Source organism: Rattus norvegicus, chromosome 7 (assembly GCF_036323735.1).
Source record: "Rattus norvegicus strain BN/NHsdMcwi chromosome 7, GRCr8, whole genome shotgun sequence".
In the NCBI taxonomy this organism is placed as follows: Eukaryota; Metazoa; Chordata; class Mammalia; order Rodentia; family Muridae; genus Rattus; species Rattus norvegicus.
Window position 1 is genome coordinate 71,621,594 of NC_086025.1, and position 72,089 is coordinate 71,693,682.

The 72,089-nt window shown below is 45.9% G+C and overlaps 1 pseudogene; it reads left to right on the forward strand.

Annotated features, from left to right (window-relative positions):
• The first annotated feature begins 39,244 nt into the window (after nucleotides 1–39,244).
• Nucleotides 39,245–47,199, forward strand: LOC102550582 (uncharacterized; annotated as a pseudogene).
• Nucleotides 47,200–72,089: the final 24,890 nt, after the last annotated feature.

A 72,089-nucleotide genomic window follows, 5' to 3' on the forward strand; every position in this document is an offset into this window, starting at 1 on the left:
CACCTGTTATGATGTGCACATACATAGACAAACTCACAGGCACACATATACATGGTTTTAAAAAAGCTAAACTAGACGTTATAGGAAGAAAGAAAGATGTCTTGACTAAGGAGGGGGTTGTCCAGCGGTAGAGTGTGTGCTTAGCAGATAGAAGGCCATGGATTTGATCTACATTGCACCCACACAGACAAGGAGAGAGGGAGGAGGAGGGGAGAAAGGAGAAGAAAAAGAAAGGCATCTCTACTAACGGCAACCTGAACAAACTAAACCAAGGCACAATGTGACGCAGAGGCACCAGCATGCTTAGCAGAGCTCCTGAAATAGCTTACCCACTCAAGCACTGGTAACAGATGGATAAATAAGGGTGCACCTCGAGTGTAACTATAAGCCGATGACTGTGCACAGCATTATTACGGTTATAATTACTCAGAACTTTATATATGCAAAGTATTCTGCTGAAATGCATTATGGATATGTGCTGATGGTAATTTTTTCTTGTTTTATCTTTGGCTTTTTGAGACACCATCTCCTGTAGCCCAGGCTGGACTTGAACTTGCTAGGTAGTCAAGGCTGGCCTTGAACTCCTTCCTGATCCTCCTGCTTATATCTCCCAGGTGCCCCACCATGCCGGGCAGATAATTTCTATATTCTGGAGACAGGTGCCACTGTATTGTTCAAGTTGGCTACTGACTCATGGCTTTCCGCTTCCGCTATTGAATTTCTGGGATTAAGGACATTTTTTCCTGATGTCACAGTGATTTACAATTTCATGGAAAATGTCATAAAAATTTGAGTGAAGACTGTTTAGTTAAAAGGATTTTTGGCAATGCTGCTTCTCACTGGTTTTGTTTGGTTTGGGTTTTCTGTGAGATAGGCCTCGGACTCTCTGTGTAGCAGAGGTGAGCACGACTGTTTTCAGTTTATGTAGTACCAGAGATTAGACGCAGGGCATCGTGGATGATGGAAAAGACCTGCGTCAATGGAGCTACATCCCCAGCCTTCACACTGTAGACCAGGCTGGACTTGAACTTAGAATTCCACCTGCCTATGCCTCTGGTGTGCTGGGATTAAAGGCATGAGCCACCATGCTCGACTGAAGCATGAGATATGTACCATGATAATATGGAATACTGACTTTGGGGGAAGTTACATGGTGAACACCTCTCTCTCTCTCTCTCTCTCTCTCTCTCTCTCTCTCTCTCTCTCGTCTGTCTCTGTCTCTCTGTGTGTCTTTGTCTCTGTCTCTCTCGCTCTTCCTCTCCTGTCTCTCTCGCTCTTCCTCTCCTGTCTCTCTCGCTCTTTCTCTCCTGTCTCTCTCGCTCTTTCTCTCCTGTCTCTCTTTCTGGTGTTTAGAAACAAGTCTCATACAGTCCAGGATGGCCTTAAACTCACAATTTTGCCACTATATCTGACCTTCAACTCCTGATTGTCCTGCCTCTACCTCCTAAGTGCTGGGCTCACAGGTGTGCATTGCCACTCTTGGTTTGTGAGGGCGCTTTCTATGCTGTCTGTCTTTCTGTGCTGTCTGTCTTTGCAGTGCTTTGCTTACTTTTATGTGGTGCAGTGTGTATAGTATGCATCTGTGTTCTTGCCCCTACGAATACATGTGTGTAGGGAGGTGTGCAGAGGCCAGATGTTGACTCTGGGAATCTTCCTCAATGGCTTTCCATCTTATTACTTTGTTTGTTTGTTTGTGTTTGTTTTGTTTTGTTGAGGCAGGATCTCAATATGTAGCCCTGACTGGCCTGAAACTTGATATGCAAACCAGGCTGACCTCAAGCTCACAGAGATGCATCTGCCCCTGCAGTGTGAGCATTAAAGGTGTCCACCGCCCCACCTGGCCTTCCATCTTTGAGACAAGGTATCACATTGATCCTGCAACTCACCAACTCAGCATACTGGCTGCCCAGGGAGTCCTAGGAATGATCTTCCTGTCCCCTTCCTGCAAAGCTCTGGGATTGTAGGTGTGTGTCATGCACCTTTTACATGGGTAGTAGACTCCCTTCCTCCTGCTGTGCACCAAGCTCTTTTACTGACTGAGCCATCTCATCTGTCATCTCAGCACTGAGAGACAGAGGTAGTAGGATCCCAAGTTCAAACTCAGCCACATAGTGGGTTTGAGGCCAGCCTGCTAGATATGAGACCTTTTCTCAAACAACAACAACAACAACAACAACAATAATAATAAACAAACAAAGAAACAAAAACACCCAGTAGCTTCCTTCTGGGAAAAGCTCTCTTACAGCCCAGCATGAAGCACGGAGGTATAGCTGTGGCAGAGCGGGTCCTCCATAGACAGAGTCCTGGGTTATCCCTAACACACAAACACAAGTCTAGTGTGATCCTTTGTGTACATAACCCAGGCTGGACCAAGCAGTTTTCCCTTGAGAACTTTCTACCCAAAAAAAAGGTAGGAGAGGGAAATCAGCAATAATGGAAGAGGGTTTTCAGTCTGCATGAGAAGTTGTTTAGTCTGGGAGCACAGGGGGCTCAACAGCCATCTCTCCCAGCACCAAGAAAGGAACAGGTGATGACGTCAGCAGGAGGGCAGCATGAAGTGGGAAAGTTGTGGGGGTTGCTGGACCTATGACTAGGAACTTAGTTTTCCTCTTCTAACCTCTGAAGGCTCAGCTGACAGATTTACCCTTGATTCCGGGAGACTCCCCCTAGCCTACAGCCAACTATAGTCACATATCTCCTCTTGGCCTTTAAACTAGTTTAAGCTGTGTTTCTGTCCCTTCCAAATCAAGGGAACACACAGGCCGTTTGTCAGGGTCACTGTGGAGTTCACTGGATGCAAAGGTTGATCTGACCTCTACCCTTGTGAGTTTAGAAGTAGGCTCCCTCTACAAGGCAATGCCGCCCAAGGCTGAAGATGACAAATTCAGAAACATGAGGTTCACTCCTGCCTTTAGTATTGTCTGGCTGACAGACCAGATCTTGGAGAAGATTTAAATGGCTTTTGTCTAAACTTCTCATCTAAATTATTTGTAAAATGCTATAAGTTCAGTATACATTAGATGGGGTTATACTTTTTCCATTTTTCATGCATGTGTGCATATACATGTTTTTGCGTGTATGTGTATGTGTGAGTGCATGTGTAAATGTGTACACTTGCATGTGGACATCTTAAGTTGATGCAGAGAATCATCTTGTGTTTTTCTTTCACCTTACTGAGGCATAGTTCCTCCATCAAATCTACAGCTAGCTAATGTGGCTCATCTTGCTAGCCAGCTTGCCCTGTGGAGTGCTCTGTCCTCACTTTCTGAGGCTGGAATGATGGGGGAGGGAGGCCTTCTTGTACTTATGTGGGATTCTGGGGATCCAAACTCTGGTCCTCATGTTTCCCCTGCTGGATGAAATCCTGTGTTTTAAGTCACAGGACAGATTCTGACATGCAGCACCAACTGAATAGATAGAGTCCTCATGGTCTCCTTCTCCTGTCATGGATGTTCCCCAAGGTATCCTCCCCGGTGGGATTCAATACTGGTTCATGGAGCCCAAACCTTATGATTTCTTTTCTTCCCGTTTTTTGGATTGCTCAGTAAATGTTTAGTTTATTAACATCTGCATCGTCTCCTCTAGCTTGGGCCGACCCGTACTCCGCTGTCTCCTGCCGGCGGTTCCATCCTGATCGCTGCTCTTTGTGGATCTCTGTTTTAACAGTACTTTCTCTTTCCACCCACAACAAGCTTGCCTTTCTCCCGTATGAAATGCTCCTCATTCTGCTCCCACACGGGAACTTTCCTACTACATGGAGCAGTGTGCCGTGTGTGTTTATTTTCTTTGGAATCTTCTCTCCTTTATAGACGAAGGTTATTTATCGGCTGAGGACAAAACCCTTTCTGGTTGGGTCAGGGCACGCTGCGAACTGCCCTGTAATTGCAAGTCTCTGTAATAATGGTTTTTTTTTGGCTGGGACACAAACCACACTCAAGAAGGTCTTCCTGAGTGCTGAAGGTCAAGCAACTGGAACTTTCTCAAGCTTTTAGAGGAGTGGAGCTGTGGAGACAAAGCGGCTTCTCCAGGAGAACTGTTGGCAGTACCTGGCTGCCAGTCTTGATGCTGCTTGCCGCAGGTCACCTGACCTCCGTCAGCCGCAATCTCCTCATCTGTTGCACAGGCACAAAATCGTGTCTTCGTTTTGTTGGAAATTTTTGTTTTGACGTGTATTTACCATGTGTGTTCATGTTTGTGTGTATACTCATGATCTCATGGGTGTGTGTGTGTGTGTGTGTGTGTGTGTGTGTGTGTGTGACAGGTTAACTAGGAGGAGCCAGTCCTCTCCCTCTGTCTAGGAACGGACCTCAGGTTGTCAGGTTTGGCAACAAGAACCTTTAGCCAGGGTGCCATTTCATCCATTGTGTGAGATAGATGTCCCTCCACTGTGTGAAGATTAAAAATTCAACAATTTGGGGGCTCAAGAGATGGCTCAGTGGTTAAGACAACTGGTTGCTCTTCCAAAGGATCAGAGTTCAATTCCCAGGACCCACAGGGCAGCTCACACCTGCCTGAACTCCAATTCCAGGGGATGCAATACCCTCACATAAGCACATATACAGGCAAAATATCAATGCACATCAAATAAGAATAAACATTGAAAACCAAAAAGAAAGAAAGAAAGAATTTGCAAAGTGGGATTGTGACACATGCCTATGACTCCAAGCACAGGGAGCTAGGAACAGGAGAGGACTTAAAGTCAGCCTTAGCTATAAATGGGATTTGTAGCCTGTACTACATGAAAACCTGTGTCAAAACAAACCACAAAACAAACAAGAAACAATGTGGTAGCCTGTAAGCTGTGAAGTATTGTGAAAACGGGAGCTGCCACTCTACCAGTTTCTGTGAGACTCTGGTGACGAGGATGATTCTCATTTGCTTTGCACGGGGCCTTTGCAGTCAGGTACTTTGCTAAAGAGATACACAAAGGAGCATCGTTTAAAGGGGCAGACAAAGTTGGGGCATGGTCGCACATGCCTTTAATCTCAGCACTGGGGGGTCAGAGGCAGGTAGATCTCTGAGACTGAGGCCAGCCTGGTCTAACATGATGAGTTGCAGGACAGCCAGGGCTACATAGTGAGGCCTCATCTTTTTTTTTTTTTTTTTTTTTTTTTTTTTTTTGGTTCTTTTTTTCGGAGCTGGGGACCGAACCCAGGGCCTTGCGCTTCCTAGGTAAGCGCTCTACCACTGAGCTAAATCCCCAGTCCGTCCCGTGAGGCCTCATCTTTAAAGAGGGGAAAAAGGAGGTGGGGAGTGTGAAGCCGGGTGTCAGAGGTGCAGCCTTTTATCCCATCACCTGGGACGCAGAGGCAATGGATCTCTGTGAGTTCAATGCCAGCCTGGTCTACAGAGTAAGTTCCAGGACAGCCAGGGTCACACAGAGAAACACTGTTTTGAAGAAAATAAAAATGGGCGTGGGGGAGAGCAGACAAGTAAAGTCACTCTCTCACAGGCATGATCCTTCTTTGAAGTCCAAAGAAAAGATGCATGTAAGACCCTCACTAAGGAGAAGTGTCAGATTTAAATTAAAATGACCCAGGTGGCCTTGACCCGGCCCTTCACGGGCAGGACTCCTCCTGTACATCCATCCTCTCGTGGATCGTGGTCCTTATCCACCCAGGTTTAGTAAAGCCATGGAGTCTGGCCTGCCAGCCTACACCCCTCCCTGCAGTTCCCTCGCTCTAAAGGCTCATAGTTTCCTTGTCTGGGAAACGGGGCTACCTAAGTCCATAGCACATGTCTCAACAGAGCATGAGGAATACAGAGAGGTGAGTAACACTTCCCCGGGAGGGAGATGTCACAAGGAAGCTAATTTTAGAGCTGAGTACTGAAGGCAGACGAGATGTTGCCAGAAGGCAATGGGTGCTGAGGAACCCCGCTCTCTGTCCCCCAGACTGGGAACAGCCTGTGCCTTTGACAAAGACATGAATGAGCTTGCTGTGTTCAGCAAAAGGCACAAAGAGATCCTGGCTGGGGTGAGGGCTGTGTGGTGGGAGGGGCCTGACAAGCTAGCGCTGAAGGGCAATGTAGGAAAAGAGGAGCTGGGGTTCCAGCCGCAGGGCCCTGGTTCTCCCCGTAGCTTTGCTGTCAGAGCGGGATGAGACTATTAGATGCTCTGCAGCCCAGACGGTGCGAGTTAAGTAACTTCCACAGGGGGGACTGGAGAGATGGCTCAGTGGTTAAGAGCACTGGCTGCTCTTCCAGAGGTCCTGAGTTCAAATCCCAGCACCCAGGGTGGTTCATGGCTATCTGTAAGGGGATCTGATGCCCTCTTCTGGCATGCAGCAGATCATTTGAAAACAAGCAAACAAACAAAAATCTTTAAAAAAGAACCAAAAAAAAAAAAAAAAAGTAACTTCCACGGCACACTTAAAGCCGGACATGGTGGCTGGTATTGGACTACCAGCACTTGGGAGGCTGAGGCAGGAAGATCGCCAGTGAGTCTGAGGTCACGGAGACTTACAGGGTTGAGAGGCGTTTGCTGTCCCTTCTATTAATAGCCCAGTGCCTTAAGTACTGGTTTAGGTAGTTATTTACAGCTGGTTTTCAGTTTTCAGTGCTGTGGGTACTAGTGATGGATTGGAGCCGACCATTCAGCTTCCCCAGGCCTCAGTTTCCACGGTTTCGAGAGAATTAGATTGAATATAGACTCCTATGTCTCCAAATCAAGGCTCCTTCCCAGGAAACCTATCTCAGTTGCCAAACTAAAAACTCACACATCATTCTTAGCTTCCCATTGGCTAATAAGCATGGAACCCGGTCAATCCTCCCAAAATACACTTTTCTCCCCCACTTCCGGTTCCGTGGGCATCACCTCCGCTACCTTGCCCTTGGCTACCACGCTGCTCCGGTGACTCTTGCTGTGGTTTCTGTCCCTCATACCCTGCATGAACCGGGCAGAACAACTACCTATTAAGTCTCACATCACGCCCCAGCTGAAGACCCGCGGTATTCTGGTCACTTGCGGTGAGCTCCAAAATCATGATCACAGCCTGCAAGTCTCTGCTTGAGCACGTCTTAACTTCCATGCCCATCAGCACCTGCCACTCACCCTCATGTGTCTTTGTCCTGGTCCTAGAACACGATGTCGAGCTCCGCTGTGCCCTTTGCCCTGCCTTTTCATATGCCTGGGACCTTCTTGACTGAAACTCCCTCCTTCGAAGGCCGTGCTGCCCTCCCAGCCCCGAGTAGCCTCCTACGACATTATTCTCTATAACAATGCTCCTTTCTTCAGAGGTTGAGCACAGCTCCTCGTTGTTTATTTACTTACACGCCGGCTCTCTAGGGACCGATCTTGAGATGAGGAGACAAGTACACGATATTGGGACAATGCTCTCAAAGGGCAGCTCGCAGGTGCAGGTCCAGAATGTGGAAGAGTGAGACGGTTTCAGGTGCAGTCCAGCCTTTCCTGCAGCCCACGGGGAAGCCCTGCAGTTTAAACTCTGCCTCTGGGTTTATTCTAAACCAGTTGGACTCATTGATGGAGGAACTCAGGGTGGGATCAACGCCCAGGCATTCCCAGCTTCCTCCAGCTGTCCAAGAACAGGCTTCTGGAAAGTTCCATGGGAAGAAATGTGGCCGAACAGCACAATGACCACAAGTAACAAAGCTAACATAGTACCAGTTGCACTTTCTTCTTTATCCCCCCCCCCCAGTCTTTGAAATTAAACGCTCAGTTCACTTAGTATTGCTTGTATGTGTATAATTTCAGGGCTCATCATCTCTCTCCTCCCAGAATTCCTTAGTTGCCCATAGTTCTTTGTTTAGGGGTGAGGTCCTGTGAAATTGCCCTCTTCCGTGCTAGTACTGAAGGAGATAGGTTCCCTTTCAGACCTGGGACTAGTCACAAACCACACCCAAACACCTGTTTTCTCAGAGAGATCCTTTATAAAGCAGGGAAGAAACCTTGAAGTAGGTGCTTTCTGACTCAGGCAGAAAGACATCAGCAAATGACCTTGCAGGTGTAATTTTTAAGAAGGGAAAAAGGAGCCAGGCAGAGGTGGTGCACAACTTTAGTCCTATCACTCAGGAGGGAGAAATAGGCAGATCTCTGTGAGTTCAAGGCCAGCCTGGTCTACAAAGTGAGTTCTAGGACAAGAGCTAAAATATAGAAATTCTGTCTTCAAATACAGAAGGAAGAAGTGGGGGGATGGGGAGAGGAGGAGGGGGAAGAAGAGGAGGAAGAGGAAAAGGAAAAGGAGAAAAGGGAGAAGTCTGTTAGGAAGTGGTATGCTAGGATGTGGTAGTATACTTGCCCCAGAGGTACAGAGGGCAGGGAATAAGAGACAAGGACAGGAGATAAAGGATAAGGAAGAAGGGGAAGGAAACAAGGAAGGGGAATATGTCCCGGAGGGGAAGGAAGGACTGCTTCTGGGTAGAGAGAGTCAGATGTGGCACATAGGAAAATGGCAGTTTATAAAGGTAGAAGGGGAACCTTGTTAGGATGAGGTATTTAATTTTAATCAGGCATGTTAATTAGGTGACCCAAAGGGGAATTTTGATTGCTGGACTTCAATGCTTTGATAGCTGAACCTTGGTAGTCAGCCTCAGGAAGAGGCATTGGCCAAATAAGGGAAAAGACCTTGGTGACTGGCTTCAGGAATGTAATCTAGCAGTTTTTAGCAAGGCAAAGGGAATGGGAGAGAAAGGCAAGGCCTGCCAGAGCCATGCTTGCCGGTGCTTGGGCTGGCTAGAGCCCCATCAAGCATGTCTGTTTGGCTGGAACCCCGAGCTTGCCCCTGCACAAGCCAGGAAACCCCGCCCGCACAGAGAAAACTCCGGGCTTACAGGTCATCACTTCTCAGAGAGTACCGGCGCACCCAGGGGCTCAGCTTTTGACCATGTATGGACACCGTCCCAGCTCCTTGCTGGCACATCATCATGGCTCCCATAAACTCTGTAAAATCCCCTTGATTCGGTCTGGATGTGTGACTTCACTCACCTCTACCTGGGAAATCGGTGAACCTACTCAGCTGCTTCCTGATAAACCTGCCTTAATCTCCTTTCAATCTGGTCTAACCTGGCCTATATCTGCATCACCAAGGGAGAGAAAGTGTCTATCACTGTCTAGTACTGTTAGGTGTCTTCCTCTATCACTTTCGTGTTACTGCTTTGGGTTGGAGATCTCTCCCTGAACCTAGAGCTCCTGTTTGCTGGCTAGGCCAGAAGCCAGCAAGCCCAGCAGTCTTCCCATCCCCTGCCCTTGAAGCTGGGTTACAGGCATCCAAGGGATGTCCGTGTTGATGTGTGGGAGAGACAGAACCTGAACTCCAGTTCTCATGATCTCTTAACTGCTGAGCCATCTCTCTAGTCCCACGGTTCTTAGTTATGTGGTAATACCCTGTCTTGAAGCTACAGCAAGATAACCCTTTGGTGTGTGGCTTAGTGACACAGCACAGGCTTAGGATGTACACGGTCCCCTGTCAGTCTCCAGCACCACACTATAAAAGAAGCCTCTTGGTCAGCAGATGTAATGAACTCCCAGAGCATCAGCAGCATTCACGCCCCTCTTTGTCCTGTACTTGACCTGTGCATCTGTCTCTTCCAGGGGACAGTTCTTGAGTTGCAGCTTTTATAATAAATGACAAAGTGTCAGTAAATTGTCTTCCCAAACTTTATGAAGGAAAGATCTCTTCCTCTGAGGGGTGCGTGGAGGATAAGACAGGGTGTTCCCTGTATATCCCTATTCTGGAACTCTGGAACTTGCTCTGTAGACCAGGATAGCCTCAATTTGGAGATCTACTGAGATTAAAGGCATGTGCCACCATGCCTAGCTCTCTCTGTGACTGTTATTAAGTGAAACCCCGATTCCTCTAGCTTCCGGCTCCTGGCTGACTAAACTATCGCTGACTTCGTGCGGAGGTCACACAACTGAGCAATACACGTTCACCTTCCCCTGTCTGCGGCAGGTAGCACCTTTGCTGTGTAGCTTAGGCTAACAATGGCCCTGCTTATCTGACACGCACTTAGACACCTCTCTGGCTGCTTTTCAGACTTCCAATGGGCTCGTAGGAAGGAATGGACTTGTCTGGCCTCTCTGGATCTTATCACACCCCTCTGTTGGCTTAACCTGCGGGGCAGCTCCTACTCATGCAGGTAGGCATCTTGGACATGTCAAAAAATATTCTGGGGTTGGAGATTTATCTCAGTGGTAGAGCACTTGCCTAGCAAGCGCAAGGCCCTGGGTTTGGTCCCCAGCTCTGAAAAAAAGAAAAAAGAAAAAAAATATTGTCAGAACTATGACACAGGTGAGTTTGACCTGAACTTTCCTAGACTCATTCCTCCCTCACTGAGGCTAAAGATATCGTCAGCTGGGACTGGAGAGATGGCACAGCAGTTAAGATCACTGTCTGTTCCTCCACAGGATTGGGGTTCAATTTCCAGCACGTACGTGCTGGCTCACAATTGTCTGGAACTACAGTCTCAGGGAACCCGATGTCCCATTAAGGACACACATGGTACACAGACATACATGCAGAGGAAACACCCACACATATGAAAACGTCTGACCACAGGAGTGAAAGAACACCTCACTCTGGAAGATCTCGACATAGTCCCAGAAAAGACGAGAACATTCTGCCTGGAAGGTTACTGTTGCCCTCTCTGTATCTTATTATTCCTAGGCTGAGTCTAATATCCCCCCAATGAAAAGCTGGTTCATGAGCAAAGCTCTCACTCTTCCGACCTTTGCTCATTGAAGCGAGCCTTTCTTTAGGCCCAAGACTGATTTTTTTTTTCCTCCCTGAGGATAAACTTCCAGACTGTAATATCATTTGTCTTAGCTACTTTTTATTGCAGGGCTAAAACACAGGGACCAAGAAAGAATTTATTGTGGCTTACAGTTCTAGAGGGCAAGGCCATGAGCAGCATGGCAGGCAGCATGGCGGCAGGCAGGCAGTGTGGCGCCGGAGCAGTCACTGAGAGCTCACATCCTGATCTTCAAGCTCAAGGAGGTGGAGGTGGAAAGGCATGAGATTTTGAAAACTCAAAGCCTGCCCCCAGTGACATGCCCCCTTTAATAATATTTTCACCAAATGAGACCAAAAGTATTCAACTATAAGAGCCTATGGGGCCATTCTCATTCAAAACACCACTTTCCACATAGGCTTGTAGCCATATCATAATGCAAGTATGCATTTAGTCTAACCTCAAAGGTTACAGTTTCAATACCATTTCAAGGTCCGAAGTCTCTTCTGAGATGCAAGGGGATCTCTTAATTGTAATACCTTGTAAAATAAAAAGGGAAATAACATACTTCTAATATACAATGACACAGCATGAACATTACCATTCCAAAAGGAACGGAAGGGGACCCAGTGAGGACACAGGCAGCAAAGCAAGACTGGAACCCAGCAGGACAAGTCTCAAATCCTGTCTGATGTCAAGGGCTCATGCTCTGCTCTTCCGGCTTTGCTAAGGACGGCATGCTTCTCCTTCTTGGGCTGGTTCCACTCCCTATCCTTGTCAGATATCTCATGTTTCTGGCACCTCCAGCATCCTGGGATCTCTAACCCAATCCAGGCTTCATTTTCACAGCTTCATGCAATGGCCTCTCTGGGTCTCCACATGAGTTCACTCCTCCATAAGCCTAGCCTCAGCAGCTGTTCTCAACCTCAGAGGAAGATTCCACAACCCCTTAAAGCCAGAAGTAGCTGAGGCTGCCACATGGGATGTGCCCTGGCTCCCTTCTGGAATTAATTTTCATAAGATTTGATTTGTTAATGGTTTTTAGAACCAGAAAAAGCCCTGGCCTTATCCTTTCACAAGCTAGCTGGGTGGGTCTTTCCCTGAAGCACCCTCTCTATGCTCCATGTGTTTCCCTGAGGCTCCACTCTCTGTGCTCCCTGTGTTTCCCTGAGGTATCACCCTCTGTGCTCCATGTATTTCCCTGAGGCTCCGCTCTCTGTGCTCCATTTCCCCTTCTCTCTTTCAGCACAAACCCAGGCTCAAACATCACATTTCTTTTTTTTTTTTTTAAAGATTTATTTATTTATTATATACACTGTAGCTGTCTTCAGACACACCAGAAGAGGGCATCAGACCCCATTACAGATGGTTGTGAGCTACCATGTGGGTGCTGGGATTTGAACTCAGGACCTCTGGAAGAGCAGTCAGTGCTCTTAACCACTGAGCCATCTCTCCAGCCCAAACATCACATTTCTTAGTGTTCTTTGTATCCCCAAACTGTACATTTTCCTTTCTTTTGGCCCCACATATTCATTGTCATTGTGGAGTTGCGTAAGTGAGAACTCTAATAACCACTCGACACGATCAATATTTGTCTGTCTTGAAATCTTCTCTGCCAACAAAATTAGTCCAAAACTCTTCAGTTTTATCTCAGGCAAGTCTTTAGGAAAAGGGAAGCAAGCAGCCACATTCTTTGCGAAAGCAGAATGGTGTCTCGCCCAGCCTCTAACATTGTTCCTCTCTGAGGTCTCTGAGGTGGGTCTGTTCAGTCCACTTTCTTCTCATGGATATTGTCTTCCAAGCTCCCATCAGGATGGCCTGTTAAGCCCCGTTCACGGCATTCCGTTGCTTTCCTAGCCCAAAGTCCTAAAGTCTTCCACGTTCTTCCAAAACACACTGTGGTCAGGCTTGTCACAGCAGTACCTGACTCTGGGTAACGATTTCTGTCCTAGTTACTTTCTGTTGCTGTTACCTCAGCCAAGGCAACTTATAGAAGAAAGAGTTTGTTAGGGGCTTCCAGTTCCCACACACCATTCAAATACAGGGCCACTAGGAGTCATTTCCAAGCAACCACACCATAGCATCAAATTTGAGAAGGGAAGGTCACAGGATCCCTTAACTAAGAGCTGGTCAAAGTACAAGCGGCCCAGAGTTTCAGCTGGTGTCCACTGTGGGTGAAAAATATACAAATACTTTGGTTGTTCCTAACATTACTTGATCATCTCTACCTGCCCACATTGCAGTAGGATATTCACTCAAACGTTTGGAAAACTGTTGACTGCCGGTTGTGTGGAAGGTACCATGCACATCAAGTGTAAAAGCCACAGCGGTGAACAAGAAGATGGGATACTTACCACAGAGGAGCCTTCTCTGGCATAGGAACTTATTATGTAGCCTGGACTTGCCTTAAATTCACAGTCTGTCTTCTGAATAGTGTGTGTGTGTGTGTGTGTGTGTGTGTGTGTGTGTGTGTGTGTGTGTGTATTTCCATTTATATGCAAACAAAGCATCCATACATATAAAGTAAAATTAAACTAAAAAAAAAAAAAATAAAAAGAAGTGCTCTTTAGATTGCCAGTAAAGATGAGGTAAGCAAGCCAGGGATGGTGGCACACACCTTCTACCCCACACTCGGGAGGCAGAGTTCTTCGTGTTGTAGGACATCCTCATCTACACACAGAGTTTCAGTGCAGACCGATGGACAAGGTGAGACTTTATCTCAAAAGAAGAATGAGGAAGAAGACGATGAGAAGGAAAAAAACAAAAAACAAAAACCTGACCTGGGTGGTGCATGCCCATCATCCCAAGGACCAGGGGCTCTGAGGGAAAACAGTCACAAGCCTAAAGCCAACCTGAAAACCCAAACCAAACAAAGAAACATGAGAAAGAGGGAGGGATGAAGCGGGAAAGAGAAGTGGGGTGGGCGTTACAGGGGAGGAGCTACCACGTGATGGATGCTCAGGCATGAGCCTCCGCTAAGCCATGGAAGGCTCTGGGGCTGGCAGCATCGGAGTCGCCTTGAGTTTGGTGTTCCCAGACAAATAAAAGCAGTCGGACTTGAACTTTATATAAACAACGAGTAATTTTTAGCATGTGACCCATGCTCTACGGAAACTTATATATCCTCGTTTATCTAAAACTCAGATGAACTAAGCACCATGTGAGAAGTCTTGCAACAGCATGTGGGGGCCATGTTGGCCAGTGTCTGAATTCAGACTTCTCCAGTAGCTGGGCTTGACCTTGGGGGAGCGCATTCTTTTCAGCAGAGGTAATTCTCATGCGGTCTGACAGCCTGCCAGCAGCCCACTCAGCCACTGAGGAAACAAGTCCTTTGGGTTTTGATGGGGGAGCTAATAGCATCAGTCGGGGTATCTGCTATAGAAACGGGCTCCTGATATCGTGCTTGCTGCTGTGTACCTGAAGACTGTCACACTGCACAGAATTAATGAGTGGGTTAGCGCATCAGCACCAAACTCACAACCGAGAGCCCAGGAGCTGGGGAAACGTGCACAGTGGCAATCTGGTTGAGTTGCTGCTGTAGGTACCAAGGCCAGTTTACTGGCCAGTACACTCTTAACTTGCAACCACCAACTGGCATCGCCACTGTTACCACGTCCTGGTATGGTCAGGCTGTGCTGGGTCACTGTGTACCTTCTAGCTCTGTGGTGGCAAGAGATACCCTGCTTAGTCTCTCACACATTCTCCCCCCTGAAAGGATCCAAAGACTACCTTAGGGCCCAGCATGAGATGACATCAGGAGCCGGTGATGTCTCTGAGAACATGTCTGAATCATATCCCATAATAGTCATCTTTGACCAACACCAAGATGTGTAATCAAAGAGCTGAACTGACGTTGTAGCTCAGTTAGTACACTGCTTGCCTAGCCTGAATGGATCCCTGGGTTTGATCCCCAGCACCACATTTAAAAGCAGGCATGATGATGGCACATGCCTGGAATCCTAACAGGAGGGAGGTGGGAATTCAAGGTCATCCTCTGCACAAAACCACAAAGAGTTCTAGGCTATCCTGGGCTACATAAGATTTGTGTCAAAAAAAGAAAGAGAGAAAAGAAAGAAAGAAAGGAAGGAAGAAAGAAAGGAAGAAAGAAAGAAAAGGAGGGGGAGTACACAGAAGCCAGCAGTAAGACACATACAACTATAACCCAGCCCTTGGAAGGTGGAGACAGGAAGATCAGGTTCTCCATTGTAGCCAACTTTGAGGCCAATTGGGGCTATGTAAAATCCTGTCTTGGAAAAAGCAAAATATTGCTATATCCTTTCAATGTTTGTTTGATGCTATTGCTCCTTTGGGTTTTAATTTTATTTTGAAATAGAATCTTCTGTGTTACCTAGGCTGGATGTAGTCAGTTTTCCTGTCTCAGCTACCCTAGGGATGGGATTACAGCTCCACATCTGTAGCCAGAGAGTTTCCTAGTCTGGGGTCTCAAAGGTCTTAAGTATCCACATTACACTTATCTCCTAAAGGCATTTTGATTTTTAATCTTAGATTTATGATTTCTCCTCACTTCTGGGGGTCAAACTCAGGACCTGCACATGCAAGACAAACACCTTACCCATTAGACCAAGGCTAGACCATTTCTATTTGCTGTTTTTTGAGACACAGCCTTTCTAAGGAGTCTAGGCTGCCCTTGAACTTGCCATCCCCCTGTATCAGATACTTTTGAGCTAGGATTACAGGTCTGAGTCATGGCACCCAGCATGGATTAGAGTCTCCTAATGAAGCTGTCTCCTTCCTGAATTAATAAACAGAGGTACTTGGTTCACTGCCTTAAAATAGACCATAAGTCAGGCATTACTAAAGAGCAGTTCTTTAAAGTTTGGATCTCAGTCTGCCTGTGGCTGTAAAACTAATCCCAACATGTTATTTATTAGGTCTTTGGCAGAGGAGATCTGCCGTGCAGGCTGCATGCCGCTGCTTTGTGAACCTTTTCTGGTTCTCTTTATCTGGGAGCATAGGCTGGGCTGAAACACAAAGCCATTTGTTACTGTAGACGATCCATCCTCTAGAACTGCAATGATTTTAAAGAATGGAACGTGTAATGTAGACGAGTGAACGTGTTATCAGAGCACAGCATACCCATGCTGTGTGCCGAGACGCACCCTCACCGCACATACTGAGCTACATCTGTTTCGTTGGGTTTTGTTTGTTTTGCTCTGCTAGGGACAGGACTTCACACGGCTTCCACAAATCTTTGGAAATAGTTTTAACTTTTAAAATTTCCTCTCTGAGCTCTCGAGTGACCCGTTGCTCATTTAAAAGTGTATTGCTTTGGCTAGCTGTGGTGGCACACACCTTTGATCCCAGCACTGGGGAGGTAGAGGCAGGCAGAGCTCTGTGAGTTAGAGGCTAGCCTGGCCTACATAGCCAGCTCAGGACATCTGGAAATATAAAGGGAGACAGTCTCAAAAACAAAAGCAAAGGACAACAACACCTCTTGTGACACTTCTCCATCTCTTGTGACACTTCTCTGTCTCTTGTGACACTTCTCTATCTTGGTGGGTGTGAATTTCTCTTCCTCCGAGATTCTCAGGTCCTGGGATTTTTCCACCGACTACTCTCCAGTTCTCTTCTACCATGCACAGGTTGCTAGCTCTCCTATTTATGGCTATCTTATCTCTGTCTTCCCCTCTAGTCTTTCTCAAGTGCTGGAAACCATTTTTAGCAGGCATGTTTAGCAACTGGTTAATATCATTGTATTTGCTTTCTGGGATTTTGAGAAAATGCCAGAAAATAAAATTAACATATAAGGCAGAAAACTTTCCTTTGTCCCTGTTGTGTGTTGACACGTAGCAAGCACCAGGACAAGGGTACACTGAACAAGCAGAGAGAGAAGGCCAGGATCACAGTATCCCACTCAGGGGCATGCCCTATGACTCACTTCCTTCTGCTAAGTCCCACTGTTGAAGCTACCCCACATGCCAATAGCACCATAGGGAGCAAACAAGCTTCCATGGCTAGATCTAACCATTGCCTATAACCATGGCTATAACAACCTGTCAGCCAGAGGTGAGTCAAAGCTACACGGCCAATGACATCACCCCTAAAACCTATAGGCAGAGAGGGAAAGCCCTCTCTGCAGTGTTTGTGTAGATTTCCAGTGTCAGTGGAACCGGGGAGACATTGTTAGAGCCAAATAGCGCCCTCAGGGTTGCACACAAGAATGCATGAGCAAAGCAAAATTAGCTCAGCAAGGCGATTCCTTTTGTGCACAGGGTCTTCGAGACTCACACTGGCCTGGCAAGCACTCTTGGCCAGGATATCATCCATTGTTGATCCCTGAAGTAGGTGGTAGAAGACTCTAGCTCAGCCTACTGGTAGGAGCTTGACTTCAGTCTGAAGGGATTGGCTAACTGATGCAAAGGAGGAGGGCGGCTTCAGGAACTGTGAGTCCTTGTCAGGTGACATGCATCTGATCTTGAGAAATCTGCGTCTCACAACATGATCACAAGTACCAGGGTGGTCACTGTGCTGAGTCGGTCAACAGTTAAGGAGCTTCTTCACTGGTAACACCCCTTCTCTGGAATCTTGTTGCTGATAAAGACACCAAGATGTTCAGCATGGTGCCTCTGAAGGACATCAACAAAAAGGGGAATAGAGCCTCAACATTTGAAAGGATTTATTTTGTATCAAAGATAGGGTAACAATAGTAAGATATAGTAGCAATTTTAAAATTTGGCTATGAGAATCATCTAAGGAATTAAAAGCAAAGAAAACCAAGATTCTGATCTATTTGGTGTAGATTGGTATCTAGGTATCAGGAATTCTGAAGTCCAGAGAGTCGGGTGTGGTGGTGTATACCTGTGAACTCAGCACTTGGGATGTAGAGGTACAACGATCAGGTATGTATGGCAATCCTCAGCTATGTAGAGAGTTATTACTAGTTAGTGTTCCCACTGCTGTGAACAGACATGATGACCAAGGCAACTCTTACAAAAGACAACATTTAATTGGAGCTGGCTTATATGCCTTCAAAACCAGCACTGCCTAGGTGGTTCTTACACATTACACAGTCCAGCTGCAGCATGAGGTACAACCCTGGTTATCTCTGAAACACAGCTTCTTTGTACTCTCAGAAAACACTTCCCAGAAGATTTCACCATAATGACGCTGATCTCTTCTTTTTTTTTTTTTTTTTTTGGTTCTTTTTTTCGGAGCTGGGGACCGAACCCAGGGCCTTGCGCTTCCTAGGTAAGCGCTCTACCACTGAGCTAAATCCCCAGCCCCTGATCTCTTCTTAATCACTGCTAATTTCTTAGCTCCAACAAACCAGCATCAATTGTCCCAGTAGTCCCTTCTATTTTTGACTCTAAAGCCAGAGCCACATGGCCAAAGCTGCTGAATTCTGCTGCTTGCTGGAGCTGGAAGACGGCCCCCTTTGTTCTATTACATCCTTCATTGCCTAAGCTTGGCTGTCCTGGTACTTGCTCTGTTAACTGACCTTGAATTCAAAGACCTGCATGCCTGTCTCCTGGCTTCTAGGATTAAGGGCATGAACCACACCACACTTGGACCAAAGCTTTTCTTCTTGGAACTTGCTCTGTCCAAGACTGACCTTGAACTCAGAGAGAGATCAGCTTGTTTCTGTCTCCTGAGATTAAAGGTGTGTACCACCACACCTGGGCCTAAGCTTGTCATAACCACAATTCCTCAAGATCCTGATCAAAAGCCTGTGTCTTCCATTTCTGGATTGTAGTTCATTCCAGATTAAAAGTCCAATAAAATCAATAACCCAAGTAAACAATAAGCTTAGCTGGGTGGGATCTTTCTCCAAGGTCACCACTCTCTTCATCTGCTTATCTCCTCAAACTCAGGATGGAGTTCCATTACACTTCCTGGTGCCCTTTTACTACTTGAAATATACGTTTTGTATTTTTCCTTTCTAAGCTTGCTCTGCTTGATCAAAACATTCCTCTTAAGACTGAAACACAGGATAAAGTCTAAATGAGACATTTTTGAGTATTCCTTTGTCAATGCAATTAATCTGCATCTTCAGACAAGGGCAAAAAGCAACTGTGCTCTTCACCTAAATATCCTAAGAACAGTGTTTAGGCCACACACTAACATTATTCTCCTTTGAAGCCTCTTGAGCCTCCACAGTTCAAATCACCCCCAACACCACTGTCTTCCATATTCCTACTAGAAAGGCCCATTAAGCCACACTTAAAGCATTCTACCCATTTCCAGATCCAAAGTCCCAATATTCACATTCCTCCAAACAAAAACACGGTCAGGCCTATCACAACAATACCCCAGTTCCTGATACCAACTTCTGCCTTAGTTAGGTTTCCAGTGCTGGGAAGAGACACCATGACCAAGGCAAGCATTTAACTGGGGCTGGCTTACAGGTTCAGAGGTTCAGTCCATATCATCAAGGTGGGAGCCTGGCAGCACCCAGGCAGGCATGGTGCAGGAGGAGCTGAGAGTTCTACATCTTCATCTGGAGGCAGCCAGGAGAAACTGACTTTTCTATACTGGGCAGAGCTTCAAAGCCCACCTCACAGTGACACACTTCCTCCAACTAGGCCATAGCTCCTAACAGTAGCACTCCCTATGGGCCAAGGATATTTAAACCACCACAGTTACACAGAGTTCAGATCTGAGATACATGAGACCCTGTCTCAAAACAACCAAACACAAACTCTTGGGAGAGAGCTGAAAGGTAAGAGTATTCACAAGCATGTGTGAGGTTCTTGGTTCAAGTCTTAGCACTACTGAGAAAAATATAAATGAACCATTCAAATTTTAAAAGCTAGAGGACTAGGTGGGATGGCTAGCATGCACAGAACCCTGATTCCATGCCCACCACGACCTATACCGAGCGTGGCTGCAGATACCTGTAATCCCAGAGCTTGGCAGGTAGAGGAGGAGAAGCACAATCCAAGGTAGTCATTGGCTACATAACAAATTTGAGGCTAACTTGGGATACATGAAACACTGTCTTAAAAAAATAAATAAGGGCCATCAAAATGGCTGAGCAGGTAAAGGTGTCTGCCTCCAATCCTGCTGACCTGAGTTCAGTTCCCAAGTCCCACATGATGGGAGAGGAGAACTGACTCTCATGAGTTTTCTTCTGATTTTCACATGGTGGCATGAACATGCCCATCCATGCACATATAACTAAACTAAAATATTTTAAAGATAAATAAACCCCACAAAATCTTAGACCCAAAAATTGTCCTGCCTACAAAATGAGCAGATGAAGCAGAGATTGAGGGAACAGCCAACCAATGACTGGCCCCATTGAGAGCCATCCATGGGAGAAAGCCAACCCCTGACACTATTTTTTTTCTTCTTTTTTCTTTTTTTTTCAGAGCTGGGGACCGAACCCAGGGCCTTGCGCTTGCGAGGCAAGCGCTCTACCACTGAGCTAAATCCCCAACCCCAACCCCTGACACTATTAATGTTACTCTGCTATGCTTGCAGACAGGAGCTGTCTTACGGTTTCCATTGCTGTGAACAGACACCATGACCATGGCAACTCTTACAAAGGCAAACATTTAGTTGGGACTGGCTTACAGTTTCAGAGGTTCAGTCCATTATTGTCAAGGCAGGAGCATGGCAGAGTCCAGGCAGGCATGGTGCTGCAGGAGCTGAGAGTTCTACATCTTTATCCAGAGGAAGTCAAGAGCAGACTGCTTTCTAGGCAGCCAGGAGGGTCTCAAATCCCACCCCCACAATGACACACTTCCTTCAACAAGGCCACACCTACTAATAGTGCCATTCCCTGGGCCAAGCATATTCAAACCACCACAGGAGTCTAGTATAACTGTCTCCTGAGAGGCTTCACCCAGCAGCTGATGGATAGAGATGCAGAGACCCACAGCCAAGCATCAGGCAGAGAATCATGTGGAAGAGTGGCAGACAGGATTGGGCTAGCTGGAGTGGTTAACAACACCACAAGAAGACCTACAGAGTCAGCTAACCTGGACTCACAGAGTCTGAACCACCAACGTAAAAGCATGCAGGGGTTAGACCCAGGCTTCCTATACGTTTATAGCAGATGTGCAGTTTGGTCTTCATGTGGGTCCCCTAACAATTGGAACAGGGGCTGTCTCACACTCTGTTGCCTACCGTTGGATCCCCTTCCCCCTGCTGGACTGCCTGGTCAGGCCTCAGAGGGAGAGTATGCATTTAATCCTGCTGCTACTTGATGTCCCACAAAGGGGCAGTACCAAAAGGGGTCTTCCTCTTCTCTAAGGAGAAGGGGAGAGGGTAATAGGAGGAGGGATTTGTGCGGGTGAGGGTAGAACTGAAAGAAAAGGAGGAAGGAGGGCTGTGACCAGGGTGTAAAGTGAATAAATAATTAATAAAAAAAAAACCAAAACAAGTAAAATAAGATGATTCTAACTGGCAATCAAAGTTGAACACCTCTGGAGATATCTGCCTCCCTCTGTCTTCTGAATGCAGGGATTAACATCACCATGCCTGCTCACTGCTCATATTTTAAACATAAGCCTGCTTGATACATGATTTTTGCAAAATGTATAGAATGCTCCAAAATTGCCTACAGGTTGAGACCTAAATCTCACACACACACACACACACACACACACACACACACACACACACACACACACACGGGATTTCTCCCTTCTAAATAGTAGATAAAACAACCTTAAACGACTTGATGTTCTTCCAAATCACTGGGTAACGAGCTATCGCTGAACAAACTTCTGCAAGCCTCTGCCAATAGCATATTCCGGATCCTGTTTAGCAAGTAGACCAAGCCAATTTTCCAGTGTGGGTAAACCCTGGCCTGTGGGAACTGATTATTAAAGTCACCTGGTGGCTCACCAAGGTAAAAGCAGAGACGACATGACCGTGGACTGTTAGAACTGTCAGGAAACAGAGAGTAACACTTTCTAGAATTTAGTGTGCACACCTGGGGAAAAGCGAGAAGCTGACTCAGAGTGGGAGCTCTGCTGGCCCAGGGGTTGTATTTGCATCATAGAGCGAATGTGGAAACATGGCTTAGAGACACGTATTCCACTTTTTAAAAAAGATTTATTTCTTTCTTTCTTTATTATATATGAGTACACTGTAGCTGTCTTCAGACACACCAGAAGAGGGCATCAGATCTCATTACAGAAGGTCGTGAGGCCACCATGTGGTTGCTGGGATTTGAACTCAGGACCTCTGGAAGAGCAGTCAGTGCTCTTAATCGCTGAGTCATCTCTCCAGCCCTCCACTTTTTTTTCTTTAAGACTTATTTGTATTATTTTAAACTCCTTGTTTGTGTGGAGATATGTGTACATGCAGGTGACAGTAGAAGTGACAACAGCAGAGCTTGAGCGACAGGTGGTTGTGAGCTGCCAGATGTGGCTTCTGGGGAACTCAGGTCCTCTGCAAGAGTAAGTGCTCTTAACTGCTGACACAGCTCTGCAGCCCAACATTTCATGTTAATAAAGAGAAAAGGTCCACCAACTTGCTTCAGCAGGTAGCTGAACAGAACAAAACTCTTGGACATTGTACATTTTTTTTTCCCCCGGAGCTGAAGACCGAACCCAGGGCCTTGCGCTTGCTAGGCAAGCGCTCTACCACTGAGCTAAATCCCCAACCCCGACATTGTACATTTTTAAATGTAAAAAAAAAAAAAAATCAAAATTTCCAAAGCCCCAGTTCAAGTGAATTAAGATTTCAGAGACTGGGGTTTAAGCATCAGGAATTTTTCTAAATTTCAGACCTCATTTGTTTACTTTGGGGTGGGGGTTGTTGAGACAGGGTTTCTCCATGTAGCCCTGGCTGTCTTGGAACTCACTTTGTGCACCGGGCTGGCCTCGAACTCAGAGATCCGACTGCCTCTGCCTCCTTAGTGCTGGGATTAAAGGCAAGAACCATTTAAAGGCAAGCATTCATTTTCTTCCTTTCTGGTGAGGAACGAACACCTCACGCAGGCCCTCCACCTCTGAGTTACAGCCCGTTCTACCTGTCATGTGGCTGAGATTGAGGAGCATCTGCCTGCCAAATGAAACTGAACGCCAGACAGATGAGGGAGTGAAGGAGCCGGCTGAACACCCCGCACTGTGAAGCCAGCACCCGGCTTCTGACTACAAAAGCCCTTCTGACTTCACCGTACAGGAAGCAGATTTGTGGTTGCCAGGCACCCGGGAAAGGCAGGACCGAGCAGCCACTGGGTTTCTTTGTGGGGTGATGAGACGTCTAAACTTAGAGAGTGGTGGTGATTCACACCCTGTGAATGCACTAAATGCAATTTAAGTGTGAGCTATACAGCACGTGAATTCTATCATTTTTCTTTGGTTTTGGTTTTCAGAGAAAGAATTTGACTACGCAACTCAGGCTGGTCTTGAACTCTTTGGATGCTGAGATTACAGGAAGGAGTTAACATACCCAGCTGTGTGTTGTTGTTGCTGCTGCTGCTGCTGCTGCTGCTGCTGTTGTTGTTTTTTTCCTGTATTTTGTTTATTGCCATAATGGAGTTCCAACCCGGGGCACATAGCAGGCAAACAGTCAATCAATGAGGCACGCTCATTAAAAAATCTTTGGGGGACTCTTATATCAAAACACTCAGGAAATTGAAGTCTGATCGATAGCTATGAGTTTGAAGTTTGGGCTACATGGTGCTGCAGTGTGTGTGTGTGTGTGTGTGTGTGTGTGTGTGTGTGTGTGGCGAGAGAGAGATCAGAGGGACAGAGTATGTGTGGTGAGAGATCAGAGAGAGAGCAAGAGAGCGCGGGCGAGCGGTGTGTACAGGGGTGTACACGCAGAATCTGGCGTCAAGTTGGATGTTAGTACACCACAGACTCCCACAGAGGCATGGTCTTCCAGGCAACTCATCCTGCTTGGTCTTCCACGTGCCCCAGATGGGTCTGAACCATTAAAATTCCAGTCTCTGTCATTTTGTGAATCTCGAAGGCAGATCTGCAGCTTTTAGGGGACTCTAGAGTTGAAAGGCGAGAGAGCAAATGGGACTAGAATCAGAGAATGTCTCTGAGGTAACATTTTACTTCATGAACAGTAGTAAGGAGCTACACTGTCGCCCTTAGTACTCATTAGTACATCTGAATGCATTTAAGGCTCCTGAATATGCATATTTCATAAGATTAGCAGACCTAACTAACGGCTTCAAAGCTAACAATCTGTATGTGACTGGGAGGCAAAAATATTTAAAATTTAAAGGGCAATGTATATTTTTATTTTTAAAAGCCATTATTTTGAACACTAATTTTTTTTTTTTTTACATTTTTTGTTTGTTTTGTTTTGGTGGTGGTGGAGGGCATTGTGTATGAGCCATTGGAATGCCTGTGGAGGTCAGAAAACAGCATACAGGAGTCGGTTCTCTCTGTCCACCAATGGGAATCCCAGGGCTAGAACTCAGGCTATGCGGTTTGGTGGGCGAATGTCCGTAACCACCGAGTCATCCCACTGCCTCTTGTTTTTTCTGTTTGGTTTGGTTTGCTTTTCTTTCTCTATTTGTTTGTGTATTTGTTTTTGAAAGTTTCTTGAATTTTGTAACCTTGAATTCCTGATACTCTTACTTCCACCTCCCTAACCCTGATTACCCGTGCCTAGTCTATTTCTTTTTTTTTTTTAAGATTTATTTATTATCTATAATTACCCTGTATCTGTCTTCAGACACACCAGAAGAGGGCATCAGATTCCATTACAGATGGTTGTGAGCCACCATGTGGTTGCTGGGATTTGAACTCAGGACCTCAGGAAGAGCAGTCAGTGCTCTTAACCACTGAGCCATCTCCCCAGCCCGCCTAGTCTATTTCTAACCTACCAAACTAATAATGTGATAAAGGAAGAGGATTTTTGAAATCCACAGACTTAGTCCTCTTTAGAGCAAAGATGGAAACAAAGTTAGAATCTCTCCATAAGATCTGACTATGTTTCCTTTTAAATTTTTCCAAAAAGGATTTCAAACGAGTCAAGATGACTTGGGTTCCAGAACGTTCCTTCCCAGAAGAACATTTTTTTTCTTCCCAGTTAATTCCTAAACAGCCATAGCCAGTTAGAGAAGCATCTCCCCAGACAGTGGGCTCAGACTAATTGTTAATCTATGCACAAATTCAAGGCCCTTAACCAACAGAGGGCTTCTTTATACTCCCTCCTCCAGAACTTTCTCCAGGGAATGAGACAAGGAAAGAAGAGAGCTGTAATTACCCTTTCATTACTCCTGGAACATGGGGTGTCTTCATGGATTGGTGTTAGGACAGGCATTCAAACCCATTCGTTTTCTGGGGAAGGATTGAAATCCCTTTCAGAAGCATTCTGGCCCACTTCCAACTCATGGAGGCCACTTAAGAAGTTCATAATATGGGGGCTGGAGAGATGGCTCAGTGGTTAAGGCCACTGACTGCTCTTCCATCAGGCCCTGAGTTCAATTCCTAGCAACCACATGGTGGCTTACAACTCTCTGAAATGGGATCCAGTGTCCTTTCTGGTGTGTCTGAAGACAAAGAATATATACATATACATTAAATAAATAAATCTTAAAAAAGGAAAAGAAAAGAAAAAGAAGTTTATAATATGAGCCCTGCTTGTCCTGTTGTGTTTTCTTTGTTTGTTTGGAGACTCTGGACTGTGAGCCCCATCTTATGGAGGCAGTTTGTCAACTGAGGTTCCCTCCTTTTAGTTGATTCTAGCTTTATGCCATTGAGTTGACAAAAACCGATCAGCGCGGGGTCAAAGGCATGGAACTCATACTATGCGGCTTGGTGGCGGCTCCTTCACTTGCTGAGCCATCATTTTGGTCCTACAATGTGACTTTTAACCTTTTGCTCTCTTTCGGTATTGGGATTGAACCTAGGGCCTCACATGCTAGGCAAGTATGACAGCCCTAAGCACTAAGCTACAGCCACATTTTGGTTTTCCTTTTTTGTTTTGGCAGGGTCTCACGTACCCCAGGCAGGCCTTGAACTCCCAATTCTACCGACTCCATCTCTCAGGGGCTGGGGTTGCAGGTGCCTAACTTTCCCTTCCCTTCCAGCTTTTTAAAGATTCACTCTGCGTTTTCAAGCACACACTCTGTGTGTGTTGGGGGAGGGGGGAGTGTACATGTGGGTTCAGTTGCCTAAAGAGCACAGAAAAGGGCATCCCCTGGAGTTAGAGTCACAGGCAGTTGTGAGTTTCCTGATGTGGGTTCTGGGAACTGAACCCGGGTCTCTGCAGGGGAGTGTTTACTCTCAGTCACTGGGCCATCTCTCCGACCCTCCTGTTTTTAAAAATAAAATTAAATATTATTTTATGTGCATAGATGTTTTGCCTGCATTTATGTCTGTGCACGCCTGGTACTTCTGAAGCCTGAAGGGGGTACTCGATTCTCTGGAACTGGAGTTACAAGTGGTTGTGAGCTACCAGGTGGAGTGTATTCACTGTGGGTGGGTTTTTCATCGTTTATTTACTCATGTATGTAACATGTAGATGTGTGCATGTATGTTGAGTATGGGTATCATGGCGTGGCTATAGAGGTTAGAAGACAACTTTAGGGAATAGTTTTTCTCCTTCAGTGGAGTTCCAATTACTGGGCTAGGGGTGTCAGGCAAGGACCACCAGGTGAGGGAAATGGAGGAGAAGGGAGACGAGATAGGACGAGGCCGCCATGAGGACGAATGAATCATGAGCACCTGACCAGGAGAAGCGAACCCTAGGACAGGCTGATGGAGCAGAAATAACCTGGGCAAGACTCATAGCATGTAACAAGGGACATATGGCTGGGATGTAAGTTAGAATAGTTCACAACCTACCCAATACAGCAATTTTGTGTCTTTGATACAAACTAACTAAAATAAACAATTCATTTTCACATCATTTAAATCATAAGGCTGATGACATGTTACAATGTAACATTCATTTGGTTTAACTGCAAATATCTTTGTAACTCAAACACACTAAAAAGTCCAAAGTTTCTTTCTTTTTTTTAAGAAAAAAGATTTATTTATTATATATGAGTACACTGTAGCTGTCTTCAGACACATCAGAAGAGGGCATCAGATCTCATTTACAGATGGTTGTGAGCCACCATATGGTGGCTGGGATTTGAACTCAGGACCTCTGGAAGAGCAGTCAGTGCTCTAGTGCTCTTAACCACTGAGCCATCTCTTCTGCTCTCAAGTCCAAAGTTTCTTAATTGGGCATACCTATAAAATAAAAAAACTTTATCCTTCTAACATATAATAGCACAGGGTAAATATTCCTATTCCAGAAAAGAACAACTTGGGTAGAGCAAGGAATGACTGGAGCAAAGTAAAACAAGATCAACATTCAGCAGGGCAAATAGCTTCAAGTTCCTCATCTGGGCCTCAATGTGTAACAGCTGGGCTTCGAAGAGCTTAAGTAGAATCTACTCCCCAGTCCTGATGCTGGAAACTCGGACAGTCTCTCGCCTGGGACAGACTCACTCAGCACCTGCAGCGCTCTTGGCAGACGTTCCATGATCCTGGCATCTTCAGTATCCTGGGGTTCCTACCACAGCGTGGGCTTTAGCTTCTCTTCTTTACATACAGGCCTCTTAGGGCTTCTTCGCAGGGATGTTGGTTGAGCCTGGTCTCGCTCTATCTGGACTCAGCTGCTCTCATGATCTCCTCCATCTTGAATCTTTGATGCTTTCTAAAAAGTATTCCATGAGCAGCACTGCCAAGTTCTGCTGCCAGCTCAAGGTGGGGCCCTACCACCTTGAACCACAGCTGTATCAGCTTCTGCATGCTCACCCTGGGACAGCACTTGCTTAGGCATGTTAAGGACCCACACACACACCCATCCCCACCCTCACCCCCAACCCCAGCTGCATTCTCAGTTCAGGCTCTTTCGTACAATTTTGCAGCTTCGTGAGTTACAGTCCATTGATGGGTGAGGGCTTTTTCTCAGGACATCTTTTCTCTTGTGGTTTTCTCAGACTTTGCAACTGGTTGCCTACCACTGCCTCTGTGACTTGGTCAGCTCTTCCCTTCCTCTCTTTGGAGCAGACTGTTTTTTCTTGTACTGAATCTCCTCCTTGAGGAGATGGCACAGAGGCAGCTTCTAGTCCACCATCTCATCCGGAACTCAGGGTACAGTCACTCTAAGAGTTTCTGCTGTGTCTTGCTTCTTTTTTTTTTTTTTTTTCTTTTTTTCAGAGCTGGGGACTGAACCCAGGGCCTTGCGCTTGCTAAGCAAGCGCTCTACCACTGAGCTAAATCCTCAATCCCGTGTCTTGCTTCTTAATTGTCTACAGCCCCTTTGCTCCATAAATGAAAAATAAAGGCAAGTTGGCAGATGGGGCTGTAGTTAACATAATTTAGACAAGATCATACACATCGGCAATATTTTGTCTGATACAAACTCAAGGAGACAAGGGTACAGGAATATTGGGGGGGGGTATTTTTGAGAGTAATCTCTAGAGGAAAGTTTCTTATAGATTCATAGATGGAAACTTAACAAACAGAGAGAAAGAGACCCATGTCATTGGAGTTGAGCCAGCATGGAGGTGAGCCACATGACGGGAAGGGAGCTTCAGAGAAAGCACAGAACACGGAAGCCCAGGGTAGCAGAAGTGTATCTGGGCTCTGGACAGCATCCAAAAGAAAGAGAAGAGAAGGGGGAAAAAAGGTGCCTCACCTTCCTGCAGCATGCTTCTTTACCAGGCCACTGACCCGCCAAAGTACAAGGCTACTTCTCCATTTAGACCAGGGATTTCATTCTCCTGTCCAGAAGGAAATATTTCCCCTTGGTGGGATTCCTGAACTGTAACAGTAGCAGAGGATAAGGACTTGCTCTCCAAACACCACAAACCTAATTTGAGTCCAAGCAGCTGTTACTATGTAGCTCTTTGCTAGGTCTTCCCGAGGGTTCTTATTCTCACCTCCCCTTGAGGCTGGGATTCACTAATTGGTTCACTAATTGTTAACTATTATGATTATTTAAAAGCATTAAAGGGCTTTATGGCAAATATGGAACCCATAAAAATATTCATTGTTTATCTGAAATTCATGTTTAAGTAGTATTCTTATTTTTGGCATTTGAGTCTGCTCAATGTGGCAATTTTGTTGGCATAAGCATCACTGAGGTTTAACCAGGTCATTGGACCATAGGATGCACACATTTCATCTTGTTGGGTTGTCTTTGAACTTGACATCCTCTTGTTTCCTGTCACCCTAACATTACAAACCACCAGGCCTGACCGTAACAGTTTTACCACCAGCAGATGGGGCAGCAGGAGAGCAAGAAGGAGATCTTAAGCTTCAGTAGAAAGCTAGGAAGTCTACTGACTTCCCCCCACATTGCTGCTGCTACCTGCCAAGCAGCTGTCAAACTGTAACACCTGATAGATGGACAGGACCTTACAAGTCCCTACATGTCACCTGCAACTACCATTGCCTTTCCCCCTGTAGACTTCGGCATCAAGATCTGAAAGTCGGGTCCAGCCTGGTGGTCTGATGCTCAGAATAGAAAGGAGATCGAAGGGAGAGAGGAGAGTGAGTAGTGTGTGTTGGCAAACAAGATCTCTTGCGGGTGTGGGCAGTGCCACTGTGATTTGCAGTTTTAATTGTCAACTGGACACAGCCTGTAATCACCTCAGAGTCTCAGTGGAGGATTATCTGGTTCAAGTGAGCCTATGGGAGTTGGTCTTGATTATGTTAATTATGCCAACTAACATGGGTGGCACCATTTCCTGTGTCCAGGGCCCTAAAAAAAAACAAAAAACAAAAAACAGGAGGGGGATGAGCTGAGCCTAAGTTGGCTTGGGTACAGACACTTCTCTCTCTGCTCTTGACTGTGAAACCAACTAGCTACTTCAAGTTCCTGCCTTGACTTCCCCACAGTGGTGGACTACAATCTAGATCTGTAAGCTAAATAAACCATTTCTGTTTTAGGGGGTGACAGGAGGAGTTTGAGATAGGGTTTCTCTGTGTAGCCAAGCTGTCCCAAAATTCAGAAATTCACCTGCTTCTACCTCCCCAGTGCTGGAATTAAAGATGTGCCCCCCTCCCATGCCCTGCTAAAACACTATTTCTTTTCTTTTTTAATAAAAAATTTGCTTTTTGCTTTTGTCAGGATATCACAGCCATAGAAAGGAAATCAAGCCAGGTAGCTACCCACAAAGCCACCCCAGAACCATATGACAGAACTGCAGTGTGATCATATTGTGGCCTCCTATCCTTCCACCACCACCCCACCACCCCCGTGACCTAGGAAGTAAGAAGCCCAAGGACACAAAGCATCTCTGGGATGGAGCCTGCTTTTAGACTCAATGCTTTCCTCCTTGGAAATCTGGCTTAGCAGGCCATGAGCAGGCAGCGGGCAGCTGCAGCTGTGGAAACCAACGTCCCCTGGTGAAGGGAAAAGCAAACAGACAACAGATCTGAGTGCTTAATGGGACCAATGTGACACTCAGGAAGAGGCAATGAGAATTAAATCCAACAGGCAGAGGCGGAGGAAGTAGTGTCTGCTGTGGATGAACAGGGACTCTGAGATGAGTTATCCACATTAAAATGTACAGACACATTTATGTTGCTGCATAAGGCTGTTCAGGGTTCTATTTAGCCACATTAAAAAGCGATATTATTTTATCATTTCCTTCCTTTCTTTTCTAAAGGCCTGAGTTAAAGAAGCCCCTGAGGTGGGATATACACAAGTCGTACTGAAATGTCTTAGCTATGGCTCACAGAAACCAAATATTGGCTTAGACCCCATTGCAAGACTATTGCAATGCTCGGATCAGTCATCCTGCTGATCCACTGGGGAGAGCCCTGTCATCTGACGACTAGCTACTTCCTACACTGTCGCCGAGTTATTCCTCCAAAGCATGAATGGTTTAGAACATTATCCACTGCTGAAGAGATAGAGTCGCCCAAACCCATTGTTCTGAAACCTTCCCCCTACCTGTTCTCCAGATACTTTCATAGAGCATGTCTCCTGTCACAAGCTTGATCTCTCTCACACACTATGCCTATTTCTCCACACTCCACATCTTCCAGTCACCATCTCACACTCTGTGGGGCAGCAGCCCACCTGTCTGCAGACTCCTCCAGGCATCTGCGCCTTTGACTGTGCCTTGTCTGTCACCTGCCCTCCCTCTGGTGCTGTGGTGGGTGCTTCGGTGGGCGGTACGGTGGGCGGTGCGCTTTACTAGCCCATGCTCAACTGTTCCCGGTGTTCAGGGATCTCGTGTTGTCTGAAATCTGCCACAAGAGAAGTGTTTCCACCACAGATGCTGGCAAATGTGGACAATCTTATCTCTGTTAATTTTTGTCTTTGGGCATTGGGCTCAAGACCTTGTACACAAATGCTAGGCAAGTCTACCACTGAGTCACACCCTTTATCCCCCAGTCTTTGCCTGGAATATTTCTACTTATCCTGCAAGATTGAGTGTTTGTTCTATGAAGATTTCTTGGGTTCCCACAGAGGAGTATGGAGAAGCAATCAACTTCCCTGTTAAGTATGTGGGCTGGGCCCTACACATAGTTCTCGTGCCTCTCAAAGGCTTTGCACTCCACTCTTGGTGTTTGTTTGACTGTCTCCCTGGTAGCTTCTATGGGCACAGATTGTGATCTATGTTGGTCTGTAAAACCCTAGAGGCTTTCAAGGTAACACACATAGTGAGTTCTATGTGAGTGCCTTACTAGTCAATTAGGTCGGAAACTAGGGAGAGAAACTTCATTGCTTTCCCTGAGAGTACTACCGACATTATAAGTTCCGCTGAGTGTTTTCTCAAGAGCTTCTGGTGGGCATGCTAAAATATAAAATCTACAGGACAGTTTTACGCAACAACATAAACAGTCTAATGTTTCTGGAGTGTTGACAGGTATACAGGGGGCTGCAAGAACCCATGCATGAAGGTGGAAACCTTTTGTCTGTAGAGATCAGGTGAGGAAAGCATTCGATTACATAACCATTATTTACTTATTAGTGTATGTGCATGCATGTGTACATCTGTGTGCCTGTGCATTTGTGTGTGTGTGTGTGTGTGTGTGTGTGTGTGTGTGTGTGAATTCCTTGTCTCCTCCTACCATGTGGATTCTAAGGATCAAATTTAGATCATCAGACTTGGAAGCATCTTATTTTGTTTTATTTTATTTTAGAGACAGAGTCTACATAGACTACCAGACTGACCTTTAACTCACAGAGATCCCCTGCCTCTCTCTCTGCCTTCTGAGTGCTGGAATTAAAGTTGTGTGCCACCACACAGGGCTAAGAGAAGCATTTTTTAAAAAGATTTATTTATTTATTACATATAAGTACACTGTCGCTGTCTTCAGAAGAAGGCATCAGATCTCATTACAGATGGCTGTGAGCCACCACGTGGATGCTGGGATTTCCAGAACTCAGGAGCTCTGGAAGAACAGTCAGTACTCTTAACCACTAAGCCATCATCTCTCCAGCCCCAAGAGAAGCATTTTTGAGCTGGTATTTTCAGTGATGCGGGTGTTAAGCTGAGAATTGTTGTGAAGACATGCTATTTGTTTTGTTTGATTTTGCTGACCTCAGTAATGATACAAGAGAACTCTGTGAGCCTCCAGGGGCAGGACTGGTTGGCTTGAGGTACCTACACAGGAGACCATCCAAACCGAGGGCCGAATCTGCCAGTCTGGTTATAGGGCCTATATTTTCTTTTTGTTTGGCTTTTTTTGAGACAGGCCTCCCGGGGTCTGGGCTGACCTCAAACTCACTATGTAGGAGGGATGACAAATTCGGGAATAACCTGGGTTCTCTGCAAGAGCTGCATGAGCTCTTAACCCCTGAGTCATCACTCAGCCCCTTCACTTTGCTTTGTTGTCTGTCTGTCTGTCTGTCTGTCTGTCTGTCTGTTTTGAGACACAATGTCACTATCTCTACCTGATCAGGAAGTTACTATGTAGAGCAGGGTGGCCTTGAACTCACAGAGATCCACCTGCTTCTGCCTCCAGTATGCTGGATCAGAGGTGCGAACCACCACACCAGGTCTTTTTGTTTTGTTTTGTTTTGTTTTGTTTTGAGATGGGATTTTGTGTAGCTCCAACTGGCCTTATTACTTTAAGCTCATAATCTTCCTGTTTTCATCTCTTGAAGGTGCTTGAATTGTAGGCATGAGCCCCACCTACTCTGGTCTAAAACTTACTCTTCTGAGAGCTGAGGCCGAAACTAGGGCGAACTACCTCCCCTGAATTGTTTTCCCTTTCCTCTACACCCCACTCCTTGTCATTTGTACTAGTTTCCCTGGGCTGGTTTCTTTGCTTTGAAACAGGGTCTCGCCTTGAATCTGTGGCTGGCCTGGCACTTTACGAGTAGACCTGGCTGGAATTTACAGATCTGCAGGCCCCTGTCTTCTGAGTGCTGGGACTAAGAACTTCAACCTTGGGGCTTGAGAATTGGCTCAGTGGTTAAGAGCACTGACTGGCCTCCCTGAGGACCTAGGTTCAGTTCCCAGCATCTACACGGAAATTCACAACTATCTAACTCCAGTTGCAGGGGATTGACACCCTCACACAGACACATATGCAGGCAAAACAGCAATGTTACATTTTTTTAAGTTATTAAAAAAGAAAAGGCCTGTGCTTCTGAACCCTGATTTTTTCTTTTTAAGCTCCCCCCATCAAAATTTTTAATATCTAAAACTTTTTGGGGTGTTTAGCATTATCAGCTGTCGGCACCTACACAGACAGTATGTGAATATCGGGTGTAGGTCTGTGGGATTGAAAAAAATCAAGTACATGGATCATCAGTTTTTAGCGAGTGTCACCAAGGCTTTATTGAAATCTCTTTATATATCTCAGGCAAAAGCCGAGGAAAACAACAAGGCAGGTGAAAATCTCCAACCAGGAAAACAGGAAAAGTCTATGTGGTAAAAGTTCCAGCCCAATCAGGGGCATAAACAACTTCTTAACAACAACAAGCAGGAAGGCTCAGTGGGGAGGAAGGGTGCCATGGAGAATCCCAGCCCCAAATCAGGGGCTAAGAGCAGCTCCCAGAGCAGCTCCCAAGGGTGTAAACAATTTCTTGCTATAACAGGCTAAAAGGCTCAGGAGGGGGGAGGGAAACACCAAGGTAGGGCCCAACAATTCCCCCTCTTTTATTTTTTTAAGTAGCGTCTGTCTTAGGATCAATCTGGGGTTCCAAAACTCTTTTCCGTCTCTGAAAATCTCACCAGCCTCAGGATTTTCTGTCTTAGGAGAGTATGGTCCCAGAAGGTTGTCCGTCTTTGGCTAACTACTTGTCATACAAACTGAGCCTAATTTGGGCCAATGGATTATTCTCGGCCAATGAAAACCAAACCTGTTTGGTTTTAGCCTGAGACTGGATCTGTTGGTACCTTAAAACAGCCCAAGGGCAGCTGCTAAGAGTGAGCAATCAAGATAAGCATTCATCCCCAACAGCCTTGTTGTTATTAAGGACCTAAACAGGGGTTATACACATAAAATGATAAAAGTTAGAACAAGATATAACATGGGTTTCACAGAGGAAGTCCTATTGAGAACAGTTTGTTGGTTGAGATGAAGAATGACCAACTGAATCTGAGTATTAACGCTATTCTGTATAGCCAATGTTGTGGCGACTTTTCCAGAATGTATCTATAGTCCCACAGTCCCAACAACAACTGTCAACTGAGATATGGCCACACCAGCCACTGTAGCAGTAGTGGCTGAAATGGCGATGGCAGCAATGACTGTCACAGTAATGTCAAAGTCTCTTTTATGTCTGTAGACTACCAGTGGGCATCAGCCTTCATCCAGAGGTATGGGGATCACACCAGGAACTTGAACAATCCATGTAGAATCTTTTTGTTCCCAGCAACTGGTCGGTAGGAAAGGACCTGGAAGAACAATTGAGAATCTCCTCCCTTGACACTGCCTTAGTCCCATTCTAAACCAAAGGAAATCTGTGCCAACCCACATGGCACAGATTTTAGAACATTTTTTCTCTCTTTTTAGTTGACCAACGTCTTAAATATTGAAAAGAAATACTGAATCTTTTCTGGAGCAGCAGCTACTCTCAAAAATTTAAAGCACATTGTAAGCTTATAGTAAAATTGAAATGTCTATAATGAATAATACACTGAAAGATTCAAAGTCTTCCTGTATTGAAGCAGTGACAAAAAAAATTTTTTTTTACATAATATAGGGCCGAAAGTGATTCAAGGCAAAACTTTCCAATAATATCACTTCATGGGCTCTCCAAAATTATAAGCAAACTTACTAAATGAAAATCTTTTATAATCACCAGGATGTAAAGAAACAGCATACAAACAATCTCTTAAATCTATAATAATTGTATATGTATTTCCTGAAATAGCAGTTGGAGTAAGCAAACAGGCTGTAATGCTCTTATAAGCTTTGTAGCCTCATCAACCTTTTGTAAATCTTGTAACAATCTCCACCTGTTTGAATTTTTTTTTTATACAAATATGTGCGAGTTAGAATCTTGAGCCTGTCTGTGATCAAACTGTAAACTGTAGCCAATGTAACACTAGAAATCTTTTAACCACAATCTTTAAGTTTCTCTTTAACACCAGAGCACAACCATAACTTCGGAAAACAAAACTCAACCTCCAAGAAACCATCTATTCTCTAAAATCTAGTCTCTCCAAAACACCAAGTCCATTCCTCATGTTTTAAAGTTTGACTGTCAATTCTTGTATATGAATGGACGATGGTGTAGGCTCTAATTCCTCAACAAAGAGACATTGTCCTAAATTTTTATAAGTCTGGTTTCTAGGATAAGAATTATATTAAAATATTCCAATTTAGACCTGTTTCCCTGGATTGGTTCATGTCACATGTTGTCTAAAATTATTCTATTATGGGGTTTAAGCCAACTTTATATTACAATGTTATAAACTTTTTAACCATATCTAATAACTTAAAAGCCAGTAACCTTTAACCAAGACAATGTAGAGGTATTATACACTTAAAACCAATCAGAAACAAAAATGAAGTGGCTCCACATATCTTTAATATTTAAATCAATCACCATTTTTACTTTTTCTAGTTATAGTTTTAAGAGAAACACCTTGTCACCTGTTGAGTCCAATAATCCCAGTCAAAAATTTTTCTAAGAGAAAAATTCAGTTCCATTACCATAGAAGCAGTGAAGCTCCTTGTGCCTTTAGGATCGGCTAGTGTAAACATTTAGCCAGCTCCCTGGGGAGCCTGCCCAGTGGACTTAGGCTCCTAACTACAGATGTAGGGCTCCAAAAGCCAATTGAAACCTTTTATTTGTTCCTTTCTTGAAAGGAGTTAAAACTACATCAACGGGCGAATCAACCAGCATTTAAAGTTTTAACCTTTTTTTTTTTTTAAACATGAAACACAAAACATTTTAGCAACGAGAAGCAAAACCCAGACATAAATTAACATACATGGACAACTTGGTGCACCAAGGACAGACAATAGACATAGAGGAAAAGAACTAGATGGTGTTCCACCAAAGGGACCCAGACATCCTACCTAAAGGACCCAGAACCAGAAATAAGCACTTTTCCAATAGGAGCCAGCAAGGAGGCAAGACGTCTCCCACCTCCTTCTGTTCCCAGGAGAGCTCCAAAAATCTTAAGCTCATTTCCTTTTGTCAAAGCATCTGTGGAGAGTCCGGGAGGACTGTTTTTCTCAACCCCATTCTCTCTCTTGTCTAGGGTGTAAACTGTCTCTAGTCAGAGTCCAAAGACTAAAAGCATGTATGAGAATTGACTTTGCTTCTCTAGATTTTAACATAACTCTAAAAGAACACATACACAAAAACATTTTACCATTATTACCTTGTCCCCTTTTGACAAGGTTTACTCACCACTACCCCAAATCTTTATCTTTGCACACGCTTTCAATTTCTGTGATCCTTCTGAATTCTGCTTACTGGGGCCTTTTCTGGCCCATTTTCTCCCAATTTCTCAATCTCCCTTTCCAAGCCAGAATATTCAAACCGCCACTAGCTATAAACCAAGGACTGACTTGTTCTATAGTTTTAACAAGATCCTGGTCTGTCTTTACCTTAATACCAGTACCTTGTTGTTTGAGTAAACTTACAAGCTTTTCTACGACCAATAACGAGGAACTTGTAGTTCCCATCACTAAGACAAAACCTTTGTAGCACTACTTACTCCCAGTTTTGCCCCATGGTCGCTGCTTTTCCCCAATACGTTCCGCTTCCTTGTCGGCCGGCCTTTTGGAACGATCCCATCAGTTTGTCCTCTCTTTCCCGATCTCGGTGGAACCTCCAAATGTCGGCACCTACACCGACAGTGTGTGAATATCGGGCGTAGGTCTGTGGGATTGAAATAAATCAAGTACACGGATCATCAGTTTTTAGCGAGTGCCACCAAGGCTTTACTGAAATCTCCTTATATATCTCAGGCAAAAGCCGAGGAAAACAACAAGGCAGGTGAAAATCTCCAACCAGGAAAACAGGAAAAGTCTATGTGGTAAAAGTTCCGGCCCAATCAGGGGCATAAACAACTTCTTAACAACAACAAGCAGGAAGGCTCAGTGAGGAGGAAGGGTGCCATGGAGAATCCCAGCCCCAAATCAGGGGCTAAGAGCAGCTCCCAGAGAAGCTCCCAAGGGTGTAAACAATTTCCTGCTATAACAGGCTAAAAGGCTCAGGAGGGGGGAGGGAAACACCAAGGTAGGGCCCAACAATCAGCCACTCAACTGTGTGTACTGGGAAGTTCAGTCTGCTGCTTACCCTAAGGTGGCAAGCATAGGTGTTTCAAGCCATAGTTCCTCCATCTCCTGGCTTTATGCTCGCATTTCTCTGTAGATCCATCAAAGCACTAACACAGGAAGAGAGTTGTCCTCTCCTGCCCATCGGGCTGTGTTATAAATGACTCATCCAGCCTCTCATCTCTGTGGGAGAGGCGCACAGTAAACATTAATTTAGCCCGACTTAAATGGATGCTAGAAAACAAGTGACTGAATTGTTTTCTTTCTGCGGAATTTATTCAAGTGGATTTAGCCACAAGTTAGGGTGCAGATACAAGAACAACAACCAAGCAATCTGGTATCCTCTGAGATTATTACAGCAAAGCCATTTTGCTGAAGTGATAGTTGTTTTTTTTTTTTTAAAGTATTTTAAATAAACTTAAATTTTAAATAAAAGAAATAAAAATTTATTTTATGTGTGCGTACCACATGTGTACAAGAGTTGGCTGAGGGGCTGGAGAGATGTCCAAGCTGTTAGGAGAATTGACTGCTCTTCCTGAGGTCCTGAGTTCAATTCCCAGCAACCACATGGTGGCTCACAACCATCTATAATGGTGTCTGATGCCCTCTTCTGGTGTGTCTGAAGACAGCTACAGTGTACTTGCATACATAAAATAAATCTTTTAAAGAAAAATTTGCCGAGGTCAGAAGGCATCAGGTCCCCCTGGAACTGGAGTCACAGACTGTTGAGAACCACGTGGGTGCTGGGAACTGAACCCTGGGCTCTGTGCAGGACAGCAATTGCTCTTAGCGGCAGAGTCAACTCTCCAGGCCTCCAGCAATGGACATTCTGCAACAGCCTTCCCTGAAGGCAGAATGTCAAAGCCGCAGTGCCAGAGAAGAGAGTACACCGTGGGCTGCAGAGAGGTCTCTTTGGAGGCCAAGAAACCCAGCACAGAAGCAGGGAGCGGGGGTGGCAGCTGTCTGGTGGGAAGGAGGAAACCTGAGTTACTTTTGAAGGGTTAAAATTTCTAAAAGTTAGTCCTGAACAAAGTCTGACTATGCCTAAAAGAATTTGAGATAGGGCTCCAAGGACACTGGCCATCTGGAGCTACCCCTGGAGCTACCTCCCTTCCCTTCCTTCACTCCCTGATACGAGTCATCCCTTAGCTGAGCGAGATAAGACACCTTGCCCATACTGCCAAGATGCTAGAATGCTTTGTTAATACAATTCCGCACAGAAAAAAAAATAACTGTACACCCTTTGTACTAACCAATTTGTTTTCCCTATATAAGCTCCGGCCTAGAGAGGCTCGGGGCTGGACTCAATCTCCTGTGTGAGATATGTGTCAGCCCGAGATCTCGTAAATAAAACTGCCTCTTGCTGATTACATCAAGACTGGCTTCTCGTGTTTCCTGGGGGTACCCCAACCCGTGACTGGAGCGAGAGTCTCCCCAAAACCTGGGGGTCTTTCATTGGGGGCTCGTCCGGGATAGGAGCGTAACCCCCGGAGATCCGAATGCCTCTTGGAGGTACGTTAGTGTGAGTGCTGGAAAGCGGCCGCTGTGTGAGTGTGAAACTAGTGTGTGTGTGAATTAAGTCCTGTAGTCTGTGTTTTTCAGTACCGGTTTAAGGTCTTGGTGCACTGTCTGGGCAGAAGAAGATTCCCCACTCCGTTTTTGAGTGCACTCGAGTGGATGGGCTTCCCACTCTGTGTTGTTTTTGAGTGTACTCGGGTGGATGGGCTTCCCACCCTGTTGTTGTTGAGTGCACTCGGGTGGATGGGCTTCCCACCCTGTTGTTTTTGAGTGCTCTCGAGTGGACGGGCTTCCCACTCTGTGTTGTTTTTGAGTGCACTCGAGTGGATGGGCTTCCCACTCTGTGTTGTTTTTGAGTGCACTCGGGTGGATGGGCTTCCCACCCTGTTGTTTTTGAGTACACTCGGGTGGATGGGCTTCCCACCCCGTTGTTTTTGAGCGCACTCGGGTGGATGGGCTTCCCACCCTGTTGTTTTTGAGTACACTTGGGTAGATGGGCTTCCTACCCCGTATTTAAGTGTGCTTGGATGGAAGGGCTTCCCACCCCGGACAGACGCCTGTGAGTAGGTACTAGGTTTCTACTTCGAATAGCTGTTTTCTTTTTGTTCTTTTTTAGATAGCGGAAGTGAGGACGCCCCAGCTCTGGGAGACGTCCCACGAGCCGACTTTTGTCGGGAAGACCCGGCAGGTGACAGTCAAAGAGATCAGACTGTGACTTTTCGTAACCAAGGAGACGGAGAACTTCTCCTACCTGGGCGGTGGATTCGAGACCCAACGCCGTCCGAGGTTGCGTTTGGCTGGATATATCAGTCCAGGCGCGGACGAGTGTGTGTAGACGCACTGCTTTTTCTTTTTGGGGTTTCATTTTTTTGTCTAGTCCTTTTTTTCTTCACCATGGGACAGTCTGTGTCCACCCCGTTGAGTCAAACTTTGAATCATTGGTCAGAGGTTAAAACTAGAGCCCAAAATTTGCTCGTGGAAGTAAGAAAGGGACGTTGGCAAACTTACTGCACTTCTGAATGGCCAACATTTGGAGTAGGTTGGCCACAAGAGGGCACTCTAGACCAAGCTATTATTTCATCAGTCAAAAAGATTGTCTTTCAGCCCGGGCCTGGATCTCACCCAGATCAGGTCCCTTACATCGTAGTATGGGAAAACCTCGCCTCTGACCCCCCCCCGTGGCTGAAGGCCTGGTCCCGACCATCCCCATCCCCGGCTTCACACGTATTGGTAGCACAGGAGCTACAGACGGAGAAGAAGAAGACAACCCCCCGGATTTATCCTGACATCGAGGGGCCTCCAGATGAAAATGAGCCCACACCGTCGGCACCCAGTCCTCCTCCTCCCCCTTATCAGCATGGAAAACCTGAGGGGCCTGCAGCCGGTACCAGAAGCCGGCGCGGGACCGGTCCAGAGGGTCCTCCTTCAGCTCCCACCTTCCCACTTAGGGCCTATGGCCCCCCTGTAGATCCTCCTGACCTCCAACCCTTACAGTATTGGCCTTTCTCCTCAGCTGACCTTTATAACTGGAAAACTAACCATGATTCTTTCTCTGAAAATCCTTCCAGTTTAACTAATCTTATAGAGTCCCTGATGTTCTCCCATCAGCCCACTTGGGATGATTGTCAGCAGCTTTTACAGGTTCTTTTTACCACTGAAGAGAAGGAGCGGATTCTACTAGAAGCTCGGAAGCATGTTCCAGGACCAGACGGAACTCCGACCAGGATGCCCAACCTCATTGACGCTGCCTTCCCCCTTGATCGCCCCCCCTGGGATTATAACACGACTGAAGGTAGGGAGAGGTTGACCACTTACCGCCGGGCTCTCGTGGCAGGTCTCAAGGGGGCAGCTCGTCGCCCCACTAATTTGGCCAAGGTAAGAGAGGTACTTCAGGGACCCACGGAGGTCCCCTCCGTGTTCTTAGAGAGGCTTCTGGAGGCGTATCGAAGGTACACGCCCTTTGACCCTTTGTCTGAGGGACAGCAGGCAGCAGTAGCCATGTCCTTTATAGGTCAGTCCTACCCGGACATCAAGCGCAAGTTACAAAGACTAGAAGGCCTACAAGATCTTACAGTAAAAGACTTAGTTAAGGAAGCAGAGAAAGTGTACCATAAGAGAGAGACAGAAGAAGAGAAGAAGGAGAGGGAGAAAAAGGAAAGAGAAGAAAGAGAAGATGAGAGAGATAGACGTAGGGACCAGAATTTAACACGAATACTGGCCGCAGTAGTACCTGAAGGAAACAGGAATGTAGGGAGAAAGATAGAGAATCTGGGCAACCCACGCCACCGGAACAACTGGGCTTCACAAGATCGGAGACTTTCACGGATGGATAAAGGACTTTCACAGGTAGATAAAGACCAGTGCCGTTATTGCATGAATAAAGGACATTGGGCCAGGGATTGTCCGAACAAGAGGGAAAAGATGCGGAGTCCCAGGACCCTTGCCCTGAGGAACGAAGATGATTAGGATAGTCAGGGCTCGTACTCCCTCCCCGAGCCTAGGGTAATTTTAGATGTGGAGGGAACCCCCGTGGACTTCCTAGTAGATACGGGGGCAGAGTTTTCAGTTTTACAACACCCACTGGGGAAGCTTACTGACAAGACCAGTTTGGTGGTGGGGGCAACCGGCATGAAAATACACAAGTGGACAACAGCTCGCCGTGTCAATTTAGGGGCTGGCCGGGTATCCCATTCTTTCTTAGTAGTGCCTGAGTGTCCCACTCCCTTGCTCGGTCGAGACCTGCTGACTAAAATGAATGCCGAAATACAGTTTTCACCGGAAGGACCCCGAATAAAGTGGCACCCCCCCAGGCCAGTATGGACTTTGACTTTCAATTTGGCTGACGAGTATCGCATACATGAAAAAGGTAAGAAGATGGACAACCCGCAGTGGTGGCTTTCCAGGTTCCCCGAAGCCTGGGCGGAGACTGGGGGAGTTGGAATGGCCTCCCAAGTTCCCCCTATAGTGATTGCAGTCAAGTCAGGTGCTACTCCCATCAGTGTGCGCCAGTACCCTATGGGCAAGGAAGCGAAAGAAGGCATTCGGCCTCATATAAACAAATTTTTACAACTGGGCATCCTAACCCCATGCCGGTCCTCCTGGAACACCCCATTATTACCAGTAAAGAAGCCTGGGACACGAGACTATCGACCCGTTCAGGACTTGAGAGAGGTCAACAAAAGGGTAGAAGATGTACATCCCATAGTGCCTAATCCCTACACCCTCCTCAGCACTCTGCCGCCAGAGAGGATATGGTACACTGTCTTAGACCTCAAAGATGCTTTCTTTAGCCTGAGATTACACCCCACCAGCCAACATCTGTTTGCCTTTGAGTGGAAGGACCCGGAAACCGGACATTCTGGACAATTGACTTGGACCAGACTACCACAGGGGTTCAAGAATTCACCCACCCTCTTTGATGAGGCTCTACATCGGGACCTGACGATTTTCAGAACCAATAACCCACAGCTGACTCTTCTTCAATATGTTGATGATTTACTTTTAGGTGCTGAAACCCAGGATGAGTGCCAAAAAGGGACTGAGCAATTACTATCTGAATTAGGTCGCCTAGGATACCGGGCATCAGCGAAGAAAGCGCAGTTATGCCGCACAGAGGTGACTTACCTGGGTTACATCCTTAGGGATGGTAAGCGATGGCTCACAGAAGCCCGGAAAAAGACTGTGCTTCAGATACCTGTACCTCAGACGCCTCGACAGGTGAGAGAATTCCTAGGCACCGCCGGGTTCTGCCGGCTGTGGATTCCTGGGTTCGCTGCACTGGCTGCCCCCCTCCACACCTTGACCAGGTTAGAGACAGAGTTCCAGTGGAAGCCTGAACATCAAATGGCCTTTGATGCCATCAAACGGGCCTTATTGACTGCACCTGCTCTAGTCCTGCCTGACCTAACCAAACCTTTTACGCTGTTTGTAGATGAGAGAGCGGGGGTAGCAAAGGGAGTGCTGACACAGACCCTGGGTCCCTGGAAGCGGCCTGTAGCGTACCTCTCCAAGAAGCTAGACCCAGTGGCTAGCGGTTGGCCGTCCTGCCTCAAGATCATTGCAGCAGTAGCTACTCTGATAAAAGACTCTGATAAACTAACCCTAGGTCAGCCAGTAACGATTATAGCCCCACACGCTCTAGAAAGTGTTATCCGGCAGCCCCCAGACAGGTGGATAACTAATGCCCGCCTGACTCACTACCAGAGCCTGCTACTGAATGATAGAATTTCGTTTGGCGCTCCTGTCATTCTAAATCCAGCCACGCTGCTCCCAGAGACAACAGGTCAGAACCCAATACATGTGTGTACAGACATCTTGGCCGAGGCCTCTAGTACCAGAGAAGATCTGACGGATGTCCCCCTACCTGGCTGCCCCTCCTGGTTTACGGACGGCAGCAGTTTCCTGGTAGAAGGAAAGAGGAAGGCGGGAGCGGCAGTGGTGGATGGGAAAAGGACCATTTGGTCCAGTGGACTGCCAGAGGGTACCTCAGCCCAGAAGGCTGAATTAATAGCCCTCACTCAGGCTTTGAGGCTGGCTGAAGGAAAAAACATTAACATTTACACTGACAGTCGCTATGCTTTTGCCACTGCACATGTCCATGGGGCCATCTACAGGCAGAGAGGACTCTTGACGTCCACGGGAAAAGAAATTAAAAATAAAGATGAGATTCTCAGCCTCCTAGAAGCTATACACCTCCCAAGAAAGGTAGCCGTCATCCACTGTCCCGGACATCAGGGGGGACAGGATGCTGTGGCAAAAGGCAACCGTATGGCAGATGCCACTGCCAAACAGGCCGCACTCGGGGCTGTAATTCTGACAGTAGTAAATAAAGAGCTTCCCCCAAACCTAAAGGACTCCAGCTTCCAATACACCCAAGAAGAACTAGAGGAATTTCATCGGTCTGATTGGGTACAAGGGTTTTCTCCCTGCGGTGTGGCTGAGACAGCAGATGGCAAACAAGTCCTCCCAAACAAGGAAGGACGCGACTTCATTACCAACCTCCATCGTCTGACCCACCTGGGTACACGGAAGTTAACAGAACTTGTGAAATCCTCTGGATACTATGTTCAGAGATTACCAGACTTAGCCCAAGAGGTTGTACAGAGTTGTCAAGCCTGTGCTCTCGTCAACCCTAATAGACCCCCGTCTCTCCATGACAAGAGACTTAGGGGAGATAGGCCGGGGGCTCATTGGGAAATTGACTTTACAGAAATAACTCCAGCCAGGTATGGTAATAAATATCTACTAGTGTTCGTAGACACCTTCTCAGGTTGGGTAGAAGCATTTCCAACCCGCTCAGAAACAGCTCAAGTGGTGGCTAAGAAGATACTGGAAGAGATCTTTCCACGGTTTGGACTCCCCAAGGTAATCGGGTCTGACAATGGACCTGCTTTCGTTGCCCAGGTAAGTCAGGGGCTGGCCAGTCAGCTGGGGATTAATTGGAAATTACATTGTGCTTACAGACCCCAGAGCTCAGGACAGGTAGAAAGAATGAATAGAACCCTTAAAGAGACCTTGACTAAATTGGCCTTAGAGACCGGCGGGAAAGATTGGACAGCCCTCCTTCCCTTCGCTCTGTTCCGTGCTCGGAACACTCCGGGAAGGTTTAAGCTGACACCGTATGAGATTCTATGGGGCAGTCCGCCACCTATAGGTGAAGCCGGGGGAATACATGATCCTGACCCTCCTCTTTCTCAACCCCTCCTCACCCGCCTTAGGGCTCTTGAGATTGTCAGACGCCAGGTGTGGGACTTGCTGAAGGAGACCTACCGGACGGAAAGCCCCGACATCCCACACGGATTTCAGGTCGGAGATCTGGTTCTGGTCAGACGACACCGAGCTAATAACCTTGAACCTCGCTGGAAAGGACCTTATTCAGTCCTACTCACCACCCCGACAGCTATAAAGGTCGACGGAATAGCTGCCTGGATCCACGCTTCACACGCTAAGAAGGCTCCCAAGACCCCTGAAGATGAATGGACTGTGGAAAGGACTCCTCACCCTCTTAAGCTTCGCCTCCGCCGCCGCTTCACCCCGGGAGATGACATCGAATAAGGATCCACATTCCCCCCAACAACTAACTTGGCAGGTTTTCTCTTCAACAGGAGACCTAGTGTGGTCCGTCACTGGTAAACATCCCCTCTGGACCTGGTGGCCACCACTGTACCCGTCCTGGTGTAAGCTGGCTGCGGGAGCACCAGGGTGGGGCTTAGAACATATGGCCCCTGACGAGGTGAATGACATGCTAGATTTCTCACCACACTTATACACTTCCCCCCGGTTCGGAGGACCTGGAGCTGTACGTGCTCCACCCCCGAAACCCGATGCCGGCTGCCGGACTCCTGGGGCTAGGACAGAACTCACTAAGACCCCCTTCTATGTCTGCCCAAAGAACCGGCCCCTCAGGTCTGATATGTGGAAATGTGGAGGAGAATCACACTTTTTCTGTTATTATTGGGGCTGTGAGACTACAGGGCAGACAAGCTGGAATCCCTCGTCCACTTGGGGTTCTATAGACATCAAATGGGCCAAGGGTAGAGTTGCCACCCTCAACATCACCTTTACTCAAATGGGAAAAAAATACACCAAAGACTGGTTCCAGACCCGACGCTGGGGACTGCGCCTCTACGTACCTGGAACAGATCCTGGAATTCTCCTAGATATTAGACTTAAGGTAGAATCTATTAGCTCCAAAATTATAGACCCAAGCGCTGTTCTTAGGAATAGACGACCCCTCACCAAACCTAGGCCCAAAACTACTACTACTACGACTACTACTACTTTAAAACCTGAGGTTTCTACACTTGCTGGGGGCATGACCACGGGAAATTACCTGGCCCCTCACCTGCCCGGTGCCCAGGAACGCATGTTTAGGCTGGTCCAAGGTGCTTTCCAGGCCCTTAATTACTCCAATCCCGATCTGACATCAGAATGTTGGTTTTGTCTTTCCTCGAGCCCCCCTTATTACGAGGGAATAGCAATCTCGGCCAACTTCACCATAGACTCTAACCCTGAAGTTTGCCTTTACACCAACAAGCCCCGGCTAACTTTAACTGAGGTATCGGGAGAAGGAACGTGTGTGGGAAAGGTTCCCCAGTCTCACAGGCACTTATGTCGCTATGTTATCCCAGTTGACACCACCCCCTCCGATGTTGCTTCTTACTTGATTCCTCCTTCTGGGTTTTGGTGGGCCTGCGCCTCTGGCCTCACCCCCTGCTTGGCTGACTCGGTGGTCAATAGACTTTCAGATTACTGTGTAATGGTACAGTTGGTCCCAAGAATCTATTACCTTCATTCTGAAGAACTCTTGTCTCTATATGGTCAGAACCCCAGGACCAAAAGAGAGCCCATCTCCCTAACGGTAGCCATACTCCTGGGCTTGGGAGTAGCTGCTGGGGTAGGTACCGGATCAGCCGCTTTAATTACAGGACCACAACAATTACATCAGGGGCTAACAGCTTTAAACACTGCCATTTCTGAAGATATAGAGGCGTTAGAAAAATCCATCAGTCATCTAGAAGAATCCCTGACTTCCTTGTCAGAGGTGGTGCTTCAAAATAGAAGAGGGTTAGATTTACTATTCCTTAAAGAAGGAGGGCTGTGTGCTGCTTTAAGAGAAGAGTGCTGTTTTTATCTTGACCACTCCGGGACCATTAAAGATTCCATGGCTAAACTTAGAGAAAGGTTAGATAAGAGACGACGAGAACGAGAAACCACTGATAACTGGTTTCAAAGCTGGTTCAATAGTTCCCCATGGCTTACCACCCTGTTGTCAGCTTTAGCTGGTCCCTTGATTATCCTCCTCCTTTTGCTCACTGTTGGGCCCTACGTCATTAACCGCCTTTTTGCTTTTATTAGGGAACGGATTAGTGCTATACAAGTCCTTATGTTGAGACAACAGTATCGGGCTATACGGAGTGAAGAGCCACTAGACGCTAGATTCATCATAGAGTCCTAGGATTAGGACTACTTACTAAGAGCAGAGGGGAATGAAGGGTTAAAATTTCTAAAAGTTAGTCCTGAACAAAGTCTGACTATGCCTAAAAGAATTTGAGATAGGGCTCCAAGGACACTGGCCATCTGGAGCTACCCCTGGAGCTACCTCCCTTCCCTTCCTTCACTCCCTGATACGAGTCATCCCTTAGCTGAGCGAGATAAGACACCTTGCCCATACTGCCAAGATGCTAGAATGCTTTGTTAATACAATTCCGCACAGAAAAAAAAATAACTGTACACCCTTTGTACTAACCAATTTGTTTTCCCTATATAAGCTCCGGCCTAGAGAGGCTCGGGGCTGGACTCAATCTCCTGTGTGAGATATGTGTCAGCCCGAGATCTCGTAAATAAAACTGCCTCTTGCTGATTACATCAAGACTGGCTTCTCGTGTTTCCTGGGGGTACCCCAACCCGTGACTGGAGCGAGAGTCTCCCCAAAACCTGGGGGTCTTTCACTTTCTACCCTGTGCAGAAGCAGAACTTGCCAGTGGAAGTTTGGGGATGTGAGATTAGACTAAGGTAGGCTCTGAGGGGACCAGAAGAGACAAAACAATAGGCATTTTCTCTCCCTTGGTGATGCAGATATAGGCCAGATTAGACTGGATTAAAAGTAGATAGAGGCAGGTTTATAACAGCTCTCTGGTGGGTTCTTTGATCAGTCACACAGTGAAGGCCAAGGAAGTCACACAGGGATTTTATAGCGGTTAGGTGAGGAGTGATGGTGTGCCAGCTAGGAGCTGGGATTGTGATCATACATGGTCAAAAACTGAGCCCCTAGGGGGCACTCTTGGGTGGGTTGCCGGAAACGTGGAGATGAGGAGTGATGATGATATGTTAGCTCTGAGTTTTCTCCAAGCAGAACTGGGGTTGCGTGGGGGGGGGGGCCGCAATTTTCTCCATGTGGTTGCAGTTGGGGGAAGGAAGGCAGATGGGGTTTCCCAGCTTGTGCAAGGGATATACAGGAGTTCCAGCCTAATGACTTTGATTTCCTTGGTGGGCTTCCCATAGAACACTCATTAACATCTTTCAGAATGTTCGAGGTTCTGTGGAAACCCTACCAAGAGCATGACTTGTTCTTGTTTTAAGGTTTTTGAGAAGGAATTTCAAGTAGCCATGGTTGATCTTGAACTCCTAATCCTCCTGCCTCAGACTTCCAAGAGCTGATGTGTTTATAAAAAGATTTAAGAGAGGAGGGCATATGTTTTGGTGAGGTATGGAGGAAGGGGGCCATGCTGAGGCATCCCTTTCCCCTGAGGGACCCGTTACGCAACGATATAGTCTAGAATAGAGTTTATTCGGGGCATAGGGAGGGGAATTGAGAGGGTAGTGAGGCAAAGAAAAGTAGAAAGAGAGAGAGGGAAGAGGAAAGGAGAGGAGAGGAGAGGAGAGAAGAGAAGAGAAGAGAAGAGAAGAGAAGAGAAGAGAAGAGAAGAGAAGAGAAGTAGAGGCCATGAGTATATGATGGTGGTGGTGAGGATGGGGAGAGGGGGGAGCAAGAAGGCAAGAATAAGAGCAAGAGAGGAGGGGGCAAGCAGCCTCTTTTATAGTGAGTCAGGGATACCTGGCTGTTGCCAGGTAACTGTGGGGCGGGGTTTAGACAGAATGCTAACAGAGCTGAACTTACGGGTGTGTGCTTATAGCATGAGAATTTTAAAAATTCAATTTTGGTGCTGGAGATGGCTCAGTGGTTAAGAGCACTGACTACTCTTCCTGAATTCAAATCCCAGCAACCACATAGTAGCTGGCAACCATCTGTAATGAGATCTGATGCCTTCTTCTGGTGTGTCTGAAGACAGCTACAGTGTACTCACATAAAATAGATAAATCTTAAAAAAGAAAATTACAGCACATCATCGTTATCTGTAATTGCCCTACTATGCCACAGCACAGTGGGACTTTATACTGTGGGTTAGCCCCGGCTACCTAACGTCTGTCCACCCTCACCTCCCCAACGCACCCCATACTCTTGTGACCACCATTATTGTCTCCTTTCCAGGAGATCAAACAGTCCCTATCTTTCTGGACTGGGCGGATGTCACTTAACAATGACCACTAGCGCTGTGCACAGTGTTACAATGGCGGTCCCTTCCTTGGTGGCTGAGGAGCATTCTGTTGTGGATTTTCATCACCTTTTCTCTAGCCACTTATCACTGAAGGACACTTAGATGGCTCCGTGCTTTCTTCACTATTGTGAATGGTTCTTCAGTAAACACTGGAGTACACATGGCTTTTGTATACTGATTTGATTTCCTCTGGTTCAGGTACGATAGCAAGATTGTCAGTATATGTGGTGATTTTTTTTTTTTTTTGAGATGGGGACTTCTTGCTTTCCATAAAATCTGTTGTTGCAGTAAATGTTATTTGCCTTAGATCATTTAGTTCCCAAATAAAAGACACAAAACCTTTATATTTATAATAAGCCTTAGAGCACTAGAGCTGGGCAGTTATCAACCCTCTGTGCTATTTTGTCTACTTCCCTGTCAGTAACCCTGAGATATCACTTGCCGTGTTCTGCATGAGCCACTGCTCCTTCAACAGGCGGGCCCTCGTGGCCATGTGCTCAGCATGCATCTACCCCGTGGCAACCTCTTCCTTCTCTGTCCTCTTTTCCTAGTCCCTGCCTCAGACCCCAAGACCAGCAACCAAAGCCCTGCCCACCTCCCCTCAGCGCATCTACAAGCTATAGGCATTTTTATTAACCAGTAGTTTTAAATTAAGGAACAAAGCTTACACAAGAAAAGCTGGGATTCGTGAGAATTCACTTGCCCTGAGGTAACTAGACCTTGGGAGACAGAATTTAACGTTACAGTGCATAGCGACAGACCAATCCCAACAAACCGCCTCCATTTACCCTCGCCCCATTCCCATTCTTTTTTTTTTTTTTTTATCGTGTCAAGCCAGGAGAGAAAGAGAGGAAGGAGAGAGAGACAGAGAGAGAGAGAGAGAGAGAGAGAGAGAGAGAGAGAGAGAGAGAGAGCTCGACTTCCCATTCTTGTGATGTCCCTTTCTCCTTCTCTTTAGTTCTTATCTTTAGTCTTTCTGGCATTAGCTAGTATCACAAGGGTGAAAGTGATGTCCCGGGGTTGGGGATTTAGCTCAGTGGTAGAGCGCTTGCCTAGGAAGCGCAAGGCCCTGGGTTCGGTCCCTAGCTCCGAAAAAAAAAAGAACCGGAAAAAAAAAAAAAAAAAGAAAGTGATGTCCAATAACTTTGATTTACATTTCTGAGCATGATTGGGGACAGACCAGTAGCCCAGGCTGGCCCCAAACTTACTATGTAGCCCAGAATGATTTTGGATGAGTGTTGGGACTACACCCATGTGTTACTCCACACGGTTTTATAAAGTGCTAGGAACTGAATCCAGGGACTCATGAATGCTAGGTAAGTACCAGCTGAGAAGCAACACTGCCAATCTAAGTTACTATACTAACTCCAGTTCACAGTCTTATTGTTACATTTTGGCAGGCTTCTCTTGCTTTAATTTCCCTTATCCTAATTCCGCCTCTGCAGCATAAGCATCATACCCGTGCCCTTCATAAATTTACCTCTCAAACCAACTGGACTCCTTCTGCCCTTTCCTTTTCTTTCCTTATCTTTGACCTGGGTGCAGTGACTCACTGCTTTAATCCTCGTACTCAGGAGTGTAAGAGAAATTAGCCATAAGTTAAGCATGCTGGCCACTCTTGTACAAGACTTAGGTATGGTTCCTAGCAGTCAAACAGAAGCTCACAATACCAGTAACTAAGGTTCCAGGACTCTGATGTCCTCTGCTGACCCCTTCAGGCATGAGGCTTGTATATAATCCACACATGCAGGCAAAATGCTTATACAAATAAATTTAAAAATAAATAGAAGCAGGAGTCAGAGGCTTCTCTCAGTCACAAAGTGAAACCATATTTTTTTAAAAAAAAAAAGCTGCCCCCCCAAAACACCAAAAACCAAAATAAAAAACTGAGTATAAAAATGCAAGCACAGCAGCACCTGCCTCTAATCTCGGCACATGGTGGGTGAGGAAAGGAAGATCAGGAGTTCAAGACCAGCCTTATCTACAAAGCAAGTTGAAGCCTGGGTTCTGTAAGACCCTCTCCCAACATAATAAAACAAAACAGCCAGGCAGTTGTGGTGCACTCCTTTAATCCCAGCATACGCCACCCAACTGGCCATAAATAGTTTTTAAAATGAATACAAGTAGACTACATTAATAAATGGCTCCTCCACTGGATTACTGGTTTTCTTCTCTTTTCTTTTTTAACTTTTTATTGATCTTTGTGAATCTCACATCATGCACCCCAATCCCACTCATCTCCCCATCCATATCTGCCTTCTGCCCTTCCAACCTCCCCCTAAAAGAAAGAAAAAAGGAAAAAAAGAAAGAAAGAAAGAAAGAAAGAAAGAAAATAAACAAAAACCCAGTCGTGAAGGCTCCCATGTGTCCCACTGTGCCCCACAGTATAGCCTTTATTCAAACAGCTTTTCTTTTAAACATTCATTGCAGTGAGTCATTGGCCTGGCTTGAAGCCTCTGGCTTCTGCTACACTAGATCCTCACTGGGACCCCTCTCAGATACCCAGTTGTTGCTCTGTGTCCTGGAGATTCTGCGACATTGATTCTAGAGGACCAGCCCCTTCATGCATGCTCCAAGAATTTATAGATGGCCACCTGTCTCCTGGGATTGGAACTCCCTTCACCGAAACCACCAAACCTAAGTAATTTTTTTTCCTCCCAAACAAACTTAACTTTATTCTCTACCCCTAATATATGTGTGTTTTAGCATCTTGTCAAGGCCAGACGTTTACTCAAATGTAACAGGAATGTCGGGGCCACCTCTATGTAAACGATGGGGGCAGTGCAACTGCAGAAGCATCTCTTGCAGGAGGACCTAATTGAGGACTGCCTGAGAGACCAAGGATTGCTGGTGCAAACAATGCCAGCCAATCAGGACCTGCTGTTTAGAAGAGATGCTTTCTTGGGACCAATGGAGTGTGGGTGGAGGGTATTAAAGAAGCTTGGAGCAGTACTCAGGTGAACTTGCTATAGCATTCTCACCTGCTCCCAGGCTCTGTGTTGTGGACTCTGCACCAACTCGCCCCAACCCCTAAGGGCAGGTAGGATTGGGTGGAGAGCTGTCCAGGGCCCAGGCATCACACTCCAGGACAGTTCCAGACAAGCAACCCACGGATGGTCCAGTCTACTCTCACAAACACATGTTGCTGCTGGACCTGCTCCTTCTTACCTATAGATGAGTCCACAGACCCTGGACAGCAAGGAAACTCTCCTAAAACTGGACCAAAATCCCCGTGCCCATTTTCTTAGGTTTCCCAGAGACACATTGCCCCAAAGTCAGCAGCAGGAAGTAATTAAAGATCATGAGGAGGGGTTGGGGATTTAGCTCAGTGGTAGAGCGCTTACCTAGGAAGCGCAAGGCCCTGGGTTCGGTCCCCAGCTCCGAAAAAAAGAACAAAAAAAAAAAAAAAAAAAAAAAAAAAAGATCATGAGGACCCTATTCCTGCTTCACCATCACCTCCTTCTAGTTTTTCCATTTTTTAAAAATTAAAGCAAAATGGAGAAATGTTGTTATTCCTTTTAGACTCTGCTGCACAGTTACTGGGCAACAGCCAGGTATGCCTGCCTCACTATAAAAGGAGTTGTTGCCCCCTCCTCTCTCTTATTCTCTCTGACTTTCTTCTCTCCCTGACCCCTTTCTTTCTCTCTCCCTATCCCCTCCCCCTTTCTTTCCACATGTCCCTAGTCATTCTCTTCCCTTCATCCTCTCCCTTCATCTCAATTCCCTTCCCATGCCATAAATAAACTCTATTCCATACGATACCCTTCATATGGCTGGTACCTCAGGGGGGATGCCTCAGTATGGGCCACCCCATCCCCCACCTCACCATACCGCACTCTATAAAACTTATTTCTTGGCTCTTTCTTTTTTATAAAGCACAACAGTAGCTGAGTTGGTCAGCCAGACAGCTTTCCCATGCTCACACCATTAGGGCCTGCTCTCTTGCACCCATGTCACCAGGGCCAGCTTTACTGTGCCGCCCCAGCAAGGTATAGGCCTGCTCTTCTGGGTGGTGCAGCTGTGGGGGGCAGGGGGAGCAGCTCTCTTGAGATATCACAGACACCACCCTCAGGGCTGGCTTACCCATGCCCCTGACAACAGGGCCCAGCTCTACTGTGCTCACCACGTGAGGGGCCGAGACAGCTCTCTTAATGCTGCCCAGACTGGAAGTGGGGCAAGCTCTCCTGCTGCAGGTGGAGAAGAGTGGGGATAGGGTCCTTTCCCTGGTGGCCACACCACCACAGCAGGGCCATTTTTTTCCAGTGCTCACATTCTCGGGTCAGGCTCATCCACAACCCCCCCCCCCAAAAAAAAAACGAAGACTAGCAGTACTGTGCTCACTGAGAGATGGGTGGGGTCAGCTCTCCCCAATGCTGCATCGGGTGAGGGACAGGGCCAGTTCTGCACAGCCCTCAGATAGCAACATGGCTCCAGGTGGCAGTCTAGACCAGGGATGTCTGCATGACGTTTGATGCAGGTCCAAGGACCCAGACAAGGCCCTTGGTGGCAGCACAGCCAGGACATCACCATGGCCTCTGGTGGCATTGCCAGCTACTCACAACAGGCTGTTCCTCACTACCCCGGAATCTCCAGCTCCGTCTCTCTTCATGGTGCACATTCTGTTTCTCTTTGTCTTCCGTTCTCCACCACTACTTGCTCCTCTTAGTGGTGCCTGGGCCTCTGGATGTCTGCGGTTGTTTCACTCCGTGTGGCACGGGGTAGGGTTGTCTCAGCAGCGTGCTCTGCCTGCCAGGCCGTTTGGCGCCACATAAAATTCATCAACTGTTTGTCCGTCTCTCATGAAAGGGATGAAATTCAGAGCTCCATACATGCAGAGCAAACGCTGTTTTGAAGACATCTACATGCAGCTAATAAGTCTTTTTATGATGTACGTGTATAAAAATATAAGTCGAAGAAGCCCTCTAGACACTCTGCATAAGAAACAACCTTAATAACTACAGTCAACTAGAGAGGGGCAGTGAGAAGGCCGGGGGCCGGGGATGGGGACAGGGATGGAGGTTGGGGTGCGAGGGTGGGGCGGGGCCTGGGCGAGGCTGTGGGGTGGAGCGGAAGATGAGCTGGGCACTTCCTACTCTTAAGTGGGAGGAGTCTTAGCAGGGTTTCTTCTTTAGTTCTTTTCTTTTTTTTCAAATCAATGTTCTTTTAAAAACGTTTATTTATTTTTAATTTTTGTGTGTTTGTAGGTGTGCACCCATGAGTGCAGGTGCCTGTACAGACCAAAGGCGGGCACTGGATTCTTTGGAGATGGAGTTAAGACAGTAGTGAGCTGCCCCACACACAAACTAGTGAGCTGCCCGACACACAAACAAACCCGGGTCTTCTGAAAGAGCTGGAAGTGATCTGACCACTGAGCCACCTCTCCAGCCCTGATTTTCTTCCTTACAATACCTGACCCCTTTCTTTTCTACTAAGACTTACTTCATTTATTTCTTCTTTGAAAAATCACTTTTCTGTGCTGGAAAGATGACTCAGTGGTTAAGAGCACTGTCTGCTCTCCCAGAAGTCCTGAGTTCAAGTCCCAGCAACCATATGGTGGCTCACAGCCATCTGCAATGGGATCTTATGCCCTCTTCTATTGTGACTGAGGACAGGGATGGTATACTTGTATACATAAAATTTTTAAAAATCACTTTTCTTGGAGCTTTTCTGGTCTGTTTGAAGACAGCTACAGTGTACTTATATATAATAAATAAATCACTTTTCTTTAATTTTTTTTCTATTTTAGTGGGGTCTGATGCGTGTTGGACCATCCGAGGACACAGTACCTGTGGGTAGAGTATCAATGTTTGTTTAGTAGAGTAGATTCATATGTGATCTTTTTGTTTGCAGATTGAACTCAGAGTCTCACACTTGTTAGATTGACCTAAACCCTCAACCTAAGATGGTAATATGAATGAGAAGGAAAAGAAAGAAAAATATCAAAGAAAGAAAAAAAGAGAGAAAGAAAGAAAGAAAGGAAGGAAGGAAGGAAGAAAGAAAGAAAGAAAGAAAGAAAGGAAGAGAGGACATTATGCTTCTAGAGATGAGCTGAGGAAGTTCATCTTGGAGATAAAGGGGAGAAATCAGCCAGAGGTATCTGGACTGAACTAGACTGAACCAGGCCATGAGAGAGGGAGGCTTAGCGGGAAGACAGAGAGACAGAGATAAAATGGGCTGATAACCAAGATGGCAGCGATTACAGAGGAATCGGAAGCTGGGGGAAGGGAGGCCTGGCCCAGGCCCTGGGCTGGAGAATTTAGGGTAGAGGGTTGGGTATGCCAGTCAGAACGTGAGGACTGGTGGCCAGAGTCTACTTTGATATGTTAAATAGGCACTCAGTCATTTATCCAGCATTTGATACCTAGCAGCCTTATTTTAAACAAAATCTCAATCATTTGATTTTACCAATAAAGACCATTGCCAAATTAGAGTCAGATGCTGGGGTGAAAGCCTGCTAGCCCACAGAGACAGAGAAAGCATCCAGCTGACCTTCCTCTTCAGTCGATGTCCCAAAAGGAAAAGGAAGCCCTCCTTCTCCACCTATCTCAAAACCCCCTTCTACCTCCTATGCGCTTCTCTATCCGTCCTCCTGACTTCCTCTTATGGTCTATCGTTGTTTTCTATATTCACTCCTTGTCAAATGGTCACTCTCTCTGCCTCTTGACCTAAGGTTGACTTTATTTAATCCTGTTTACAATAAACAGAAAACTCTTGGATTAAAGTCATGTGCTAGAGCTGAGCTGCAGCACATCTAGAAACAGTGTTTCCTAGTAAATAACACAATCTAAAGGTTCACAGTGTGGTCAAATATCCTGCAACGGAGCAGTGTATGTGTGCCCCTGAGTGTGTGCACCTGAGTGTGTGCATATAGACATGTTCCTTACTATGTAGCCCAGCAGACTGGCTCACAGTCAAAATTCTCCCAACTGGCCATGTGCCGTGAGTCTGGATTAGTAACTCTTCAGTCACACGTAAATGTAGTCCCCTCTGTAAAAACTTTTTTTTCTTAATCCCAGTACTGAGGGTTGAATACAGAGCCATCCATGAGGAGCCTGTGCTCAGCTACTGTGCAAGTCCTCAGACTTTCACTCACTTCTAAAAAATGCTCCTTTTGAGACAGGATACCACCAAGCCGTCCGGGCTGTCTTTGCGCTCACTCTGTAGCCCAGGAGGGTCTTGAACTTTTGATCCACTTGCTTCGGTTTCACCACTTGCTGGGACACAGGCCTGTGCTACCAGACCTAGCTAGACCGTAGTCTTTTGTCTCAATGGAGAAATGTCTGCACCTGTGTCATTGGTCCCAGCTCTCTTGAGCTCTCTGGTGTGATAAACTTGAATGAATCAATGTCTACATAGCGCTATCTGCATGAGACTTTTGTCAAACACAGCCCCAGTGTCTTAGCAGAGTTCATAGCATGCTCTTTCAGGGGTAGCCAGGCTTTCAGCACAAGCAACAATGCTTTCGCCTCACAGGACAGTTTATGATATACATTTACACGTGTGTCTAGAAGTTGACTTTAGAAAAGTCAGTTCAGCTAACGGACACTGTAAGGGAACTTCAAGATAATCTGTTCCTTTTTAGCGTTAAACAGGAATTATCCTATGGTTCCTTGTAGTTCGAAGGAAACAAAAGCAAATGTAAACAGTGTTTCTAATCAGACATGGTTGTAAAATGCCATCTCGGGGGTGTGGAGAGACGGCTCAGTGGTTAAGAGCTCTTCCTTCCAGGAAGCTATTCCAAGTTTGGTTGAATCAGACCCCTGTAACACCAGCTCCAGGGGATCCAGTGCCCTCTTGTGGCTGCTTCAGCCAACTGCACTCATGTATACAAACCCACATACAGACATACATTGTTCCGAAATATAAATGCGGTAGCGGCGGGGTTAGAAGGTACCTGGCAGACCCAGGCCAAGGTGTTCCTCTGATACAGTGCGACAGACCCAGTATAAGGGAGGTTTATTGTGGGGGAAGGAGGGACCTGGAGGAGGGGTAGAAGCAGACAGAGCCATGAGGGCAGAAAGTGGGGATAAAGAAAGGCAGAGAGGGGGCTGGGGATTTAGCTCAGTGGTAGAGCGCTTACCTAGGAAGCGCAAGGCCCTGGGTTCGGTCCCCAGCTCCGAAAAAAAGAACCAAAAAAAAAAAAAAAAAAAAGAAGGGCAGAGAGAGAAGGATGGCCAGTCAGGAAGACTGGGAGCAGAGAGAGAGAAAGAGTGAAAGAGAGAAGGAGGGGAAGGAGAGGGAAGAGAGGACTGGGGATAGCAAGCAGCCCTCTTATATGCTTTATGTGCTGCAGCGGCACCCGTAGTAATGGTGGCAGATGATGGCACAAGCTACTGCTAGGTCGCTGTTAGGAGGAGCCTAGTGGAACTGTCTGTAAGCCAACATTCAGAATTAAAATTAAATCTTAAAAATACAGTATTGGGGTTGGGGATTTAGCTCCGTGGTAGAGCGCTTGCCTAGCAAACGCAAGGCCCTGGGTTCGGTCCCCAGCTCCGGAAAAAAAAATACAGTATTTTTCTATATATACATACATGGTGTTAGCCTTTCATCACTGTAGCAAAAACCTGGGATAATTAGCTTAGAAAGAGAAAAGCTTGAGGGATGTGGTGGCACATACCTTTAATCCCAGGACTCTGGAGGCAGGGGCAGGAAGATCTCTGTTCATTCCAGGGCAGCCTGCTCTACATACAGAGTTCCAGGATAGCCAGGGCTATACAGAGAGACCCTGTCTCAAAGAGAGGGCTGGGAGGAAAAAAAGCTATACTTATGTTTACTGTTTCATACATTTCAGTTCAAAATCAAATGCAATCAATCTATTGCATACTTATGTACAAATATATCTGTGTGTGTGTTTGTGCGTGCGTGTGTGTGTGTGTGTGTGTGTCTGTGTGTGTGTATATTTTAACACTTAAATATATTGACGTATATGTGCTACCAAACATAAACCTGGGGATGAGTCTCTCAAAACACCTTTGTGGGATTATCTTGATTTTATTAAGGTAAGGTGACTTGCTCACAGTGAGTGGCCCTCCATTCCCTGGAGGGGATCCAGGACTGTATAAGTGAAGAATTAGGCTAAACATAGGCATTAAGCAACTTCTGCTTCCAGATTGTAGATTCAATGTTGTCAGATTCCAAAGGAAACTCTAATTCCCGATACTCCAAAAGGCAGTCCATAATATATCCAGAAAAGAGCTCAACCTGGACTACAGGAGGAGGTCTAACAGTTAGATAAAAGCTCAGGAACTTGGGAAATTGGTTCCCATCTGCCAAAAGGAGTCATTTCCCCTTACCTCTGGCAGAAGGGACACATGGCTATCTGTTGCAGTAAAATTAAAATAAAGGTTTCTTTTATCCCACTCTAGGTCTGGCACCACAGTGCCCCATCTATTTGATATTTTCATCTCAGTCAGCAAAGCATCTCACCCACTTTGCTCCACCCCATACGACACTGCCGATGGCTACTCTGAGCCTGGCAACAATCTCTCTACCCATGTAGTTCCCAATGTAGGTCACCACCATGCCAGACATGTACATTCCCAATCCCGCGGTCGCCCAGTGTCTCCACCCACGACACACTCTCTTGAACTCAATTAAATCGCCACAGGAAAGAGCACACAACACAATAACCTCTGATCCAGTTGATGAGATATAATCGCCCACCTAGATAAGATATAGTTTGCTCATCTAGATACACAAAATCCTGTACACATCCTTCCCTTAAAAATATTCATAACAACCTGTAAATGTGCAGAAAGGAATCCTAACATCCGCCTCCACGTTCTCTCGGCTGCTTCCCCCCACCTCGCTCCAGTCTCCTCCTCTTCTCTAAAACTTTTCTCCTGCCCATCCTTCCTTCTCGCCTCTCTCTATCTTGTACTTGCCTTCACCTGTATGACATCATCCTACACCTCACCCTTTCTGTCTAATTAAAAAAAAACTTTTCTCTCAAATGTAAACTGAGCACAACTGTTATTGTTTTGTAATTAAAAGCATAAAATATACCTAACACCCAGTCCAATATTTCATCAGTTAAACAGAACATTTGTTTATCCATTCTCACTTAAGAAAGGCTTAAAATCTATGTTATATCCTGGCTAGCATGTGTACTATCTGATAACTATCTAATAAAATATGTATTTTCAAAGTTAACCAGCCTGATAGGCTATGAGACTATAATCAGTCTTCAACTCCATCAGAAATCTGAGAATGACTAAATATCTATAAACATAGGAAGCCTAACACAGCTTCCAGAATTGAGACAGGTTGTAGAGACAAATCTCCACTAGCACAGTCCTCTGTTAGCAACATGTGAGCGCAAGTCTTCAGCCTTCTGGCCCAAAATCAACTGACAGACTCTTGCAATGCAGAAACCTCAAAGGGCTGATAATTCTGGCTCGGCAGAGATTATCAGTCAACTGTTCTGCATAAAGTGTCTCTTTTTGGACAGTATTAGTCTGTAGATGAAATAGGCAGTTTCTGCCCAGTGACTGCCTAGCCATAAGGTATTGCCTCACCCAGAGGGAAAGATGCTCAATTTCTTCGTTAAATCCACCAAATGGGAACTGTTAGGAGCAGATATGTCTCAAGAAAGATAAATTACTTTAAATGTCATATTTTGTGGACTTCTGATGTTTTTGAAAACCATCTATCTATATAAGGTAATCTGGACTGTTGTCCTTTTAACTATCTTTTTTTTTTTTTTTTTTTGGTTCTTTTTTTCGGAGCTGGGGACCGAACCCAGGGCCTTGCACTTCCTAGGTAAGCGCTCTACCACTGAGCTAAATCCCCAGCCCCCTTAACTATCTTACTATATTATCTTGAAAGCACTCTAACAAACTCAGAACCATGAATTTGCTACTTGGACCTTAACTCACATGTGTAATCATCTCAGAAGTTTGTAATGGCATCAGTAGAAGGACTGGGTCCAAACCTTGTACTTTTAAAATTTTTTAACAAATAAATTCTATACCAAAGTAAAGATATGATTTTAGCTTAGTTACCAAATGAGATTGTAGCTGTACGATTCAATCTAGTTAATTTCTCCCTGTTAAATTATTACCAATTCTAAATTCCTCATAAAAACAATGTTAAAACAACCACTTTCAGTCCCACCCCCTTGCAAAAGTCCAGGGAATCTGGGTGACGACTCTTCAATAACTTCTTCAAGCTGTACATGGGCGTTGAGATATTCTTGGGGGGTAGGGAGTAGGGAAAATGGAACAAATGTTGTAGCCTGATGTGTCTATCTTGACTGGACCCAGTGGAAAGTCCTTGAGATCAGGAATCCAAGCAGGTACATTCTGCAAAATATAATTCTCAAGACAAAAGTTTAGAATCGAGATATGTTTTTGTTTGATTCTCTTGAATTTAGTTCTTCAGGTGGTCTCCCTCTATTAAACCTGATCCATATGACTCTGGAAAGTGTCCAGAACCTAATCACCCTTTTTAAAAACACAAAGACAAAACCTTTCTCCTACAATAATGTGTTCCTTGGTCAGAAAAGCTTGTATCTTGCACTCTCTCCCAGAGGAATAATATAACCATAAAACTCAAAGTCACACCCATTATGAAGATTAAACAATTTTTAAAAAGGAAGTAAGCTAAAGAATAGTGTATGAACCCATTAGGCTTTTGTACTCTGTGATATCAGGAAATTAACCCAAAATTCCTGTGGAGCCCATGTTAAGAGAACCTGAGTTTCCTGTGTGGTAAATATCAAAATAACCACAAACCCTCACTAGCCAGCATCATCAAGCCATATGGCCTTCAGCGGGGTAATTTATAAAACAAATTAAACACATTCTATCAATTTTACTATCAATAAGTAAGCAACTTATCAAACCAGGACTTTAGCCCAAAATATATCGACCTGTCAAGCTCTCTACCTGGAGCCTCTGATTTTTATTTATTAATAACTTCTATAATATATGTCTGTATTCACTCTGCCTGGTGTACAGACCTTTATTACAACTCTCTACTTAGAGTCAGTGACTAATTTGCCCTAAGTTCCAAACCGTGAATGATTTCCCCTTACCTCTGGCAGAAGGGACACATGGGTACCTGTGGTGCCTCTCAGTGTTATCACAGCCCATGGTGGCCTCCAGGCTCCCTCAGCATCGCCAGTACCTGTGATGCATTTCCAAGTCCATGCCAGCATCCTAGTCCTTCTTGCCTCCTCCCTTCCCCTAAACTCCCTCCAGCTCACAGGCCTCCCATCCTTATAACCTGGCTATCCACACTGCTTTCTCGTCCCACCTCTCTCTGTTCCCTTCTTTCTCTGGCTATATCCTCTATTTCCATCTCTTGCCACCCCCCATTTCCACTGTTCTCCCCCACTCCACCTTTCCCCCAGCCTTGGCCATGGGCTCTCCACTGAACGTCCATGTTTAGTCTGCTTCTTTCTCTCTCTGCTCTGGACTCTTCCAGATGCTTCTGTCTGTACCTGCCCACCTCTCTTTCTTATCTATAGTAAAGACCTTAACCATATCCTGGAGCTGTCGTGTACCCCCTTTCTTTCCTGTGTCCCCTCACCAACAGATGTGAGCAGCTGCTCCAAGCTCCTTCTCCCTAGACTTCTCAACTTCCCCCCCCCCCCCCGGAGCTGGGGACCGAACCCAGGGCCTTGCGCTTGCTAGGCAAGTGCTCTACCACTGAGCTAAATCCCCAGCCCCGACTTCTCAACTTTGATGGGAACTGTGAACCATAACCTTTTCTCTTGAAAATTGTTTTTGCCAGAGTATTTTATGACAGCAACAGAAAAGTAACTGGTGCATCGTCATTCCAAAGTTTTCCTCCCTACATTGCTGCAAAAATATTGCCATCTTGTGGAAGTCATTAAATTCTCTGGATTTAGTGTATTCAGGTACACCGTGAATGTGGTTCCCTTTGTGACCACACTCTCACCCCTCTTCCTTACCAGCTTCCTGCTACAACCCATTGTTACAGAGTACTTGATCTTTGTACATAGAAAACGTAATTGTTAGCAAAACACAAAAGTTGGAATAGTTCTTGTGTTTCTCAGAGGCGGTTAAGTGTGTCCTGAAGAGATGCAGGGTTTGGGTGTGTCTCTAGAAGCCTCGTCGATAAGAATACTAAGGAAAGGAAAGTTCCTGCCTATTCTACGCTATTTTAAGGCAAGTTGCTTGGAAGAGTTCTTGTGGTCTTTGTTCTATGACCTGAGGCCAAGTCAGCTGGGTGGCTTTGAGCCACTCTACATAAAGGTGAAATGGTTTAGCCCCTACTGAGTTGGCTTGGAGCTCCCAAGAAGGGGTGCTGAGGACAGAGGGTGGCAGGCAGGTCCTTTCATTTGGCCACAAACACCTGGCACACCTGGTAGTGGCAGGTGACGACATAAGCAATTGCTAGGTCCCTGGGGGTACAATATGACTACAAATCGTGAAAGAGGGGCTTCTTCCCTCTATCGAGAAGACTGAATGTATATAGATTTAACATAGAGAAACACTTTTAAGTCTATACTTAAAAGGCAACCGACCAACGTTGGTTCACCCTAGTGGCTTGCATACTGGAAGGCTTTACCAGAGTTAGACTGATAACTTCTCAGAACTCCTTTGCTTAAGTTAAAGCTCTGAATTTTGAAGCCTTAATGCGTATTGAGGGGAAGAAATCTGAAGCATTTTGTTCCCTTTATACCTTAAATCACTTTCTTATCACCATTTAAGCTTTCACTTGCATTTTCCAACCTTAAAACACCTTCTTAGACCCTAAAACACTTTCTTAGATCCTCACAACCTAAGCTTTCATAGCCTCAGACCTTACATAAACTTTACATCTTTTTTCCTATCCAACTATTCACCATGAGATACAGGTGATTGATTACCGGGAGCAGTCAGTGTAATATGAGTTCCTTTGGATAAAGGTTGTAAAAAGTTACATCTTAAACCTGCTTTCAGTATGAAACCTGTTAGCCTTTTAAATAAGGGAACTAGTAGTTTTAACTAACTAATGAGTTGACTAATGAACTAACACAGTGGTGGATTACGTTGGGGTAAAGAGCTAGTTGCCTGATGTTCTCTAGCTGTCAAAGTACAGTTAACTTAGCTGTCAATGTGATCAGAGATCTGAGAAGGATAAGTTGTAATCTACATAACCTATGTATCAACTAAAATGGCAGATTAGTCCACAGCGCATTACCCAGGTTCCTGCGTCTCCATGGCACCATAGGCAGAGGCAGTCTTTGGCCATAAGGCCCAGAAGATGAAGAGACTTTTTCTGTGGAGGAGGAACATGGGAAGAACTAACCTCACCTTATCTTAGGCAATGGGGGAGGGGGGCAGTTAACTAACTCTCTGGTGTCCTGTTTGCCCACAGTTCAGGCTGGGCAATCTTTCCCAGGGGTTGATGTCCCACAGTTTAGGTTGAGACTTGTCGCTGTGCCTGTGAGCTTCTTGGAGACCTTGCAGGGGAGGGTGGGGGCACATTAAGTATTTGAGAGTGTCTGTCACAGTAAGTTTAAACATCTTAAATACCCTATTCGGCAGGTCTCTGGCAGGTTTGATGGCTAGTACCTACCATTCGTATCTGAGTTTAACAATCTTGGTCTGCAGTTATGTGCTTTAAACCATACTTTTCATACATAAAATAGAAGGCTAAATAAGGCTTATTCCTGTAATTGATCATATTGGAAAAATATAGTTTTTTAATACATTAAAAGATTTGATCATTTATAAGATGACTATTACCAATTTGCATTTTAAATTATCTTCAACAGCTTATAATAATTTAGTAACTTTCATAAGACTAGGACTTTATGCTTTATCCCTGTTAGGTTAAGATTTAAAACAAAAGGGCTGGAGAGATGGCTCAGCGGTTAAGAGCACCTGACTGCTCTTCCGGAGGTCCTGAGTTCAATTCCCAGCAACCACATGGTGGCTCACAACCATCTGTAAAGAGATCCGATGCCCTCTTCTGGTGTATCTGAAGACAGCTACAGTGTACTTATATATAATAAATGAATAAATAAATCTTTAAAAAAAAGATTTAAAACAAAAATCTAAAAATGGTTTGATTCTTGGCATTAAAGTAAAACTTTTAATCCATAAACATAGTCCATAAAGAAACTGGGAACTTTTCTGATGCTTATATTGTGTATCATTATAGAACATAACAGTTTACCATATGCTTTAGTTCATAAAAAGTCTGTAGCTTAATATCATTAGCAAAAAGCAAAGCTAAACATATTTTTTTTTGGTTCTTTTTTTCGGAGCTGGGGACCGAACCCAGGGCCTTGCGCTTCCTAGGCAAGCGCTCTACCACTGAGCTAAATCCCCAACCCCTAAACATATTTTTAATAATTTATTTCAATGTACATGAGTGCACTGTAGCTGTCTTCAGACACACCAGAAGAGGGCATCTGATCTCATTACAGATGGTTGTGAGCCATCACGTGGTTGCTGGGAATTGAACTCAGGTCCTCTGGAAGAGCAGTTGGTGTTCTTAACCACTGAACCATCTCTCCAGCCCAAGTTAAACATTTTAAGCCAGTGATTTTTAACCTTTTTAATGTTGTAAACCTCAAAAAAATGTTAAGTTTATTAGTGAAGACATAGAGCCTAACCATAATTTTTAGAAGCCAATACCAAGTTCTAACAGCATAAATAATTTAATGTCTCTAAAATTAATACCAAGAGGATTACTATTATGCTGCAAGTGGCTGTCAGCAAAGTATGTTCTTGTACATGAATGCATGGAGGTGCAGCTTTAGTTCCTCACTAACCACGCTTTGTTTTAATTTTTTTTTTTTTTTTTCGGAGCTGGGGACTGAACCCAGGGCCTTGCACTTGCTAGGCAAGCGTTCTACCACTGAGCTAAATCCCCAGCCCCTACCACGCTTTGTTTTAAACCCTATCTTTTATAAACCTGGTTTATACAGGTTTCTATGACAGGTTTGTATGTCAGGAATCATGCAAACATCCTACCCCAATGTAAAAGAATGTTGGGAGACCTGTTTCCTTGGTCAGCTGGTGGCATGTGCTGTTGTCCTTAGTCAAGATAGTGGTGAAGTCATGACGCCCACCTTCTCCAGCCCTAGCAAAGATGGCAGACAGCCATGTGCTGTTTATATCCCAGAATAGAATCATGCCATATGGTCTAAGATTATCTAAGCACTGACTTTCAATTACAAGTTATGAGTTCTAAGTTAACCTTTTGTTATAGATTTTAAGCCATATCCAATAATTTATAAGTTAACAATCCCTTTTTTTGACCCTGAACTTTAAAAACATGCCTGGGTCTGAAAGGGGGTGAACAACAACCTAATCCTGATATAAATATAAAATCAGATATATACTCATGCATAATCTTTAATTATAAGCCTTTTATTACATAGGTTTAAAGCCAAATATTGTTGCAGTAACATAGATTTTAAACCATTCCAAATGAGGAAACTTAGAAACCCTTAGATAAGTGTTTGCAGCATGACCTCAAGATATTATTTTTTTCTTTTGAGAGCAGAGTACAAATAAATCAAAGATAAAAGATTGTTTTAAGAAGTAGGGCTGGAGAGATGGCTCAGTGGTTAAGAGCACCGACTGCTCTTCCAGAGGTCCTGAGTTCAAATCCCAGCAACCACATGGTGGCTCACAACCATCTGAAATGTGATCTGATGCCCTCTTCTGGCTTGGAAGCACACATTCAGAGAGAAAGCTGTATGATGTATACAAATAAATATTAAAAAAAAAAAAAAAAGAGTGAGGAAGTAGAACCTTAAGCTAGAGCATAGCAAGTTTAGATATAAGGTATTTGGAGGTGATTTGTCCATGGTAGTAGAGATCAGGTGTACCACTTTGTAATAAAATCTGTAATAAAACAGACAGTACGTGTGCTAGCTTAGTGCTGGCTGCAGAAAATCAGGGGGAGGGGGCAAAGTCCACGTGGGCAGCCAGAGAGCCAGAGCCACCTGGAGGAATCAGTTTAGAATTAAATCCACAGACAGATGATTGGTGCATTCCTCAGGAGTGGTTTTGAGAGCAGCTGCTGCAATCGAAAAGGTGTGTGCACTGCAGTCCCTGGTCCCACCCAGCCCCGACCTGTGTGGTAAACTTACAGGCAAGATGTTTAAGCAGCGTGGGGAGGGAGAGCAGACAGGGAGAAATGGGGCTTGGAGAACGAGAGATAGGCAGTATGGAATCTCCATTTCCCTGATTGCTCGAAGCATTTGTAAAGTTCTCTAGTAATATTATGGTCAGGGATGCTATTACGTGGCCATTTGGATTGATTATATGACTGATATTGAGACCAAATTTGGTTTGAAAGGTGAATAAATTTTGAGTCCTTCAGGTGGGTTTTCTTTTTTCTTCTTCTTTTTTTTTTTTCTTTTCTTTTTTTCGGAGCTGGGGACCGAACCCAGGGCCTTGCGCTTGCTAGGCAAGCGCTCTACCACTGAGCTAAATCCCCAACCCCTCAGGTGGGTTTTCTAAGCAGGTGTAGAGGTTGGGGGTTTTTCTAAGCAGGATCCCAAAGAGGAACAAGAGGATGTGGAAGACACAGTTGCCATGGATAGGAGAGGGGAAGGGAAATGTCACTGCAGGACTTAGGGTGGCCAGACAGAGAACCAAGCTGTTCAGTGGGTCATCACCACAGTCAACACTCAGTGGCTTAGCCTGGCTAAACCAGAGGAGAAACTCAGGGCCTGGTACCAGGACTTTTGTGGAAGCCAGGAGGCAAGGAAGAAAATTGAGCTCTAGCAGGGTCTCATCCACAGGAAAGGGTTGAGGAACATGAAGGCCACAGGGCCCTGAGGAGCAGGCAGCTCCACAGGGGAGGTGATAGAAGAGGGCAGGAAGGGGCAAACAGCTCAGTGCCTGAGGAAACTGTTCCTCAGCACCTTTGTTGGATGGGGGGATGGAATCAGGCCAGCCATGGCTGGGGGAGTACCTCTACCTCGAAGAGTAGCAGGACAGTTCAGACATTCAAAGGTCACTTTCTTAGGTCTGGGGAAATGCTTACACAGACCAAAGCAGAAGCTTACCAAATTTCACTGTGGAAGGGGTGCTGAGTGATCCAAGCACCAGAGAGAAGATCTGTTGCAGATGGCAGCAGGCTGGAAGTAGGGTCCTGGGATATGACCTGGACCTGTGAGGAGGAGTGCAAGCCCCAGGAAAGCGTACTGAGCCATGGTGTCATGAAATGTAACTCGGCAGAGGGTTCCTTTCCCGGGCTGAGGTGCGCCCCTGGAAGGTTACGCCATGCAACAGATCTGCTATAAAGGAGGCTTATTAGGGTAGAGGAGTGAGGGCCTGGAGGAGGGGTAGAGGCAGACTAGTGGGCATGTAGACGGGCAGACAGACAGATGGGAGCACAGCCATGAGGACAGAGAACAGGGTGGCCTAGAAGGAGAGGGATCACACGCCTGTGGGGGCAGACAGAAAAAGGAACCCCGGCAATTCTCAGAACTGAGAACGGTAGGCGTTTGAATCTGCTCCCAACCAGATTCCTGTCCTGGAGCATGTGACCACCACAGCCCACTAAGAGGGCCATAACAATTGGTCATGTAGCATATAGCCCAGAGTTCTCGATGCTAATGAGATACATAGATGGGCTGTCCTGGGGTTTAGCCAATAAACTTCCCTCCCCAGACATTCCTTCTAGCAAAAGATATTTAATCTCTGGTTCACCCTGAGTAAGTTGTATGCATCTTTTCTACCATGAATAAACAGTTTGGACAAACAAGGACTGTCTCCTTCCTCAAGGACCACTGTGGGAGGAAGCCTTCCTTGCTGCTGCACCACCCAAGTATCCCACAGAAGGCACCTCTGTGCTCCTGATGCTCACCCTTGAGTTAAGCCAGATTTCCTCCTGCCCTGGGCTCATCTCAGGCCCAAGGCCCTGTTCTAAACTCCTGCAGGTGCCCAGGAGTTTGAGAACTACACCCCCCCCCCTGCCTGCGCCTGCGTCTCTCACCCGGAGAAACATGGGTAGGTCCCACCCCCACCTTTGGCTGTGTTCTATCTCCCCTGAGCTGTGTGTCAGTGTGCCACTAGACCTCAGCATCCCGATGGCGGTGAAGAACGTAGTCTAGCACCTCTGCATTTCATCTCCTCAAGTAGCGCCCCTGCACCCCAGTTGCAAGGCAGAATGCAGACCCATATACTCCAAGAAGGAGAGGGAACTCTGAGAACAGAGAGACAGATCTGGGGTGGTGGGTGAGTCCTTTCATCTGGCTGCGTATACCCGATGCACCTGACAGCAGCAGGCGATGTTATAAGCAATTGCTAGGTTCCCAGGAGGAGGCCAGCGGAATCACCTGTACACTAGCACCGTGATCATTGGCAGTCTTCTTGCCATTTGGCATCTCATGGGGTGGAAGGACTGTAGAGGCTGCCACCTTACAGACACCTAAGTCCCTGACTCTTGGTGCCATCATTCAGAGTTCCTCTAAGAGAGCTGCCCTGCCCCCACCCTTCCTGTGCTTGGTATGGGAGGCTCTGATGCCCAGTCAGGCCTGGACAGTCAACTCCATAGTGCCCTAGATGCTCCAAACATTGTCACCCTCAGGGAGAAACTGTTGTCCTCCGAATCTGAAGGGTAATGTTGGAATGTTGTAGTTGGATTTCACTGCAGAGGAAAGTTGTCAGAAAGGAGCTGATGCCAACATTGTAGAGCCAAGGAGTGGAGACCATTACAGGTCCTTAAGTGCCTGAAGCCTTGGAATTCCTTGAACTCTCCTGTTCACTTTGTAAGAGTCCCTGATTCATTGAAGAATAATACTCCAGACTCAAATAGTCTGTACAAGCAAAGAGCATTTATTCTGCAGGAGTCCAACATGCTGGCGTCTCCCATTATCAAGATGGAGATCCCTAGAGAGCTTGAAGGCCCGATTTAAAGCACATTAGGGGTATTCTGGGGAGGGGTGGGTGACCTCTATCTTAATCGTTGGCTCTATCTCTAGGGACATTCTAGAGCCATTGCTGGGGGGCTGGGGCTGGAAACTGCTGCTGACCATTGTCCTTGCCTCAGGTCAAGTGCAGGGCAGCTTCTGAGACCTGGGCTTGCCCAGTTCTTGGAAACAGAGATTTGGGCTTAGTCTCCTTAGCTGCCAATTTGAAACCTGTCGTGGAGTCAGCCTAGCCTGTCTCAACTTTATGTAAGCTGTGAATGTACAGCAAGAGCACCATCCTTCCTATTTTTCTTTCCTATTTTGAACTTTGTGTGTGTGTCTGTGTGTCTGTGTGTCTGTGCCTGTGTCTGTGTGTCTGTGTGTGCATGTATCTGTGTGTCTGTGTGTGTGTCTGTGTGTGTGTCTCTGTCTGTGTGTTATGTGTATGTTGTGTGTCTGTGTGTGTGTCTGTGTGTGTGTCTGTGTGTGTGTGTCTGTGAGTGTGTCCGTGTGTGTATCTGTGTGTGTGTCTGTGTGTGTGTCCATGTGTGTGTGTGTGTCTGTATGTGTGTCTGTGTGTGTGTCTGTGTGTGTGTCTGTGTGTGTCCGTGTGTGTGTGTGTGTGTATCTGTGTGTGTCTGTGTGTGTGTCCGTGTGTGTGTGTGTGTGTGTGTGTGTGTCTGGGTGTGTCTGTGTGTGTTTGTGTCTCTGTGTGTGTGTGTGTGTGTGTGTGTGTGTGTATTGTTTTGCCTGCATATACATGTGTTCACCATACAGGTGTCTGGTCCCCTCAAGTTCAGAAGAGGGTGTTGGATCCCCTGACACTAGAGTCACAAATGGTTGTGAGTTAAATTGGTCTTCTGCAAAAGCATCAAGAGCTCTTACCTGCCAAGCCATCTCTCCAGCCTCTGTCCTTGGTTTTCTTTTTATTATGATAATGACCTGACCTTCACACCGGTTAGAAACATGTTGCTCAGATTTTTGGGAGTAGAGGTTGTCTGTTTGGCTTTTATTTTGTTTGTTGCTTTGTTGTTTGTTTGGCCGGTTGGTTTTTGAGCCAATGTCTCACTGTGTAGCCCTGGCAACCCGGGAACCCACAGAGATCTACTTTCCCCTATCCCTGCTCTGCCTCTTGAGAGCTGGCATTAAAGGTGTGTGCCACCATGGCAGGCCAGGTTTTATTTTAATAATGACTTTTCTTTCTTTTATCCTTTCTTCCTTTGGAGATAAATCTCAATGTGTTGCCCCTGCTGGTTTTGGACGTCTGGTCTTAGGCAAGCCTCCTCCCTCAGCGATTGGCCTCCCCAGAGCTGAGAACAGTTCTGCATTTCTGCACTCACAGTGACACTTTAATTTGAAAGGTTCCAATGTGGCACCAGTCAGAACTGATCATATCCTGAAAGACAAGAGTAGTGGCTTCCATTTCTTCATGGAAACTCTACTTCAGCGTCTTCAGAGATTTTGAGTCTTTTATTGGGCCTGGTGACGGTCACCTGTAGCCCTAGCTCTCTGAGAAGCTGATGCAGGGAGATCATAAATTTGAGGCCTGCCTGAGTTACACATAGATGTTAAGCACAGCCTGGGCAACTTTCAAGATCCTTTCTCAAAAATAAAGGATCAGAGAGATAATGCAAAATGCCATTGAAATAAACCCAAGGACCTGAGCTGAGTTCAATCTGGAGGGCCCAGGTGAGAAAAAACAAAACAAGGTAAGATAAAATAAATACATCTGGATGTACTGACTCACACCTGTAATCCTGGTGGGGCAGAGAGAAAAGGATGGCTCCTGAAACTTCCCTTCCAGCCAGCCTATCTATATTGATGAGATCTGGGATCACTAATCTCAAAACATAAAGTGGGAGTAATTAAACAGTTAAAGAAGAGACCCATCAACAGCATCTGGCCTCCCCACACGTGTACATATATAAATAAATACATTTATGTTACTGAAGACATTACATTTATAGTCATTTACTACAGTGGCCCTGGGAAACTGTCAAGAGTCTTCACTGGGGGCTGGAGAGATGGCTCAGTGGTTAAGAACCGACCTGAAACTGGCATTGAAAGAACCTCGCTCAAGTCTCGGGATGGCGCAACCCAGGAAACACGAGAGACCGATCTTGATGTAAGAGCAAGAGGTCGTTTAATAATAACGGAGCTCCGGGCCGACGCGTATCTCACGCAGGAGACAGAGGAGTCGACCCTGAAGCTCAAAAGTCAGGGGTTTATATAGGGAAGGCTAGGGGGTTTGGCGCAGTTATACACAATTGGCTAATTTCTGGCGCGGCTATAAGTGATTGGCTCATTTAAACATGGCAGTGAGATTACAGCACAGCAGGAGAGTACGCATTGACTGGAGCATACAGGATTTTAGAAGCTAGGGGCGTATCAGGGTTTGAAGGATTTCTGGTTAAGGTGTGACTCTGAGTAAGCTGGGGGAGGTGCCCTTCTGCCTTATGGTTTGGGTCAATCCTGATAACTCCGGCTGGTTCCTGTATTCCTTTTCTTTATCTTTATGGTCTGTTAGTCCTAGCGACAGGGCGGGGCTGCCTGGACTTGCTTTTCACAGTGTTTAGCCCTGAGTCTGTGAATTTTGAAACTTATTCTTTTAATTTTATATTTTTAAACCTTAAATCTGTATAATTTTCCTTTCAGCATCTGTTCTCTCATCCTTTCACACCTTATTCACAGTGTCTCACTATGTAATTCAGGCTGAACGTGACAGTGCCAAGCTCCCTCTGTTCAGCCTATTGAGTTTGTCTAGTCTTGTCAGTCAGATGGCAAATTCTGTGTTCTTTTGCTACCCACATTTCAGGAAATTGAATTTTAAGGAGGCTACTGATTGCCTGCATTGTTATAACTAAAAAGTAAACTTTGTGTAGAATTTGTAGCATTGAATCTAGTAAACTTAAATCCCACCCCCTTTCTAGTCAAGGCTGATTCTCCACTGTGGATTATTTCACTTGTTTGTTTGAGACAGGGTCTCATCCGTTGCCATACCACCCTGAATGCACCCAATCTCATCTCATCTCGGACACTAAGCAGGGTCAGTCCTGGTTAGTACTTGGATGGGAGACAGAGTCCCACTATGTAGTGTTGACCTAGAACTCATTATGTAGACCAGACTAACTCTGGTCTCACAGACATCTGCCTCTGCCTTCCTGGTGCTGGGATTAAGGGCATGTGCCACCACACCAGGCTTGGTGGTTGTTTTTGAGACCAGATCTCAGGTAGCCCAGGCTAGCTTCAAGTGATGCATATCAGAGGCTGACCTTGAGCTTCTGATCTTGTGTTCACCTCCACTGTCCTGGGGGTCTGTTATTTTGACTGGTATCACTATACTCAGTTTCCCTATCTTGTCTCAGGAAAAAAATCCTTTATCCTCACCCTGGTCAT